Raw genomic sequence first — 71,630 nt, 5'->3', positions numbered from 1 at the left:
ATTTACATGCGTTCCGGTGAGTACGCATTGCTTATACACTTATATGCACGTCCACCGGGCCCAGGAAGACGCATGATTTTATGAGCACTTTACTCACCTTATGAACTTTCATCAGCAATTGATGTCTATGTCCATTTTATGTTGATTCATCTATAGACTATTTCTATGATTTTAGCGCCGCACTTTATCTTGTTTTATTCCTTTATATTAGCTTTTGGAAATATCCAATTCCGGCAATTTAGAAATTGGATGAAAGGTTTAGCACTGTAAAATAATTTTTGCTGGATAAATAGTGCATTTTATCTAGCACCAAAATGAGGGACAAATGAAGAGGAAAAAAAGGACAGAGGGACTTTGTTCCAAATGAGGGGCAGTCCCTTGAATTCAGGGACAGTTGGGAGCTATGGCAAGGCAAGGGTTACTAAGGACAACAATAGCCAGCAGCAAGGAGATGGCTAATGCTGTGACAAGAAGCCGACAGCAAAGCAAGGGTTAATCTACTAAAAAATTGACATAGAACATGTCAGAGGTTTCATGGGAAAGCAGGGGCTAATCCACACCGTAAGAATATAGTGATAGTGATGCCACAGCAAGGCGAGGGTTAATTCACACTATAATACTGAACCCACAGCAAGGAGAGGGTTAATCCATGGTGTAAAGGTGAGCCCACAGCAAGGGGATGGTTAATCCACGGTGTAAAGGTGAGCCCACAGCAAGGGGATGGTTAATCCACGGTGTAAAGGTGAGCCCACAGCAAGGGGATGGTTAATCCACGGTGTAAAGGTGAGCCCACAGCAAGGGGATGGTTAATTCATGGTGTAAAGGTGAGCCCGCAGCAAGGGGAGGGTTAATCCACGGTGTAAAGGTGAGCCCACAGAAAGGAGAGGGTTAATCCACAGTGTAAAGTTGAGTCCACAGCAAGGAAAGGGTTAATCCACGGTGTAAAGGTGAGCCCACAGCAAGGAGAGGGTTAATCCACAGTGTAAAGGTGAGCCCACAGCAAGGAGATGGTTATTGCTGTGATAGGAAGCCCACAGCAAGGGGAGGGTTAATCCACACCATAATACTAAAACCCACAATAGAAAGATTGCAACTAGAGATGAGCGAATCGAAGTATCCGAAGTGGAATTCGAGTCGAATATCGGAAAAATTTCGATTCGTGCCGAATCCGAAAAATAGCCTAATTCGGACGCGCGAATCGAAATTTTTCAGAAAATGGCGGCTGACATGTGCGGCGACGGAGCGGGGATGTCTGGGAAGGCGCGCAGACAAGGCGCGCTGACCCATAATGCATTCCTCAACTACATGTGATCGCATCAGCCAATCAGCAGCCAGCCAGCCAGCACTGTGTAATGGTCGAGCTATAAATAGCGGCCATTTTGGAATTCTTCATTTGCCTGCAGTCATTGAACAGAGGCAGACCGCTCTGTACTAGGGACAGGGACAGAGTTAGGGCCACAGAAATGATAATTGGGGACAGAGAAAAGTTACTTAGGGACAGAGAACCATTACTCAGGGACACAGACTTGTTAATGAGGGCCACAGAATCGTTATTTAGGGACAAAGAAACGCTAGTTAGGGCCACAGAATTCATAATCAGGGACAGACAGAATTGTTACTCAGTGCCAGAGAATTGTTACTTAGGGCCACAGAAACGTTATTAGGGCCACAGAATTTTTACTCAGGGACAGACAGAATTGTTACTGAGTGCCAGAGAATTGTTACTCAGGGACAGACAGAATTGTTACTGAGTGCCAGAGAATTGTTACTTAGGGCCACAGAAACTTTAATTAGGGCCACAGAATTTTTACTCAGGGACAGACAGAATTGTTACTGAGTGCCAGAGAATTGTTACTCAGGGACAGACAGAATTGTTACTGAGTGCCAGAGAATTGTTACTTAGGGCCACAGAAACTTTACTTAGGGCCACAGAATTTTTACTCAGGGACAGACAGAATTGTTACTGAGTGCCAGAGAATTGTTACTCAGGGACAGACAGAATTGTTACTGAGTGCCAGATAATTGTTACTCAGGGCCCCAGAAACTTTACTTAGGGCCACAGAATTTTTACTCAGGGACAGACAGAATTGTTACTGGGTGCCAGAGAATTGTTACTCAGGGACAGACAGAATTGTTACTGAGTGCCAGAGAATTGTTACTTAGGGCCACAGAAACTTTACTTAGGGCCACAGAATTGTTACTCGCACAGACACAGAATTGTTACTCGCACAGACACAGAATTGTTACTGAAGGCCACAGAACTGTTACTTAGGGCCACAGAATTGTTACTCGCACAGACACAGAATTGTTACTCGCACAGACACAGAACTGTTACTGAGGGCCACAGAACTGTTACTTAGGGCCACAGAATTGTTACTCACACAGACACAGAATTGTTACTCAGGGCCACAGAACTGTTACTTAGGGACAAAGAAACGCTAGTTAGGGCCACAGAATTCATACTCAGGGACAGACAGAATTGTTACGGAGTGCCAGAGAATTGTTACTCTGGGCCACAGAAACTTTACTTAGGGCCACAGAATTTTTACTCAGGGACAGACAGAATTGTTACTGAGTGCCAGAGAATTGTTACTCAGGGACAGACAGAATTGTTACGGAGTGCCAGAGAATTGTTACTCAGGGCCACAGAAACTTTACTTAGGGCCACAGAATTTTTACTCAGGGACAGACAGAATTGTTACTGAGTGCCAGAGAATTGTTACTCAGGGACAGACAGAATTGTTACGGAGTGCCAGAGAATTGTTACTCAGGGCCACAGAAACTTTACTTAGGGCCACAGAATTTTTACTCAGGGACAGACAGAATTGTTACTGAGTGCCAGAGAATTGTTACTCGGACAGACAGAATTGTTACTGAGTGCCAGAGAATTGTTACTTAGGGCTACAGAAACTTTACTTAGGGCCACAGAATTGTTACTCGCACAGACACAGAATTGTTACTCGCACAGACACAGAATTGTTACTGAAGGCCACAGAACTGTTACTTAGGGCCACAGAATTGTTACTCGCACAGACACAGAATTGTTACTCGCACAGACACAGAACTGTTACTGAGGGCCACAGAACTGTTACTTAGGGCCACAGAATTGTTACTCGCACAGACACAGAATTGTTACTCAGGGCCACAGAACTGTTACTTAGGGACAAAGAAACGCTAGTTAGGGCCACAGAATTCATACTCAGGGACAGACAGAATTGTTACGGAGTGCCAGAGAATTGTTACTCAGGGCCACAGAAACTTTACTTAGGGCCACAGAATTTTTACTCAGGGACAGACAGAATTGTTACTGAGTGCCAGAGAATTGTTACTCAGGGACAGACAGAATTGTTACGGAGTGCCAGAGAATTGTTACTCAGGGCCACAGAAACTTTACTTAGGGCCACAGAATTTTTACTCAGGGACAGACAGAATTGTTACTGAGTGCCAGAGAATTGTTACTCAGGGACAGACAGAATTGTTACTGAGTGCCAGAGAATTGTTACTTAGGGCCACAGAAACTTTACTTAGGGCCACAGAATTGTTACTCGCACAGACACAGAATTGTTACTCGCACAGACACAGAACTGTTACTGAGGGCCACAGAAACTTTACTTAGGGCCACAGAATTGTTACTCGCACAGACACAGAATTGTTACTCGCACAGACACAGAACTGTTACTGAGGGCCACAGAACTGTTACTTAGGGCCACAGAATTGTTACTCACACAGACACAGAATTGTTACTCAGGGCCACAGAACTGTTACTTAGGGACAAAGAAACGCTAGTTAGGGCCACAGAATTCATACTCAGGGACAGACAGAATTGTTACGGAGTGCCAGAGAATTGTTACTCAGGGCCACAGAAACTTTACTTAGGGCCACAGAATTTTTACTCAGGGACAGACAGAATTGTTACTGAGTGCCAGAGAATTGTTACTCAGGGACAGACAGAATTGTTATGGAGTGCCAGAGAATTGTTACTCAGGGACAGACAGAATTGTTACTGAGTGCCAGAGAATTGTTACTTAGGGCCACAGAAACTTTAATTAGGGCCACAGAATTTTTACTCAGGGACAGACAGAATTGTTACGGAGTGCCAGAGAATTGTTACTCAGGGACAGACAGAATTGTTACGGAGTGCCAGAGAATTGTTACTCAGGGCCACAGAAACTTTACTTAGGGCCACAGAATTTTTACTCAGGGACAGACAGAATTGTTACTGAGTGCCAGAGAATTGTTACTCAGGGACAGACAGAATTGTTACGGAGTGCCAGAGAATTGTTACTCACGGCCACAGAAACTTTACTTAGGGCCACAGAATTTTTACTCAGGGACAGACAGAATTGTTACTGAGTGCCAGAGAATTGTTACTCAGGGACAGACAGAATTGTTACTGAGTGCCAGATAATTGTTACTTAGGGCCACAGAAACGTTATTAGGGCCACAGAATTGTTACTCAGGGACAGACAGAATTGTTACTGAGTGCCAGAGAATTGTTACTTAGGGCCACAGAAACTTTAGTTAGGGCCACAGAATTGTTACTCAGGGACAGACACAGAATTGTTACTGAGGGCCACAGAACTGTTACTTAGGGCCACAGAATTGTTACTCGCACAGACACAGAATTGTTACAGAGGACCACAGAACTGTTACGTAGGGCCACAGAATTGTTACTCGCACAGACACAGAATTGTTACACAGGGACACAGAACTGTTACTGAGGGCCACAGAACCGTTACTTAGGGCCACAGAATTGTTACTCGCACAGACACAGAATTGTTACTCGCACAGACACAGAATTGTTACTCGCACAGACACAGAATTGTTACTGAGGGCCACAGAACTGTTACTTGGGGCCACAGAAACGTTAATCAGGGACACAGAATTGTTACTGAGGGCCACAGAACTGTTACTTAGGGCCACAGAATTGTTACTCGCACAGACACAGAATTGTTACACAGGGACACAGAACTGTTACTGAGGGCCACAGAACCGTTACTTAGGGCCACAGAATTGTTACTCGCACAGACAGAATTGTTACTCGCACAGACACAGAATTGTTACTCGCACAGACACAGAATTGTTACTCAGGGACACAGAACTGTTACTGAGGGCCACAGAACTGTTACTTAGGGCCACAGAATTGTTACTCGCACAGACACAGAATTCTTACTCGCACAGACACAGAATTGTTACTCAGGGAAACAGAACTGTTACTGAGGGCCACAGAACTGTTACTTAGGGCCACAGAATTGTTTCTCGCACAGACACAGAATTGTTACTCGCACAGACACAGAATTGTTACTGAGGGCCACAGAACTGTTACTTGGGGCCACAGAAACGTTAATCAGGGACACAGAATTGTTACTGAGGGCCACAGAACTGTTACTTAGGGCCACAGAATTGTTACTCGCACAGACACAGAATTGTTACTCAGGGACACAGAATTGTTACTCAGGGACACATAATCGTTTAATTAAAGAGTATGTCAGACAACATGCAGAGGAGTGGCAGAGGAGGCAATGTTTTAGGAGCGAGCAGACGTGGCAGCAGAGGAAGGGGTCGAGGCAGCACTATTCGCAGCCAGAGGCCAGTGCTCCCGGTGTCATCCAGCGGTCGTGTCTCCACCGACAACCCTGCCGTCATCGATTGGTTGGCTCGGTCGTCTTCCTCTTCCCAGGTCACCTCTGACACCTACAGCCAACGGTCGGTGGGTACGTCAGACACAACCGTTAGTTGGCATGGCCCGGGACCAAGCCCACTGAAATCACGTGTCCTCTACCTGCCCCTGTCCTTTGGTGTTCCCTCACCAAGCGAAGTATCGCATGCTGTGGGCTCAGCCCCACTGTACAGTGAGGAAGAGCTAACAGAGGGCGGTCAGGAACGGGGGGAGACATCCGCCTTTTCAGCAGCTAGGCGAAGAAGTAGTGGCAGCCTCGTCGTCATCAGGCAATTTCTTCCGCATCAGCAGGAGAAGAGGGTGGCAGCTTGGCAGTGAGCGAAACAGTCGGTGGGTTGCCCAGGAGACAGCAGCAGGGTCGCAGCAGTGTCAGTGGAAGCAGTGTCAGTGGAGCCAAACGGCCACGGAGTAGAGCACCAGCTCCACTGCAGCCTACCACCACGGCCAGTAGTGGTGCCGGTGTGCACGGAGGAAGCAGCAGTCAGCCAGTGAGGAGTATCGGGGGCAAAGTTTCCTACTCGGCGGTGTGGCAATTTTTCGTCAAGCCGCCCGAGGAAGTAAACGTAGCCGTATGTCGACTATGTGGCCAGAAAGTCAAGCGTGGCCAGGGGGCCCATGTTGGGACTACAGCGTTGCGGCAGCATATGCAGCGTCGCCATTTGGTGGCCTGGGAAAACCGTGATAAAGATACGGCGGTTCTGCCCGCCCCAGCCCCCGCTCCATCACCCGCTCCGTTACTTGCTCCGTCACCCGACGTCAATCGCCCTCCATCAGCCAGTCAAGGCTCCAACACCTCTGCTGAGGGGAGTTGTCGCTCGTTGGCATCTTCCGCTCGTTCAGATGCTCCTTCTCCTGCTACTCCTCTTCACGGATTCCGTCAGCAGTCTTTCTTGGAATCCGTTTCCAAGAGACAACAGTTTGCGAGCACGCACCCGACGGTGCAAAAGCTGAACGTCCTCCTGTCCAAGTTGCTGGTGCTGCAGTCCCTCCCTTTCCAAGTGGTGGACTCAGCACCTTTCAGAGAAATGATGGCTTGTGCCGCGCCGCGGTGGAGAGTGCCAAGCCGTCATTTCTTCGCCAAAAAGGCAGTGCCAGCCCTGCATTCACATGTAGAAGACATGGTGGGCCAGTCTTTGAGCATGTCGGTCTCTGCCAAAGTGCACGGCAGCGCCGACGTGTGGAGCTGTAACTATGGTCAGGGACAGTACATGTCATTTACGGCCCACTGGGTGAACGTGGTGCCGTCACAGCCGCACCAGCAACTTGGACAGGTCACGCCGCTTTTGCCTCCACGTTTGCACGTCCTTGGTCCGGCAAAGATGTCCGCCTCTACCACCTCTTCTTCCGCCGTGTCCTCAGCCGCCACCCCCGTGCCAAGTCCCATTACCCGACCGGCATATCACATGTGCAGGGCGCAACGGTGTCACGCTGTTCTGCACCTGGTATGCCTTGGCGAACGTAGTCACACAGGGGAGGAACTTCTGAGTGTAATGAACAGAGAAATCGACAGATGGCTGTCTCCGCGCAAACTGAAAATCGGAACCATGTTGACCGACAACGGAAAGAACATGGTGTCTGCTCTGCGTCAAGGAAGGTTGTGCCATGCGCCATGCATGGCTCACGTGTTCAATCTGGTTGTCAAGCGGTTCCTAAAATCCACCATCCCACTGCAAGACATCCTTAAAATGTCACGTAAACTTTGCATGCATTTCAGCCATTCCTACACCGCAAAGCACACCCTCCTTGAGCTGCAGCGGCAGAACGGAATTCCACAGCATCGCCTGATCTGCGACGTTGCAACAAGGTGGAATTCAACCCTACACATGTTAGACCGCCTTTACGAACAGCGAAAGGCCATCACCGATTTCCTGATGTTACAAGCGGATAAAGGTACTCCCCTGTGTAACTTCGATGTCAGCCATTGGCAGCTCATGCGTGACACCTGCCGCTTGCTCAGGCCCTTTGAGGAGGCCACGCTATTCGTGAGTCGGCAGGACTATGGGATGAACGACGTCATTCCTCTGTTGCACGTCCTTGAACAAATGCTGTTAACAATGGCTGGTCAGGGTGCGGTAGACGTGGCGCACAGATCTCAACGCCACATGACCCCTGTGGGGGCAGGGCAGGAAGAAGAGGAGGAGGTAGAGGAGGACATTTGTGCTCAGGAATTATTGAGTGAAATGGGTGGTTTTTCCACTCAGCGGACAGGAGTGGAGGAGCAGGAGCATCTAGTAGAGGAGGAGGAGGAGGAGACAGAGGACCCAGACGCACCGTGGCAGTATGCTGTGGAGATGGAGGCAGGGAGTCCCTCGCATTCCTTGTCACAAATGGCCCATAGCATGCTCGGTTGCTTGCGTAGCGACAGCCGAATAATAACCATCAGACAGAGGGATGACTTTTGGCTGTCCACCTTGTTGGACCCTCGCTACCGTTCCAAAATGGTGGCCTTTTTCACACCTGCTGAGAGGGAGGCCAAAATAACGTACTATAAAAACCACCTATGTAGTCAGTTGGTCTCTGCCTTTGTGCGCCAACGTCCATCCTCAGACACTGTGGGCCCTGTGCGCTCGCGTTCCGCTGCCATGGCAGCAGGGGAGGGGTGGGGTGGTAGGAGCAGTGGCAGCTCCACCAGCAGCGGCTGCCTCAGTCTGCAGTCGATGATGAGTAGCTTTCTTCACCAGCGCAGTGAGGAAACTACTAACCAGCCGCAGCAGCAGCAGCAGCAGCAGCATCAGGTGGACCTGGAGCAGGACCTCAAACAACAGGCTTGGGCCTACTTGGACAGCACCCTGCCAACCGAGGTAGACAATCCCCTTGACTACTGGTCAACGAAACTTGACCTTTGGCCCCAACTAGCTGAATTTCCCCTTGAAAGGCTGTCATGCCCGGCCAGTAGCGTGGCATCGGAGCGCGTGTTTAGTGCGGCAGGAGGTATTGTAACTCTGCGGAGGACACGACTGTCCACCCAAAGTGTGGAGAGACTCACGTTTGTGAAAATGAATCAGGCGTGGATTAGTCTGGATTTCAAACCACCAGTTCCTGACACAACTGACTAAATCCGCCATGAATCATGCCTCAAACATGTGCCACTTTGAGGTCTCCTCACACACTGCTGGTGTGTAGAATTTTTTGACATAGGGTGCTGGCAGATTACGGGCCTCCCATAGCTGCTGCCAGGCCCCTAATCTGCCATAGGCCCCTATATACCGCCTCCTCATGCTGCTGCCAGGTCCAGAGTCTCTCATGGGTCCCTGTACGGCCTCCCATTGCTGCTGTCTCCATCGCCACACTCTGCCATGTGCCACTTTCAGGTCTCCTCACACACTGCTGGTGTGTAGAATTTTTTGACATAGGGTGCTGGCAGATTATGGGCCTCCTATAGCTGCTGCCAGGCCCCTAATCTGCCATAGGCCCCTATATACCGCCTCCTCATGCTGCTGCCAGGTCCAGAGTCTGTCATGGGTCCCTGTACGGCCTCCCATTGCTGCTGTCTCCATCGCCACACTCTGCCATGTGCCACTTTCAGGTCTCCTCACACTGCTGGTGTGTTGAATTTTTTGACATAGGGTGCTGGCAGATTACGGGCCTCCTATAGCTGCTGCCAGGCCCCTAATCTGCCATAGGCCCCTATATACCGCCTCCTCATGCTGCTGCCAAGTCCAGAGTCTGTCATGGGTCCCTGTACGGCCTCCCATTGCTGCTGTCTCCATCGCCACACTCTGCCATGTGCCACTTTCAGGTCTCCTCACACACTGCTGGTGTGTTGAATTTTTTGACATAGGGTGCTGGCAGATTACGGGCCTCCCATAGCTGCTGCCAGGCCCCTAATCTGCCATGGGCCCCTATATACCGCCTCCTCATGCTGCTGCCAGGTCCACAGTGTCTCATGCCATGTGCCACTTTCAGGTCTCCTCACACTGCTGGTGTGTTGAATTTTTTGACATAGGGTGCTGGCAGATTACGGGCCTCCCATAGCTGCTGCCAGGCCCCTAATCTGCCATAGGCCCCTATATACCGCCTCCTCATGCTGCTGCCAGGTCCAGAGTCTCTCATGGGTCCCTGTACGGCCTCCCATTGCTGCTGTCTCCATCGCCACACTCTGCCATGTGCCACTTTCAGGTCTCCTCACACACTGCTGGTGTGTAGAATTTTTTGACATAGGGTGCTGGCAGATTACGGGCCTCCCATAGCTGCTGCCAGGCCCCTAATCTGCCATAGGCCCCTATATACCGCCTCCTCATGCTGCTGCCAGGTCCAGAGTCTCTCATGGGTCCCTGTACGGCCTCCCATTGCTGCTGTCTCCATCGCCACACTCTGCCATGTGCCACTTTCAGGTCTCCTCACACACTGCTGGTGTGTAGAATTTTTTGACATAGGGTGCTGGCAGATTACGGGCCTCCCATAGCTGCTGCCAGGCCCCTAATCTGCCATAGGCCCCTATATACCGCCTCCTCATGCTGCTGCCAGGTCCAGAGTCTCTCATGGGTCCCTGTACGGCCTCCCATTGCTGCTGTCTCCATCGCCACACTCTGCCATGTGCCACTTTCAGGTCTCCTCACACACTGCTGGTGTGTAGAATTTTTTGACATAGGGTGCTGGCAGATTACGGGCCTCCCATAGCTGCTGCCAGGCCCCTAATCTGCCATAGGCCCCTATATACCGCCTCCTCATGCTGCTGCCAGGTCCAGAGTCTCTCATGGGTCCCTGTACGGCCTCCCATTGCTGCTGTCTCCATCGCCACACTCTGCCATGTGCCACTTTCAGGTCTCCTCACACACTGCTGGTGTGTAGAATTTTTTGACATAGGGTGCTGGCAGATTACGGGCCTCCCATAGCTGCTGCCAGGCCCCTAATCTGCCATAGGCCCCTATATACCGCAACCTCATGCTGCTGCCAGGTCCAGAGTCTCTCATGGGTCCCTGTACGGCCTCCCATTGCTGCTGTCTCCATCGCCACACTCTGCCATGTGCCACTTTCAGGTCTCCTCACACACTGCTGGTGTGTAGAATTTTTTGACATAGGGTGCTGGCAGATTACGGGCCTCCCATAGCTGCTGCCAGGCCCCTAATCTGCCATAGGCCCCTATATACCGCCTCCTCATGCTGCTGCCAGGTCCACAGTGTCTCATGCCATGTGCCACTTTCAGGTCTCCTCACACTGCTGGTGTGTTGAATTTTTTGACATAGGGTGCTGGCAGATTATGGGCCTCCTATAGCTGCTGCCAGGCCCCTAATCTGCCATAGGCCCCTATATACCGCCTCCTCATGCTGCTGCCAGGTCCAGAGTCTCTCATGGGTCCCTGTACGGCCTCCCATTGCTGCTGTCTCCATCGCCACACTCTGCCATGTGCCACTTTCAGGTCTCCTCACACTGCTGGTGTGTAGAATTTTTTGACATAGGGTGCTGGCAGATTACGGGCCTCCTATTGCTGCTGCCAGGCCCCTAATCTGCCATAGGCCCCTATATACCGCCTCCTCATGCTGCTGCCAGGTCCAGAGTCTGTCATGGGTCCCTGTACGGCCTCCCATTGCTGCTGTCTCCATCGCCACACTCTGCCATGTGCCACTTTCAGGTCTCCTCACACTGCTGGTGTGTAGAATTTTTTGACATAGGGTGCTGGCAGATTACGGGCCTCCCATAGCTGCTGCCAGGCCCCTAATCTGCCATAGGCCCCTATATACCGCCTCCTCATGCTGCTGCCAGGTCCAGAGTCTGTCATGGGTCCCTGTACGGCCTCCCATTGCTGCTGTCTCCATCGCCACACTCTGCCATGTGCCACTTTCAGGTCTCCTCACACACTGCTGGTGTGTAGAATTTTTTGACATAGGGTGCTGGCAGATTACGGGCCTCCCATAGCTGCTGCCAGGCCCCTAATCTGCCATAGGCCCCTATATACCGCTTCCTCATGCTGCTGCCAGGTCCAGAGTCTCTCATGGGTCCCTGTACGGCCTCCCATTGCTGCTGTCTCCATCGCCACACTCTGCCATGTGCCACTTTCAGGTCTCCTCACACACTGCTGGTGTGTAGAATTTTTTGACATAGGGTGCTGGCAGATTACGGGCCTCCCATAGCTGCTGCCAGGCCCCTAATCTGCCATAGGCCCCTATATACCGCCTCCTCATGCTGCTGCCAGGTCCAGAGTCTCTCATGGGTCCCTGTACGGCCTCCCATTGCTGTTGTCTCCATCGCCACACTCTGCCATGTGCCACTTTCAGGTCTCCTCACACTGCTGGTGTGTAGAATTTTTTGACATAGGGTGCTGGCAGATTACGGGCCTCCTATAGCTGCTGCCAGGCCCCTAATCTGCCATAGGCCCCTATATACCGCCTCCTCATGCTGCTGCCAGGTCCAGAGTCTGTCATGGGTCCCTGTACGGCCTCCCATTGCTGCTGTCTCCATCGCCACACTCTGCCATGTGCCACTTTCAGGTCTCCTCACACACTGCTGGTGTGTAGAATTTTTTGACATAGGGTGTTGGCAGATTACGGGCCTCCCATTGCTGCTGCCAGGCCCCTAATCTGCCATGGGCCCCTATATACCGCCTCCTCATGCTGCTGCCAGGTCCAGAGTCTGTCATGGGTCCCTGTACGGCCTCCCATTGCTGCTGTCTCCATCGCCACACTCTGCCATGTGCCACTTTCAGGTCTCCTCACACACTGCTGGTGTGTAGAATTTTTTGACATAGGGTGCTGGCAGATTACGGGCCTCCCATAGCTGCTGCCAGGCCCCTAATCTGCCATAGGCCCCTATATACCGCCTCCTCATGCTGCTGCCAGGTCCAGAGTCTCTCATGGGTCCCTGTACGGCCTCCCATTGCTGCTGTCTCCATCGCCACACTCTGCCATGTGCCACTTTCAGGTCTCCTCACACTGCTGGTGTGTAGAATTTTTTGACATAGGGTGCTGGCAGATTACGGGCCTCCTATAGCTGCTGCCAGGCCCCTAATCTGCCATAGGCCCCTATATACCGCCTCCTCATGCTGCTGCCAGGTCCAGAGTCTGTCATGGGTCCCTGTACGGCCTCCCATTGCTGCTGTCTCCATCGCCACACTCTGCCATGTGCCACTTTCAGGTCTCCTCACACACTGCTGGTGTGTAGAATTTTTTGACATAGGGTGCTGGCAGATTACGGGCCTCCCATAGCTGCTGCCAGGCCCCTAATCTGCCATAGGCCCCTATATACCGCCTCCTCATGCTGCTGCCAGGTCCAGAGTCTCTCATGGGTCCCTGTACGGCCTCCCATTGCTGCTGTCTCCATCGCCACACTCTGCCATGTGCCACTTTCAGGTCTCCTCACACACTGCTGGTGTGTAGAATTTTTTGACATAGGGTGCTGGCAGATTACGGGCCTCCCATTGCTGCTGCCAGGCCCCTAATCTGCCATAGGCCCCTATATACCGCCTCCTCATGCTGCTGCCAGGTCCAGAGTCTGTCATGGGTCCCTGTACGGCCTCCCATTGCTGCTGTCTCCATCGCCACACTCTGCCATGTGCCACTTTCAGGTCTCCTCACACACTGCTGGTGTGTAGAATTTTTTGACATAGGGTGCTGGCAGATTACGGGCCTCCCATAGCTGCTGCCAGGCCCCTAATCTGCCATAGGCCCCTATATACCGCCTCCTCATGCTGCTGCCAGGTCCAGAGTCTCTCATGGGTCCCTGTACGGCCTCCCATTGCTGCTGTCTCCATCGCCACACTCTGCCATGTGCCACTTTCAGGTCTCCTCACACTGCTGGTGTGTAGAATTTTTTGACATAGGGTGCTGGCAGATTACGGGCCTCCTATAGCTGCTGCCAGGCCCCTAATCTGCCATAGGCCCCTATATACCGCCTCCTCATGCTGCTGCCAGGTGCAGAGTCTGTCATGGGTCCCTGTACGGCCTCCCATTGCTGCTGTCTCCATCGCCACACTCTGCCATGTGCCACTTTCAGGTCTCCTCACACACTGCTGGTGTGTAGAATTTTTTGACATAGGGTGTTGGCAGATTACGGGCCTCCCATTGCTGCTGCCAGGCCCCTAATCTGCCATGGGCCCCTATATACCGCCTCCTCATGCTGCTGCCAGGTCCAGAGTCTCTCATGGGTCCCTGTACGGCCTCCCATTGCTGCTGTCTCCATCGCCACACTCTGCCATGTGCCACTTTCAGGTCTCCTCACACACTGCTGGTGTGTAGAATTTTTTGACATAGGGTGCTGGCAGATTACGGGCCTCCCATAGCTGCTGCCAGGCCCCTAATCTGCCATAGGCCCCTATATACCGCCTCCTCATGCTGCTGCCAGGTCCAGAGTCTCTCATGGGTCCCTGTACGGCCTCCCATTGCTGCTGTCTCCATCGCCACACTCTGCCATGTGCCACTTTCAGGTCTCCTCACACTGCTGGTGTGTAGAATTTTTTGACATAGGGTGCTGGCAGATTACGGGCCTCCCATTGCTGCTGCCAGGCCCCTAATCTGCCATGGGCCCCTATACCGCCTCCTCATGCTGCTGCCAAGTCGAGAGTGTGTCATGGGTCCCTGTACGGCCTCCCATTGCTGCTGTCTCCATAGCCACACTCTGCCATGTGCCACTTTCAGGTCTCCTCACACTGCTGGTGTGTTGAATTTTTTGACATAGGGTGCTGGCAGATTACGGGCCTCCCATTGCTGCTGCCAGGCACGTAATCTGCCATGGGCCCCCGTACCAACTCCTCATGCTGTGACAATGCAACAAGGTGGAATTCAACCCTACATATGTTAGACCGCCTTTACGAACAGCGAAAGGCCATCACCGATTTCCTGATGTTAAAAGCGGATAAAGGTACTCCCTGTGTAACTTAGATGTCAGCCATTGGCAGCTCATGCGTGACACCTGCGCTTGCTCAGGCCCTTTGAGGAGGCCACGCTATTCGTGAGTCGCCAGGACTATGGGATGAACGACGTCATTCCTTTGTTGCACGTCCTGGAACAAATGCTGTTAACAATGGCTGGTCAGGGTGCAGTAGACGTGGCGCACAGATCTCAACGCCACATGACCCCTGTGGGGGCAGGACAGGAAGAAGAGGAGGAGGTAGAGGAGGACATTGGTGCTCAGGAATTATTGAGTGAAATGGGTGGTTTTTCCACTCAGCGGACAGGAGTGGAGGAGCAGGAGCATCTGGTAGAGGAGGAGGAGGAGGAGACAGAGGACCCAGACGCACCGTGGCAGTATGCTGTGGAGATGGAGGCAGGGAGTCCCTCGCATTCCTTGGCACAAATGGCCCATAGCATGCTCGGTTGCTTGCGTAGCGACAGCCGAATAATAACCATCAGACAGAGGGATGACTTTTGGCTGTCCACATTGTTGGACCCTCGCTACCGTTCAAAAATGGTGGCCTTTTTCACACCTGCTGAGAGGGAGGCCAAAATAACGTACTATAAAAACCACCTATGTAGTCAGCTGGTCTCTGCCTGTCTGCGCCAACGTCCATCCTCAGACACTGTGGGCCCTGTGCGCTCGCGTTCCGCTGCCATGGCAGCAGGGGAGGGGTGGGGTGGTAGGAGCAGTGGCAGCTCCACCAGCAGCGGCTGCCTCAGTCTGCAGTTGATGATGAATAGCTTTCTTCACCAGCGCAGTGAGGAAACTACTAACCAGCCGCAGCAGCAGCAGCAGCAGCAGCATCAGGTGGACCTGGAGCAGGACCTCAAACAACAGGCTTAGGCCTACTTGGACAGCACCCTGCCAACCGAGGTAGACAATCCCCTTGACTACTGGGCAACGAAACTTGACCTTTGGCCCCAACTAGCTGAATTTGCCCTTGAAAGGCTGTCATGCCCGGCCAGTAGCGTGGCATCGGAGCGCGTGTTTAGTGCGGCAGGAGGTATTGCAACTCTGCGGAGGACACGACTGTCCACCCAAAGTGTGGAGAGACTGACGTTTGTGAAAATGAATCAGGCGTGGATTAGTCTGGATTTCAAACCACCAGTTCCTGACACAACTGACTAAATCCGCCATGAATCATGCCCCAAACATGTGCCACTTTCAGGTCTCCTCACACTGCTGGTGTGTTCCATTTTTTGTCATAGGGTGCTGGCAGATTACGGGCCTCCCATAGCTGCTGCCAGGCCCCTAATCTGCCATGGGCCCCTATACCGCCTCCTCATGCTGCTGCCAAGTCCAGAGTCTCTCATGGGTCCCTGTACGGCCTCCCATTGCTGCTGTCTCCATCGCCACACTCTGCCATGTGCCACTTTCAGGTCTCCTCACACTGCTGGTGTATTCCATTTTTTGTCATAGGGTGCTGGCAGATTACGGGCCTCCCATAGCTGCTGCCAGGCCCCTAATCTGCCATGGGCCCCTATACCGCCTCCTCATGCTGCTGCCAGGTCCAGAGTCTGTCATGGGTCCCTGTACGGCCTCCCATTGCTGCTGTCTCCATCGCCACACTCTGCCATGTGCCACTTTCAGGTCTCCTCACACTGCTGGTGGGTTCCATTTTTTGTCATAGGGTGCTGGCAGATTACGGGCCTCCCATAGCTGCTGCCAGGCCCCTAATCTGCCATGGGCCCCCGTACCGACTCCTCATGCTGCTGCCAGGCCCGTAATCTGTCATGGGCCCCTGTTGTCGCTTGTTGGCATATTCCGCTCGTTCAGATGCTCCTTCTCCTGCTACTCCTCTTCACGGATTCCGTCAGCAGTCTTTCTTGGAATCCGTTTCCAAGAGACAACAGTTTGCGAGCACGCACCAGACGGTGCAGAAACTGAACGTCCTCCTGTCCAAGTTGCTGCTGCCAGGCTCGTAATCTGTCATGCGCCCCTGTACCGCCTCCTCATGCTGCTGCCAGGTCCAGAGTGTGTCATGGGCCCCCGTACCGACTCCAAATGCTGCTGCCAGGCCCGTAATCTGTCATGGGCCCCTGTACCGCCTCCCCATGCTGCTGCCAGGTCCAGATTGTGTCATGGGTCCCTGTACGGCCTCCCATTGCTGCTGCCAGGCCTGTAATCTGCCATGGGCCCCCGTACCGACTCCTCATGCTGCTGCCAGGCCCGTAATCTGCCATGGGCCCCTGTACCGCCTCCTCATGCTGCTGCCAGGTCCAGAGTGTGTCATGGGTCCCTGTACGGCCTCCCATTGCTGCTGTCTCTATCGCCACACTCTGCCATGTGCCACTTTCAGGTCTCCTCACACTGCTGGTGGTTTCCATTTTTGTCATAGGGTGCTGTATGGCCTCCCATTGCTGCTGCCTCCACCGCCACACTGTGGCTCCACACTCTGGTTTTGGCCCCGTGACTGGCCAAATGAGTGAAGTGTGCGGTGATTCTAAGATCGACGGCACTCATCTGCATGTCATACTGCCTGACAGTATTTATTTCTCTTCCCCAGCAGACTCCAAGGGCATTTAAATTAAAGGTACAGTGTTCAGCACTAATATTAAGTCTCTCTGAAGCCTAGAAACACCCTTTTTTAAGTTAAATTCACAGCGAATATATTCGACTCGAATCGAAATTTTTCCACGAATTCGCCGAATCAGTCGAATCGAATTTTTGAATACTTCGCTCATCTCTAATTGCAACCCTTACAATGATGCTCACAATGTCACCCTTACAGACAGCTACCAAGATATTTGGTGTCATGCTATTGGCTTTGTCAAGTGGCATTGGTCCCCGGAACCATGTGGGAATCATCAAATGGGGGGGTCAATCAGCCACAGTTCAAGGAACCCCTACCAACGTCTGGAGGAACCCTAGGCCTCCACAGAACCCTGGTTGAGAATGACTGCTCTGGTGGAACCCTATGGAATCTTGGTTGAGAATGGCTGCTCTGGAGGAACTCTAAAGAACCCTGGTTGAGAATGTCTGCTCTGGAGAAACCCTATGGAACCCTGCTTGAGAATGTCTCCTCTGGAGGAACTCTCTGGAAACTGGGTTGAGAATGTCTGCTCTGGAAGAACTCTATGGAACCCTAGTTGAGAATGTCTGCTCTGGAGGAACTCTATGGAACCCTGGTTGGGAACTGCTGCTCTGAAGGAACTCTACGGAGTCCTGGTTGGGAATGTCTGCTTTGGAGGAACTCTACAGAACCCTGGTTGAGAATGGCTGCTCTGGAGAGACTCTATGGAACTCTGTTGGAGAATGGTTGCTCTGGAGGAACCCTATGGAACCATGGTTGAGAATTAAACATGTGCATGCCAGAAATTTTCATTTCAGATGCATTCTTTGATTGAAGGATTTAATTTCATCATATTCCTTATGTTGAACTGATTTGTTTTCGGAATTCGTTTTCGTATGTTCAGCATTCAATTTGTATATTTTTTGGTCCGGGTGGATTTTAAAAATGTTGCAGTTCTTTTTGTAAGACTTCTTTGTATTAGTTTTTGATATTTTGGGTGGATTTGTTATTCATATATCAAAACTATTTGGAAGGATTCAATATTTTTGGACGCAGCTGTATAATTAATGCCAGATTCCAACCCACCAAGAGAAATGGCATTAGCTGATTGGAGAATATCGACTGGTGCCATGTGCATCCGAAATGACTGAATGGAACAAAGTTTGTATCAAACAAATTCGAAAACTGAATTAATTTCCCCCTGGATCCGAACTACTATGGCATCATGTGACATCACTTGAATGAAACAAATTCATTTGTCAATTTTATTAAAACTTTTTTGTATTTGTTGACATTTGTTACTATGCCGCAATGAAATTAAATGCATGTCTATTCAGAATATATACTCACCGGCCACTTTATTAGGTACACCTGTTCAATTGCTTGGTAACACAAATTGCTAATCAGCCAGTCACAGGCAACTGAATGCATTTAGGCATCTAGACGTGGTGAAGATGACTTAATGATCAAACCGATCATCAGAATGGTTATGAAAGGGGATTTAAGTGGCTTTGAACGTGACATGGTTGTTGGTGCCAGATGGGCTGCTCTGAGTATTTCAAAAACTGCTGATCTACTGGGATTTTCATGCACAACCATCTCTAGGGTTTACAGAGAAAGAGAAAAAGAGAAAATATCCCGTGAGCGGCAGTTGTGTGGAGGAAAATGCCTTGTTGATGTCAGAGGTCAGAGGAGAATGAGCAGACTGGTTGGAAATGATAGAAAGACAACAGTAACTCAAATAACCACTCGTTACAACCAAGGTATGCAGAAGACCATCCCTGAATGCACAACATGTCCAACCTTGAAACAGATGGGCTACAGCAGCAGAAGACGACACTGGTTGCCACTCCTGTCAGGTAAGAAGGGGAAACGGAGGCTACAATTGGCACAAGCTCACCAAAATTGGACAATAGAAGATTGAAAAATTGTTGTCTGGTCTGATGAGTCTGGATTTCAGGTGCGAAATTCAGATGGTAGGGTCAGAATTTGGCATAGACAATATGAAAGCATGGATCCATCCTGCCTTGTATCAATGGTTCGGGTTGGTGATGGTGGTGGTGTCATGTTGTGGTGGATCTATCCTGCCTTGCATCTATGGTTCAGGCTGGTGGTGGTGGTGTCATGGTGTGGTGGACCCATCCTGCCTTGTATCAACAGTTCATGGATGTTCAGCCAACAAATCTGCAGCAACTGCGTGATGCCATCATGTCATTATGGACCTAAATCTCTGAGGAATGTTTCCAACACCTTGTTGAATCTATGCCATGAAAAATGAGGGCAGTTCTGAAGGCAAAAGGAGGTCCAACCCGGGACTAGCAAGGTGCACCTAATAAGGTGGCCGGTGAGTGTATATGAGGAACTCTAGGGAACCTTGGTTGAGAATGTCTGCTCTGGAGAAACCCTACAGAACCCAAGTTGAGAATGGCAGATATATGAGTCTACAAGAGGGTGAGGGTATCCACAGCTGCTTGGAACTGACTACATTACCCAGAGTTCCCTGCACCTCCAGGGGTGTGACATCATCAGTCATGGCCCAGCTGACGGTAAAACAGGGAGGTACGTTTGGCTCATCTGGTGTGTTTTACTCTGGTAATGTGCAGGAGCTGTTCTGTGATGTGAGAAAGGTTACGTAGAATGTACGTCATCTGTGAGTGTCATGACAGGTCCTCTCTGTCTGCAGCCTAGAGCATACCAAACTGTGATTCTCCAACAATACGAAACATTTACATATTGAGTGAGACAACTCAGACGTGATATCGGTAAGTACAAGAAGAAGAGTCTGCGAAAATAACCCATTGTAGGTCCTATCGGCAGAGGTGACCTTTAAGTTATATGTCAAAGAATGGGTTGAGTAAATGGCTCCAACCCATTCTTCGACATATAACTTCAGACGCCTTTGATGATCGGACAACCGACAAGTTATTATTGCAGACTCCTCTTTAGCAATTGCACACACCCGCCTGAGAACCTAGCCGAGGACCCAGGACGGTAACGTCCCAAGGCATAGAGAGTGCCCACCTTTATCATGCTTGTATACAGGTTTTCTCTACCCACACATTTGGAAGGTTGTGTGTTCCCACCCCTAGGAGTGATGACAGCCTCAAAAGAGTTAAGTAATTTTTTATTTTCTTTCTTCCTATTGTGAGGTCTCCCCTTGTCCCCTAAGGTCTCCCCTTGTCACCAGGAGTCCCCAATCCCATCGTAGGTCTTCCCATCACATCAGCGCTTCTCCCCCTTCCCATCAGAGGCCCCACAGCTTTTCATAGAGTAATGAACCTCTGTACATCTTTAGGCCCCATTCACAGAGGCAGTTGGATCAGGTCTGCTGTCCCGGTCATTTGGAAGGTTGTGTGTTCCCACCACTAGGAGTGGTGACAGCCTCAAAAGAAGTAAGTCATTTTTTATTTTCTTTCTTCCTGTTGTGGAATCACACTTTGGGGTCATTTTTTTAAGCAATTTACTACACTATAACGGCTCTCCCGTCTCACTTTTTTTTTTTTCCGGTGGACACCTTGAGCTTGGGAGTGACGGGAAAACTACTCAATGGGACACAGATGGCAGAAAAAGGGGGGTTTAACTCTCCCTTACGCTAGAAGAAGAAAGGTTTTGCCTATAATTCCACTTTAACTTCATGTCAGAAGCCCCACTTCAACTCAGAGGTCCCACTTCACCTTAGAGGTCCCACATCACATCAGAGGTCTCCCCTTGTCACCAGCAGTCCCCAATCCCATCATAGGTCTTCCCATCACATCAGTGTCCCCACTTTACACCAGAGGTCCCCCCCATCACATCAGAGGTCTCCCCTTGTCACCAGCAGTCCCCAATCCCATCATAGGTCTTCCCATCTTCACACCAGAGGTTCCCCCCTATCACATCAGAGGTCTCCCCTTGTCATCAGCAGTCCCCAATCCCATCATAGGTCTTCCCATCACATCAGAGTCCCTGCTTCACACCAGAAGTCCCCCCCCCCATCACATCAGAAGTCTCCCCTTGTCACCAGCAGTCCCCAATCCCACCATAGGTCTTTCCATCACATCAGAGTCCCTGCTTTACACCAGAGGTCCCCCTCCATCACATTAGAGATCTCCCCTTGTCACCAGGATTCCCCAATCCCATCATAGGTCTTCCCATCACATCAGAGTCCCCGCTTCACACCAGAGGTCCCCCCCATCACATCAGAGGTCACCCCTTGTCACCAGGAGTCCCCAATCCCATCATAGGTCTTCTCATCACATCAGAGTCCCCGCTTCACATCAGAGGTCCCCCCCATCACATCAGAGGTCACCCCTTGTCACCAGGAGTCCCCAATCACATCATAGGTCTTCTCATCACATCTGAGTCCCCGCTTCACACCAGAGGTCCCCCTCTATCATATCAGAGGTCTCCCCTTGTCACCAGGAGTCCCCAATCGCGTCATAGGTCTTCCCATCACACCAGAGGTCCCCCCCATCACATCAGAGGTCTCCCCTTGTCACCAGCAGTCCTCAATCCCATCATAAGTCTTCCCATCACATCAGAGTGCCCGCTTCACACCAGAGGTCCCCCTCCATCACAGAGGTCTCCCCTTGTCACCAGGAGTCCCCAATCCCATCACATCAGCACTTCCCCCTTCCCATCAGAGGCCCCACTGCTTTTCATAGAGTAATGAACTTCTGCCCATCTTTAAGCCCCTTTCATACAGGCAGTTGATTCAGGTCCACTGTCCGTTTGTCAAGCGGACCTGCGGACCATCAATTGCTCTCTATAGAGAGGTGGATGTATATGGACACTCGCCTGCATCCAATCAGAAAAAAAAGATGGACGGGGGATCCATTCCCCATCCATATAGCGGATCAGGTGACAGTTGGATATAAACAGACATGCGGTCCGTTTACATCCCACCACCCCATAGAGAATAGCGAGCTGTGTCCATGTCCTCTCTGTCATCCGCCTGCTCAGTGGGGATCAGAGGTCAGATTCCCCACTGAGAAGTCGGATCCACATGGCGGAGTGCGCCTTGTGTGAAAGGGGCCTTTCTTTGACACTCCGATTCTCTAAGAAGCCCTCTTTATACCCAATCATGTTACTAACTTGTTGCCAAGTAATCTGATTGATTGCAAAAAGTTCTTCCAGCTCTTCCTTGTTGGTTCCATTTATTTTGCCAGCTTATTGCTGCCCAGTTCCAACTTTTTTTCAAATGTGTTGCTGCCATCAATTTCACAATTAGCATTTTTTAAAATTAAAATGGAACATTTTCCCAGTTTAAACAGATTTCTGCAAATTGCAGTTTTATGGAGATTTTACATAGCGTCCCAACGTTTTTCGATTTGGGGTTGTATATGGTCCAGGTCTTCCATCCCGATGTTTGCTGCTGCTATGGGTTACACAATGTTGAGTTCTGTGGTGTTATGGTGGGTCCTGTGGTGCTGTGCTGGGTCATGTAGTGCTCTGCTGGGTCCTGTGGTACTGTGTTAGGTCCTGTGGTGCTGTGTTGGGTCCTGTGGTATTATGTTGGGTCCTATGGTGCTGCGTTCGGTTCTGTGGTGCTGCTTTGGGTCCTGTGGTGCTGCGTTGGGTCCTGTGGTGCTGAGTTGGGTCCTGTGGCGCTGAGTTGGGTCCTGTGGTGCTGCATTGGGTCCTATGGTGCTGCGTTGGGTCCTGTGGTGCTACGTTGGGTCCTGTGGTGCTACGTTGGGTCCTGTGGTGCTACGTTGGGTCCTGTGGTGCTACGTTGGGTCCTGTGGTGCTGTGTTGGGTTTTTTGGTGCTGTGTTGGGTCCTGTGGTGCTGTGTTTTGGTTCCTGTGGTGCTGTGTTTTGGTTCCTGTGGTGCTGTGTTGGGTTCTGTGGTGCTACGTTGGGTTCTGTGGTGCTACGTTGGGTTCTGTGGTGCTACGTTGGGTTCTGTGGTGCTCCATTGGGTTCTGTGGTGGTGCATTGGGTCCTGTGGTGCTGTGTTGGGTTCTTTGGTGCTGTGTTGGGTCCTGTGATGCTGTGTTGGGTCTTGTGGTGCGGTGTTGGGTCCTGTGGTGCTGCTTTGGGCCCTGTTGGTTCCTGGGTGCTGTGTTGGCTCCTGGGTTGTTGTACTGGGTCCTGTGATGCTGTGTTGGGTCCTGTGGTGTTGGGTTTTGCAGTGTTATGTTGGGTTTTGCAGTGTTATGTTGGGTTTTGCAGTGTTATGTTGGGTTTTGCGGTGTTATGTTGGGTTCTGTGGTGTTGTGTTGGGTTTTGCAGTGTTATGTTGGGTTTTGCAGTGTTATGTTGGGTTCTGTGGTGCTGTGCTAGGTCCTGTGGTGCCGTGCTGGGTAATGTGGTGTTGTGTTTTTCAGTGTTATGTTGGGTCCTGTGGTGATGTGTTTGGTTTTGCGGTGTTATGTTGGGTTCTGTGGTGTCGTATTAGTCTAACAACCACTTTCCATTCTATTGATATACCGTTTTTGCTGTCCCAAAGGTCCCATTGAAGGTGATTCACTTTCGCGCACACCTGAGGCTGTACCTCATGTCAAAATGAACAAGGGCAAAATACGAATAAAGGAGATATTAGATCTTACCCTGGAGATCATCTACCTACTGACTGGAGAGGTAAGAAATGTCAGGAGTGTCACATGACATCACTCTTATTTATATCAATAAAATACAAACCTGACTAATGAGGGTTCTGGATGGGTCAAATGGCATTGTTGTTTTTATACACAGAGTTATCCCGTTGCGAAGTTTGGCCACCAAGTGTCTCTAACATTGCCTCCATCACAGTCCATAACAGCTAGGAGTACCAATGTGCAAAAGATCCTGGAACTGGTAAACAAGATAACTGAACTATTGACCAGAGAGGTGAGCTGAGAGAGGAATTATGGGAGATTATCCAGTAACAAACAAGGGATGTGGCTGGATGGTGACTGTACAATTGTGTGTGTCAGGTTCCTATAAGACAGCCATTCTCAAGAAGGGTTTCTCCCAAAGTTGCTATAGGTTCATTGAACCGTGGCTGATTGACCTCTCATTTGATGGTACTTGCAAAGTTCCTGGGTCATTGCCAGTTGACAGTGCCAGCTTTATGAACCCAGTGATCATTTTAGCTGTCTGTAAGGGTAGCATTCTGACCACCACTGTAAAGGGGGTGTAACGGAACTGACTCAGACTGCGCTTGAGTACTTCTGTTAGAATACCGCTTCCCCATCCGAACACCGACCACAGATACCACAGCCGACCATACAAGACTAGACAACACCAATCTTGAATAATCCAAAGGTAGACTACTTTATTTGAACACAGATACAAGATATATACACTCGGGGACAATCCCCCCTCCCTGCAGAATGACACAGGGCGGGGAAATCTACATTTAGTAAGTAAAGATGCACAGGTATTCAAACTTCACACCAGCAGACAGTCCCATCAGGAGGGAGGGCTGCTGGATACACCCCCCCCCCCACTAAGCTAATACACATAAACACATGCATCCCATAATAGTTTGCTCCCAAACCAGACAAATAATAGAACAATGGGATGCAGCCACATAACATTAAACCATCAACAACACCCCACCCCACCTATCTCCTAGAGATGTCTACACAGTCTGAGACAAAGCCTACACAATATTAGGACAGATCACCCTGTACCCCTAACAGGCACAGGGTGATTTACACATAAGAGGGATATGGCGAGCTGAGACAGGGGTCTCCCCACCTCTCCAAAGTGAGCTGGGTTCCATGGGCCCCCCTCCCAAACTGACTCCCATCACAGAGGGGAATTCTTCCCACTGGCCACCAATGTAAGATGAATTTTTCCAACTGACCACCAATAAATCCATTTTAGCAAGGGTTCCCAAAGACCTGAAAATGATTTGAAGAGTTCCTCTTGGGTAAAAAGGTAAAAAAATGGTGCTATAAGTAGTCAGGATGTTACTGTCTCTATGAAGAAGTGGGGATATTAAGATGTCTACAAGGACACATCCCTGGATGAAGAGCAGACTTGATGTACTCCTTGTATTCATCTTTTACAGATTGGCAGTGAAGATGAGACAGATATCATGGAGGATCAGCCACACAAGGACGAGGTGATTCTTACAAAGAGATGTCCTAGTCTTCCTTATTCCACAGATTCCAGACAGGAACATCACAACATCCCTTACCCTATTCAGGTAGACAGAACTGAACTGAGGGTCTTGGAAAAACTCCAAAGTAACTCCACATTGTATCACATGTAGAGATGACGTGTGGATGGAGCTAGTTTGCTGTTTAAAGATTTTCCATCCTCTTGTGGATCCAGAGTGAAGATCTCAGAGACATGAAAACAGAACATATAAAGGATACTGAGATGTATATGGGGGCTGATCAGCAGTCTAAAGAGGTGGTCGAAATGGTGGTGAGGATTAAAGAAGAAGAATCCTCTATGCAGATTGGCACAAGTGAGTAACAACTCTTGAACACAAAAGTGGTTTACCTATTTTTAACATTTTCACCTTTCCAAGATGTTGTGACATGGTTGTGATGCTTTAAACATACTGGAAAGTAAAATTACAGCAAATCTTGGCCATCCAGCAGTCCAGACAAGCAATAACGGGACCATCTGTCCTTCTTGAGATCTGGTGTTTAAATTGTTGGTCGTGTTGTGCGCCAACGGGTCCAGAGTAGCACTAATTAAGGTCTGTATTAAGCAGTAGAGGTTATTTGTGCTGTCAGGATTGCGAAAGACTAATTGACTAACTGGCATCAAGTTGGAGAACCTATTGAATTGGAGAACTGTTTGGTAGACAATGAACGGACCATTGGGGGCAGTTATAATGAGATGTCAGCTTGTTTATATCTCAGCCGAAGAATATTGAATGTTACTGTTAAACTGTGGTCAGATACTGTTAATAAAAAGTGACAGTCCTCTTTTTACATTCTTACCAGCAAACCTGTACATGAGGAATATCCTGGAAGGGCACCTTGACATCACACAAGATCCTCCAGGAGAAAGCCCCGTAACCCCAGACATCAATTCTGAGGGATCATCTCACTGCAAATCAGAAACCTGTTCCAAACGGAGTGAATATTCTATGTGGAAATCAGGTTTTGTTGAAGATCAGAAGGTGGACGCTGACATTGGCTACTATGGATGTTCAGAGTGTCGGAAAGACTTTGCTAGTGATGAAGACCATGAAAAACATCATGCTATGAGAAAGCCATTTTCATGTTCTGACTGTGAGAAACAGTTTCAAGTGAAATCCAAACTCATCCGCCACGTATGGGTCCACACTGGCGAGAAGCCCTACTCTTGCACTGTGTGCAGTCGATGTTTCAGCAACAAGAAGAATCTCGATATACATGTCCGCAGACTCCACCCAGTTAATAAGGTCTTTTCTTGTTCAGACTGCAGCATGTGTTTCCAGGAGAAAGGGCGCCTAGTTATGCACCGGAGGATTCACACAAGTGAAAAGGAGCGGCCGAGGCCGTATGTCTGCCCAGAATGCCAGAAAGCTTTTACCAAGAATTCTGACCTTGTGAGGCACCGCAGAACACACACGGGTGAAAAGCCTTTTTCATGCAGTGAGTGCGGGAAAGGCTTTGCGCAGAAGACTCAACTCATCACCCATCTCCGAGTCCACAGAGTGGAGAAGCCAGGTACCTAATCCTAGTGCGAGTGATGTCCTTTTAGGAAATCACATGGGGCCTTAACCTGACTGTGGGCACTGTGTGGTGCCAGACAGGGGAACAGAATCAGATACTAATGATCTTCTGTTGACCCCCAAAGCTGCCCTTCTGCTGGAGGAAACGTGATGGTCTTATATAATCCAGGCTGGCCAATCAATTTACTCCACTCAAAAACAATCTGTCAGGAAAAAAATAAGCTTCTATAATGGTAACTTTATTCCAATCTGACGTTGATTGTTGGCCAACAGTTGTCTTATGTCTTTGGCTACATGTATATATCAAGATGTCCTCTTTAAGAATTGTCTACCCTACTCCATCCTCAACCAGCCTTGGTTTCCTTCACCATCACTTAGGAGTGTTTCCTGAAGACCACAGGCATGATTGGCCAACAGCTGTCTTGTGTCTTTAGGTACATTTATATATCACTGCGTCTTCTCTAAGAAATGTCTGTACTATCCCAACCAGCCTTGGTCTCCTTTACCATCGCCTAGGAGTGTTTGCTGAGATCATAGACGTGATTGTTGGCCAACAGTTGTCTTAAGTAATTGCGTACATTTACAGCATATATCAAGGTGTCTCCTGTAATGGCCAGTACACACAATAAGAAAATTGTATGAAAATTTCCTTACGAGGAACAATTATCTGATCGTTAGTATAGTGCTTTCGACTGCCAAATCACACTTTTTGGATGACAAAAATTGAGGGTGCAAGCTAGAAAATTTTTTATCTTAGTTGAACACAATGTCTGATTTTTGTTTAGTGTGTACAGTAAACGTATGAAAATAATCGAATAGAAAAAAATGCGTATGATCAGAAGCAAAGTACAACCTTACACTTCTTCTTCTACTACCCTAGTACATAGCTACACTTGCTTTTTGTCAGCTGAGAATTGTCTTACAAGTCAATACCATTCCGACTACATCATGATATGCACGTTTGTGGAAAATGGGACGATCGGTCATCCGATTTTCCCACAGTGTGTACTAGGCTTTAGAACTGTCTGCACTACTCCATCCCCAACCAGCCTTGGTCACTTTTTCCAATGCTTAGGTGTGTTTGAATGAAGACCACAGAGATTATTTCTGGCTAACAGTTGTCTTACGTAATTGGGTACATGTATGTAGCAGCAGGTCTTCTCTAAGAAATGTCTGAACTACACACCATCCCCAACTAGCTTTGGTCTCCTTCACCATCTCCTAGGACTGTATACTGATGATCACAAACATGGTTGTTGGCCAACAGTTGTCTTACGTAATTGGGTAGTTTTATACATCACAATGTCTTCTCTAAGAACTATCTGCACTACCCCATCCCCAACCAGCCTTGGTCTCCTTCACCATCACCTAGTAGTGTATACATATGATATCATACTCATGATTACAAACATGGTTGTTGGCCAACAGTTGTCTTACATAAGTGGGTAGTCTTATACATCACGTTGTCTTCTCTAAGAACTGTCTGCACTACCCATCCCCAACCAGCCTTGGTCTCCTTCACCATCACTTAGGAGTGTATACTCATGATTACAAACATGTTTGTTGGCCAACAGTTGTCTTACGTAATTGGGTAGTTTTATATATCACAATGTCTTCTCTAAGAACTATCTGCATTACCCCATCCCCAACCAGCCTTGGTCTTCTTCACCATCACCTAGGAGTGTATACTCATGATTACAAAGATGGTTGTTGGCCAACAGTTTTCTTACATAAGTGGGTAGTCTTATACATCATGATGTCTTCTCTAACAACTGTCTGCAGTACCCCATCCCCAACCAGCCTTGGTCTCCTTCACCATCACCTAGTAGTGTATACATATCATATCATAATCATGATTACAAACATGGTTGTTGGCCAACAGTTTTCTTACATAAGTGGGTAGTCTTATTATTATTATACAGTATTTATAAAGCGCCAATAATTCGCTCAGCGCTGTACATTACAAAGGGGGACAGAACATGTGACAACACAACACCAATACAATGCAAAACATGAGGGGATCGAGGGCCCTGCTCCTTGGAGCTTACAATCTAGGAGGGAGGGGATAGTGGTACAGGAGGAGATAGCTGTGGGGGATGGAGTGGTAGGAAGAGTGGAGGAGGTCGGCAGGTTAGCAGGGGGTGGGGTAGGCTTCCCTGAAGAGATGGGTTTTCAGGGTGCGCCTAAAGGAGAGGAGAGTAGGCGATAATCTGATGGGTTGGGGCAGGGAGTTCCAGAGGATGGGTGACACCCTGGAGGAGTCCTGGAGGCGGGCATGGGAGGAGGAGACCAGGGAACTAGAGAGAAGGAGGTCTTGTGAGGAGCGGAGTGTGCGTGCTGGGCGGTACTTGGATATTAGGTCAGAGATGTAGTTCGGGGCAGTATGGTGGACAGCTTTGTACGTCAGTGTTAGAATTTTGAATTTGATCCGTTGCGCAATCGGAAGCCAGTGGAGGGATTGGCAGAGGGGGGTGGCGGAGATGGAGCGGTTGGAAAGGTGAATGAGTCTGGCAGCCGTATTCAGGATCGACTGAAGCGGGGATAGCCAGCGGCGAGGCAGGCCAGTGAGGCGGGAGTTGCAGTAGTCGAGTCGTGATACGATGAGGGAGTGGATGAGCTGTTTACTGGTTTCTGGGGTTAGGAACGTGCGTATTTTGGCGATGTTGCGGAGGTGGAGTCTGCACGAGTTTGTTAAAGATTGGTCTTGGGGCTGGAAGGATAGGTTGGAGTCCAGAATGACACCCAGTACTCTGGCCTGCGGGGTGGGTTTGATGGTGGCGTTGTTGGATGTGACGGAGAAGTCAATGGGGGGTGGTGTCCGGGCTGGAGGGAAGACAAGAAACTCGGTTTTGGAGAGGTTCAGTTTAAGGAAGTGGAGCGACATCCAGTCTGATATGTCGCTCAGTAGGTGTGTGATTAGGGCGGAGACCGAGGGGGTGAGGTGGGGGGTTGAGAGATAGATTTGTGTCGTCGGCATAGAGGTGGTAGTTGAAGCCGTGAGAGTGTATGAGTTGGCCAAGGGAGGAGGTGTAGATGGAGAAGAGAAGGGGCCTGAGGACAGAGCCTTGAGGGACCCCAACAGAGAGGGGGAGTGAGGGGGAGGTGGTAGCATTATAGGTAACGCTGAAAGAGCGTTATACATCATGATGTCTTCTCTAAGAACTGTCTGCAGTACCCCATCCCCAACCAGCCTTGGTTCCTTCACCATCACCTAGTAGTGTATACATATGATATCATACTCATGATTACAAACATGGTTGTTGGCCAACAGTTTTCTTACATAAGTGGGTAGGGGGAGGTGGTAGCATTATAGGTAACGCTGAAAGGGCGTTATACATCATGATGTCTTCTCTAAGAACTGTCTGCAGTACCCCATCTCCATCCAGCCTTGGTCTCCTTCACCATCACTTAGGAGTGTATATTCATGATCACAAACATGGTTGTCGGCCAACAGTTGTCTTACGTAAGTGGGTACATGTACAGTCAGGTCCATAAATATTGGGACATCGACACAATTCTAACATTTTTGGCTCTATACACCACCACAATGGATTTGAAATGAAACTAACAAGATGTGCTTTAACTGCAGACTGTCAGCTTTAATTTGAGGGTACACAGTAATTTGAGAATTACAACAGTTTGCATATGTGCCTCCCATATGTGCCTCCCAGCAAAAACCGTCTTCCACTCCACTCCAGGAATGAATGCAGAATCAAAGAAAAGTGGAGGAGGAGGATTTGGTAAAGAAAACCCCAGGGGGCCCACAAGGAGAAACGTGCAGGACCAGGTAAATATACAGACCCATTCACATGTAATTATGAGGGGTTCCCACCAGGGGTGGACTGACCATTCCAGCACTCAGGCACTGCCCCGAGGGCCAAGGGTCAGTAGGGGGCCCCATGAAATGCCCCTGGTACCTTTTTTATAGGCTTTTTTGGGTGCGCTTTGAGTGGGGGCAAGGACACAGGGGCCCCATGATCCCCCATTGCCCGGGGGCCCCATGAGTTGTCAGCCCGCCACTGGTTCCCACCATCCCTGCATTGAGCTCCTGGGTCTGCACACCTGCTGTTCCCACCATCCCTGGTGTCTATTATGATGGGTATCCACCACCTCAGCGCTGAGTTCCTAGATCTTTACATTTGCTGTGCCCATTATGTTCCTACCATGGGCTCCTACCATCCCTGCAATTCAAGGATCTGCACACCTTATGTTCCCAATATCAGGGGTTCCCAGGTCTGTACACCTGCTGTGCCCATGATAAGGGGTTCCCACCATCCTTGTGTGTAGATCCTGGGTCATCACATTCACTGTGACTATTATGAGGGATTCCCACCATCCCTGCACTGGGTTCCCGGGTCTGAATGCTTGCTGTGATGTTTGAGGGATTCCCTAGGTAAGTACACTTTATTTACCCTTTTTAAGGGGTGCCCACCATTGTTACAATGAGTTCACATCCTAAACACCTCCTTTGCCCATTATGAGGGGTTCCCACCATCCATGTGCTAAGTTCCAGGTCTGCAAACTTGCTGTGCCCATTATGAGGGGTTCCCACTGTCCCCGTGCCAAGTTCCCAGGTCTGTACATCCGCTGTGCCCATTATGAGGGGTTCCCAACATCCCTGGGCCATGTCCCTGCGTCTACACACCCGCTCTGCCCATTATAAGGGGTTCCCACCATCCCTGTGCTGAGTTCCCGGGTCTGTACACCCGCTGTGCCCATTATGAGGGGTTACCACCATCCCTGTGCTGAGTTCCCGGGTCTGTACACCCGCTGTGCCCATTATGAGTGGTTCCCGCCATCCCTGTGCTGAGTTCCTGGGTCTGTACACCCGCTGTGCCCATTATGAGGGATTCCCACCATCCCTGTGCTGAGTTCCCAGGTCTGTACACCTGCTGTGCCCATTATGAGGAGTTCCCACCATCCTTGTGCTGAGTTCCCGGGTCTGTAACCCAGTGCGCCCATTATGAGGGGTTCCCACCATCCCTGTGCTGAGTTCCCGGGTCTGTACACCCGCTGTGCTAATTATGAGGAGTTCCCACCATCCCTGTGCTGAGTTCCCAGGTCTGTACACCTGCTGTGCCCATTATGAGGGGTTCCCACCATCCCTGTGCTAAGTTCCCAGGTATGTACACCCGCTGTGCCCATTATGAGGGGTTCCCACCATCCCTGTGCTGAGTTCCCAGGTCTGTAACCCAGTGTGCCCATTATGAGGGGTTCCCGCCATCCCTGTGCTGAGTTCCCCGGGTCTCTACACTCGCTGTTCCCATTGTGAGGGGTTCCCACCATCCCTGTGCTGAGTTCCCGGGTCTGTACACCCGCTGTGCTCATTATGAGGGCTTCCCACCATTCCTGTGCTGAGTTCCCGGGTCTGAATGCTTGCTGTGATGTTTGAGGGATTCCCTAGGTAAGTACACTTTATTTACCCTTTTTAAGGGGTGCCCACCATTGTTACAATGAGTTCACACCCTAAACACCTCCTTTCCCCCATTATGAGGGGTTCCCACTATCCATGTGCTAAGTTCCAGGTCTGCAAACTTGCTGTGCCCATTATGAGGGGTTCCCACTGTCCCTGTGCCGAGTTCCCAGGTCTGTACATCCGCTGTGCCCATTATGAGGGGTTCCCAGCATCCCTGTGCCGTGTCCCTGCGTCTACACACCCGCTCTGCCCATTATAAGGGGTTCCCACCATCCCTGTGCTGAGTTCCCAGGTCTGTACACCCGCTGTGCCCATTATGAGTGGTTCCCACCATCCCTGTGCTGAGTTCCCGGGTCTGTACACCCGCTGTGCCCATTATGAGGGGTTACCACCATCCCTGTGCTGAGTTCCCAGGTCTGTACACCCACTGTGCTAATTATGAGGAGTTCCCACCATCTCTGTGCTGAGTTCCCGGGTCTGTACACCTGCTGTGCCCATTATGAGGGGTTCCCACCATCCCTGTGCTAAGTTCCCAGGTATGTACACCCGCTGTGCCCATTATGAGGGGTTCCCACCATCCCTGTGCTGAGTTCCCAGGTCTGTAACCCAGTGTGCCCATTATGAGGGGTTCCCGCCATCCCTGTGCTGAGTTCCCCGGGTCTGTACACTCGCTATTCCCATTTTGAGGGGTTCCCACCATCCCTGTGCTGAGTTCCCGGGTCTGTACACCCACTGTGCTCATTATGAGGGCTTCCCACCATTCCTGTGCTGAGTTCTTGGGTCTGTACACCCGCTGTGCCCATTATGAGGGGTTCCCACCATCCCTGTGCTGAGTTCCCGGGTCTGTACACCCACTGTGCCCATTATGAGGGGTTCCCACTATCCTTGCACTGAGATCCCATCTTAAATACCCGCTGTGCCCATTGTGAGGGGTTACCATCATCCCTGTGCTGAGTTCCAGGGTCTGTACACCCGCTGTGCCCATTATGAGGGGTTCCAACCATCCCTGTGCTGAGTTCCAGGGTCTGTACACCCGCTGTGCCCATTATGAGGGGTTCCAACCATCCCTGTGCTGAGTTCCGGGGTCTGTACACCTGCTGTGCCCATTATGAGTGCTTCCCTCATAATACATTGGTGTGATAGTCGGTGGGAAGAATGCTCCTTCCACTTGTGGTCATTGGGAAGAATGACCCCCTTATAGAGAGCTAAAAAGATCATTGGTGTCAGTGGGAACTTACCTGAGAGGCAAAAATTGTTCATTGCTCAAGGAACCCCTAGCAACCTCTGGAGGAACCCTGGTGTTCCAAGGAACCCTGGTTGAGAAACCCTGGCATAGAAAAAGGCCATTACTATTTGTTAACATTTGGCTCCCTTTGACTTCGATGGGGTTTGCATTCAGAACCCAAATGCTGTGAGAACCCAACTCGAACCCAAGTACGTTGGACCCTAACGTCTCACAGAGCTTGAGGGCTGGACTCATCCTACGAATAGGAAATGCACAGATCAGCACACCATGTTGGCTGTCAGGCATTCAACTTTGACAGGCCCCACAACTGAACGTCCATGCAGATAGATGGGTATGAATATGAGTTCGGTTTTTGAAGTTCCAGATCCAAGCGATAACAGGTTGAACACGTAGATGGCCAGTGTATTGTAGACGTGTTGTTGGACACTAGAGGGTGCCCGATGTACGTCATTCCAGAAGGCGGGACGCAAGTCCATCGTTCTTCAAGGAAGTGAGTATTTTCTTGGTGTAATCAGTCTTTCCAAGGTCATGTGATCAGTCAAGGCTTGAGGGAGCAGCTCACATGGACTGTATGAAGGGTAAGTCAACTTGATATGAGTTCGTTACCTTCACCCACTTCGGCAAGGTCTTCTCTCCTGCCTCCTCCCCCCTCCCTCTTCCACGTTTGCAAAGCAAACATTTTGTAGAAAAGTGTGACGCGTGGGCAGACCAGCCTTGGAGATCTCTACCGGTGTCCCCTAGACATGCACCGGATCCCCATTTAAGATGGCGGCACTGGAGAAGACGGCTAACAGAGAACTTCTGCTTCAAGCGAGACAACCCCAGACTTCGTGGTGTAGTCAATATTTTTTTTTTTTTAGATGAGGACGAGTGTTCCGGTTTTCGTTTTTTGAGAGTTGGTAACCACTGCGAAATAAAGGGGCTCCATGTTGGTTCCGGGAAGAGCATCATAGATTTAGTCTGGCCATACATTATACAATTTTCTTGAGATTTTTGGTTTAGATTTACCAAAAACCATATAATAGGAGGTCACACCTAACAACACTTTCAATTGTATCCAATCAGGCAGGCCCTTGTGCTACATAGCTGAAGGTAAATCTAAAGGAAATTGGGCAGAAATTGGACAGAAAATTGTATAGTGTATGGCCAGCCTTAACCCCTCGCCTACAGGCACTCTTAACCCCTTCCAGTCCAGTCCAATTTTCAGCTTTCAGCGCCGTCGCACTTTGAGTGACAACTGCGCGGTCGTGCAACGCTGGACCCATATGAAATTTTTATAATTTTTCTTTTCACACAGAGCTTTCTTTTGGTGGTATCTGTTAATCGGCACTGTTTAATCTTTTGCGCTATCAACGAAAAAGACCGAAAATTTTGAAAATAAAAAAAGTTTTTCTTTGTTTCTATTATAAAATTTTGCACACCAGTAAATTTTCTCTGTCGCTGATGTGTGTCGATGAGGCTGCACTGATAGGCAGCATCGATGGGCACTGATAGGCAGCACCAATGGGCACTGATAGGTTGCACTGATGGGCACTGATAGGCAGCACCGATGGGCAGTGATATGCAGCACTGATGGGCACTGATAGGCAGCACCGATAGGCAGCACAGATGAGGGGGCACTGGTTGAAATTGATGAGGAGGCACGGAATGATGCTGCAGTGATATGCAGCACTGATAGGTTGCACTGATGAGGTAGCACAGCTGATGCTGCACTGATATGCAGCACTGATAGGCTGCACTGGTGGAAATTGATGAGGAGGCACTGCTGATGCTGCACTGATATGCAGCACTGATAAGGTAGCATTGGTGGAAATTGATGAGGAGGCACTGCTGATGCTGCACTGATAGGCAGCACTGATGAGGTGGCGCTGGTGGAAATTGATGAGGAGGCACCGCTGATGCTGCACTGATATGCAGCACTGATGTGTAAGCCGTGTACTGGGGTGGGCTCCCCAGGATACAGTAAAATCACGAACGAGGAAAGCAACCCCAACACCAGCTTTTGCCACAACAAAATTTTACTTAGATGTGGCAAATAAACACAACCACAAATGCTGGAAACATACAATAAATTTACATACACCCAGCCCAAAGGCTGAGACCCTTGTGCTGCACAGCACGGCGCCTCCTGATGGCTGAAGGTAGAAAGTGTAGTAATTTACCTACTGGTGGGCACAAATAAGCTGCCACACCTTACCGTTTATTACCCTAAAAGAGCAGGAATCAGTGTATGGGTGTATGGTATGGGCTAGCATGCGGTGCAGCACAACAGCTTACAATCTTACACAAATCTACAGTATTCCCCCTCCCCTAACTGGTCCTGTAGCACGTGCCTGAGTATTCCTTCTGAGCAAAACACCAGTCTGGCTTGAGTTTGTAGGATTTTATCAGCTCTCCAATGTGAAATGTCACTTTAAGTTGTAGAGTCCTTCCAATGATCAGTAACAAGACTTGCGGCCTGACACAGAGATCCTAACTAACTAACTATAGGCCTGGACTCAGTCTCAAGGCGCCAACACTAAAATGAGGTACGTGCACGATCTTAGCCACCTATGTCTCTCCAACAAGCATGCGATATCGCAGTATATGTTGCGTTGTTCTTCTGCTCTCATCAGCATTCCTGGCAGCAATCTTCCTTTCTCTGAACAGGATCAGGGTCTTGGACACGATCAGCTTCACTTAGCTGCAGCTCTGGTTACTAAGGGATGCACTCACACCTGGATGTCATCGGATTCTCAGCTCACACGGCCCCTTCTTTCAGCATTGTCCAAAACATGGCTGCAGTCTCCTCTTCCTGTTCACTAAAACCCCCGTGTAAAAACCCCACCTCTTATTGAATATAGAAATATCTATGCAATCTGAGGCTGTGTTAGAAAAACAGTGACATCTTGTGGCTAAACCACAGAATGTCACTCCAGACCGTTTAATTTACTCCACACAATGTGTTCAAACAATGAGAGCTGTTTCCCCATCTCACAGATGGGCACTGATAGGCGGCACTGACTGGCGGTGCTGGTAGGTGGCTCTGATGGGTGGCACTGCTGGGCACTTTTGGGGCTGCACTGATTATCAGTGCAGATGTCCTCTGTGACTCTCTCCGGTTAGCGGCAGAACTTTCCTCACGCTCTGACAGCCAATAACCGGAGACTATATTTACTTTGTGATCTGCTGTCATTGGCTGAGGACGTGGTAAAAGGCCGCTGCGATTGGTCATGTGATCAGCAATCACAGACAGCGACAAATTGATCTCTCCATTTTCCTCCTGCAGTCACCTAATGCCTGCGGGAGGGAGAGGAGCAGAAGCAGGCATTCAGTGGCTGCAGGAAGAAAACGGAGCGATCGATTCCTCTATATGCAGCGACCCCACTGATCTTCCTATACAGGCCCCCTGCAGCATGGGGGCGGGTCTCAATTGCGACCCCTGTAGGTACACCCCTGTAATGACATTAGCATGCAATAGCCAATGTTCCTTCTTCATTGAGTTCATTGTGCTGCATCTGATCAATCTTTGTGTTCCTTCTAGGTGATGTAAGCCCTGGTCATCCCATGGCGGCCTCTTCTTCATCCACAGGTGGGACTTTTCCAATATGTCTGCCCATCCCACGTCCCTAGAGACTGTTAATTCATTGCAGAACGTATGTTAAATCTCTAGCCAAAGTTTGCTAAATCGTAGTTCCTGCCATGACCATAGTCCTTCTGTTTCCAAAGCTGCTTTATCCTTGAACCCAGCCTTTCCGTACAGTGGGATCAACTGCTGACCTGGCACCATCCATAGACAGCTTAACTCTTCAATTCCTATTATCACCAATCCGAATCCAGTTTAATTTTACTTCAGCTAATTGCAGGACAGAGGCTGTTTTGAAGTGTACAAAGACAATGCCTTACCTAAGCCCTATCTCTGCGATGTACTGCTATTGACTGAGGGAACATTGAAGAAACAGGGAGGGTCTAGCTCAGGGGCGGACTGACAACTCATGAGGCACCCGGCCAATAGGGGATCATGAGGCCCCTGTGTCCTTGCCCAAACTCAAAAAAGCCTATGAAAAAGGTACCAGGGGCATCTCATGGGGCCCCCTACTGACCCCAGGCCCTCGGGCAGTGTCCGAATTTCCAAATGGTCAGTCCGCCCCTGGTCTAGCTAGGATTGAGCTAACTCAGAAGGGGAGACCAGATGGAAAAACCAAAATCACATAGTAAACAAGCGGTAGTGGCCCAAAACCTTTATTAGTTGTTAGCATGTCACTGAACTATATAAACCTGATGCAGGGGCGTCCCTAGGGTTGGTGTCACCCAGTGCGGTAACACTTGGTGACACCCCCTCTGACGATCCCCGCAGAATGGATCAGATCTGCGGGTTGAGCATAATTGATCAGACTCCGATCCATAATGCTCAATCCGCAGATCCGACTGCCTGCCACTGTTTCCGTACTGACAGGCTGGGAGAGAGCTGGGTCATGTGACACCTGTATATCGATCAGGGGAAAACGGTGCTCAGATGAGTAGCAAAGCACCTTTAAATTTACAGAACGAGTCCAGTTGATGACCAACTACTATGATTCTGCACGGCAGTATATATGTGCCAAGGATTTGTCTGCTGGTACATGTCATGCGTACCTTTATAAATGTGTGGTGTCTTTTCTGCAGGTCCAAGGACTGCCATCCTGGGAAAGAGAACCCGAACACCTGGAGATCTCATCGTCTATTTGCTGGAGGATCTGAAAGAATACGAATTCAAAAAACTAAAAAGTAAATTGTCTGATTTCTCGTATGAAGATAAACCTCCCATCCCCCGAGGAAAGCTGGAAAAGGCAGACTGGATCATCACCAAGGACCTCCTGATAGACTCATATGGAGAAGAAGGAGCTCTGGATGTGCTGGGTGAAGTCTTGACTCTGATCGGCCAGCTGGGACCCGCAAATGACCTCCAGGAAAGGAGAGTAAAAAACAGTAAGTGTTTACCTGTCCTAGGACCCACAAATTTGTTGTAGAATTCCCAGAAGCGGGGCTTTTTGTTTTTTGCAGTTTTGGCACCACCAGCACTGAATGTACAGTATGTAATGGCAAGGGGTGCAGGGGGCTGGAGGGTCTATTGATGCTGGCTGCTGAGGCATCTATTGTCACTGGGGAGGTTCTATTGTTTTTGGGGTGTCTATTGTTGCTGGTAAAAGATCTATTGTTGCTGGTGGGGGGCTCTTTTGTGGCTTGGAGGCCAAAGACTGCTGGGAGGGATCTACAATTGACGAGGGGTCTACTGTTGCTGGCTGCTGGAGGTTCTATCCATGATGGGTGCTATGAGATCTATTGTTGCTGGTGGAGCTCTATTGTTGTTGAGGTTGGTCTTTTCTTGCTGGATGGGGTATATTGTTGCTGGAGGGGGTATGTCGTTTCTGGAGGGGGTATATCGTTGCTGGAGGGGATATATCATTGCTGGAGGGGGTATATTGTTCCTGGAGGGGGTATATTGTTGCTGGAGGGGATATAGCATTGCTGGAGGGGGTATATCTTTGCTGGAGGGGGTATATTGTTGCTGGAGGGGGTATATTGTTTCTGGAGGGGTTATAGCATTGCTGGAGGGGGTATATCTTTGCTGGAGGGGGTATATCATTGCTGGAAGGGGGTATATCTTTGCTGGAGGGGGGTATATTGTTGCTGGAGGGGGTATATTGTTGCTGGCGGGGGTATATCATTGCTGGAGGGGGTATATCTTTGCTGGAGGGGATATATTGTTGCTGGAGGGGGTATATCATTGCTGGATGGGGTATATTGTTGCTGGAGGGGGTATATCATTGCTTGACGGGGTATATGGTTGCTGGAGGGGTCTACTGTTGCTGGCTGCTGGAGGTTCTATCCATGATGGCTGCTATGAGATCTATTGTTGCTGGTGAAGCTCTATTGTTGGCTGGTCTATTCTTGCTGGACGGGGTATATCGTTGCTGGAGGGGGTATATTATTGCTGAGGGATCTGTTGTTGCCAAAGGTATCTATTGTTGCTGGGGATCTATTGGTCCTTGGTGGGTCTTTTGTTGCTGGAGGGGCCTGCTGTTGAGGGGATCTATTGTTTCTGATGGGGGATCTTTTTTACTGCTTTTCTTTTTCTCAATCGTACATTCCATACAAATTACTTAGCACCACAAAATGATGCTTGGATCGGTACTGGGAGGTGGGCAGGGGGTAGAACCAAGGGATGGTGCAGTGGAGACAAAGGGTGACTCGAAAGTAGGGAGTACCTGCTCCAAGCTCCAAGATCTCAGCAGCAGTGAAGTCGCCCACCCACTGACCCCAGGTGGAGCATATATTCCTGCCTACAGCCAACTTTCTGTATACTCATTTCATAAATCTTGTTTTTGCAGCCAAACTGGAGCAGATGACGCTCAACAACAGACTACTTGGTAAGTTTTAGGTCCCCTGTTTCGGGAAAATGGGTTTCTTCGGCCTTTCTTGAAACACGATGCTTGTGTTAAGAACTCCAATATTTTAAACTCTTCTGTCCAAATCGATTTCATGCGCATCTGAGAATTCAAATATTTTGCTCTCTCTAATGCAGATTGGAAGAAGGAATACATGGAGTCCACAAAAGACGATTTTCAAAGGATTAAAGAATACAACTCCCGTCTAGGGGAGGCTGTTGACCTACAGAAAAGATACATCAAATTACTACTGATAAAAGAACCTCAAAATATAGAAGAAAAGACCGATGAAATAACTTCTTTAGGGAGAAAACATCTCCAGATCATGGATAGAAGGTCATCCGAAGAATATTCCTCAATCACAATCCAGACCTTGTTTGACCCCGATGAAGAGGGCTTCATACCGAAGATTGTGGTGCTTCAAGGACCTGCTGGGATTGGAAAAACGATGACCTCCAAGAAGATCATGCTGGACTGGGCCTCTGGGAATCTCTACCGAGACACGTTTGACTTTGTGTTTTATCTGAGCTGTAGAGAACTCAATACCATCTCTGGAAATATCAGTCTTGTTGAACTTTTATCCAGAACCTGCAGAATGCAAAGTACAAGTGACCTGGTGTCCATCCTGAAGGATCCAGGAAATCACAGAAAACTTCTCTTCATAGTTGATGGCTTTGATGAATTGAGGGGGATGCTGGAGAAGAAATCAGAGGTTTGTCATGACATTTTTGAGGAAACCCACGTAGAAATACTCCTACAAGGATTGCTCAAGAGACAGGTTCTGAAACAGTCTTCTCGGATCGTCACCACAAGGTCATTGGCTCTGGAAAAGCTCAACACATTCATCGATGATTCCCGCTACGTGGAAGTCCTGGGATTCACAGGGGAAGACCGTGTGGAATATTTCCACAACTTCTTTAAAAATAAAAATGATGCAGACAAGGCGCTCAGTATTATTACAGACAACAACGTTCTGTACACCATGTGTGCGGTCCCCATTGTGTGCTGGATTGTGTGCACCGTATTGAAACCCCAACTAAAACACGACTTGGACTTACTGCAGTATAAAACAGCCACCTCTGTGTATCTCCTCTACCTGAAGGGTCTACTAAAGTACCACGTTAGGAACCAGCCCGTACAATCCTGCCTGAAGAAACTCTGCGCTCTGGCCAATGAGGGAGTTTTAAACCAGCAGATCTTGTTTGAGGAAGAGGAACTAGAAAGACATGGGCTTTCTTTGTCAGAGATCGAGTCTGTATTTCTGAACCAGAACCTCTTTCACTTGGACATCGACACCAAGATCTACTATGGCTTCATCCACCTCAGCGTACAAGAGTTCTTTGCCGCTCTGTATTACGCACTAGGTGGCGGTTCTGGAAATGAAGAAGACTCGGTCCTTCCGGAGATCTGCAAAGGGGACTCACTTTCAATGTTGTGTGCAGAGCATCCTCATTTAATTTTGGCCGTGAGGTTCTTGTTCGGACTGCTAAACGGAAAGGACACCGAGGCATTCTCAAAAAGCATGGGCATCAACGTTTCACTCCGAGCTAGGCCTGCAGTGGAAAAATGGCTGACGGGAGACAGGCCTTTGGTTTACTCCACCGAAGCCATTCTCTGCCTCTATGAGACTCAGGACACAGACTTCATTAGGAGAATCATGTCCCGTTCTCCATGCCTGGAAATAGAAACCATATGGATGGATGCCGAAAGTTGGGAAAACAATTGTTTTGGGCAGTTGTGCTATTGCTTGAAGATTTGCCCTGTTTTTCAAGCCCTCACCTTTGTCTTGCTCACTATTGGACCCACGGACCTGGAAATGTTATCGCCACACCTACACAAGTGTCAGCTACTCTGGTAAGAATTTGGGAGGATGTCCCAATAATGGAATTCCAAATGAAAAAAAATGGAAGGTCAAATCTTTGATCTGACCAATTGGAAAGACCGATAAAGTTGAGGGACGTTATTTATAGGGGTTGGAAGCGCTCTAAACGCAACTTAACTTTGTATTTTTCGATATTACTAGATATCAAAAACTCCTATCTTCTTCCTCTTTGGTTGGTAAAGTAGTAGTGGTGCAAGCAGGGGCGTATTTACCGCAAGACATTTGCCTAGGGCGGCATTTTTCAAGGGGGCAGCACCAACCTCCCTGGAAGAAGGGATGGAAGAAGGGACGGAAGAGGGGACACATGCGGCTTGGGGACCAGGTGGGAACTGAGAGAGGCTAAGGGATGCTTGACTCTCGTTCCTGGGGATGTCCAGAGCTGTGAAGGTGAGGGTCTTTCTCTCTCTCTCTGGGAGGGGAGTTGCCAATGCATGAAGGCAATAGTAGTGGAAGGCTCTGGGGGGGGGGGATGGGCAGGGCTGTTGTTGGCCAATATCAGGCTCTCTCCGGGTGGGGGGGCAAATTCTGTGTTGCCTAGGGCAGCACAGAACCTAAATACACCACTGGGTGCAAATAAAGTGTTTTAAAGGCTGAAGGAATTGTTTATCTTCATGCATTCTATGCATAAAGGTACAAAACCTTCTATGTACCGCCCCCCAAGCCCCTCAGTACTTACCCCGAGCCTGATCTTGATCCAGTGCTGTACAGGAGAGCAGCAGTTCTCCCTGGTCTCTCTCTCCTCATTGGCTTAGACACAGCAGTGAGAATGCGGGGACAGGGCTGAACCACTCTCTGTGTGTCTTACAAGTGGAGAAATGCCACCAGCACACCTAGGATTCTTCAAGGTGGTCACATAGTACACACAAGAATAAAGCTTTGGACCCTTCTTGAAGATGTTTCGGAGCCGCGCAGGGCCCCTTTGCCGGGCAAGTGGACCCTTCTTGAGGAATCCTGGGTGTGATGACATTTCTGCACTTGGTTCCCAGCCTGTGGTCATTGCAGCACCCATTATCACCGAATAGTCTTTCTCAGGAACGTGTGCGTGGGGAATAGTGTTTGGATCTGTTGGACACACACAGAGGGGCTCGGGAGCCAGCACACACGGGTACCCCCATAGCGGTTTGTTATGGGGGCACTCAGCAGAGAGGAGGGGCCAGGACGAGGATTTTAAAGAAAAAAACGAGCCTTTAATATCACTTTAGATGTGTATGCCCCTTCAAGGCAAAGTCACCTGATAGCCCGTCCCCCAGCAAGGTCTTCTCCACCATCCATGTTCCCTTGCTGCATCCTCAATGCAAGAGTCTACCTGGGTGGATGTTACTCCCCCACCCGCCAGTGTCACAATGTTCTGGCCTGGTGATTGGTCAGTTGGGGGAGGTAACTCGCTCCTGCATACCCTGAAGCCCCAGAGTTAGGGAAGAGGAGGCTAGAAATTGAAGATGGATGCAGATCTGCCTTCAGAAATCACAGTCCCCCGTACAGCCTACCTGACAGGGACCCCCCACCACCTAGCTCCACGGTCATGAGGATCAGCAGAGGATGGAAACATCAACGTCTGAACACAACAAGAAGGGAGTTACCAGCAACCTTCCATACAGAGATGGGATATGTCGGGGTGCAAATCCATCATCAGATCCTGAGCAGTTCCCCGTTGCCTAGCCCTCAGTAGGCCTCAACGTTCCTGATCCAGATCCTCCTCACCTGTGATCAGATTCTCACCTGGGATCAGAACTGCCATTCCCAGACCTCATCTACACAGGAACTCATACTGCTACCACACCACACCTAGGCCCCGAAACTCATTCTGCTACCACACCACACCTAGGCCCCGAAACTCATCATGATGCCACACCACACCTAGGGCCCGAAACTCATCCTGATACCACACCACACCTAGGCCCCAAAACTCATCCTGCTACCACACCACACCTAGGCCCCGAAACTCATCCTGATACCACACCTAGGCCCCGAAACTCATCCTGCTACCACACCACAATTAGGCCCCGAAACTCATCCTGATACCACACCACACCTAGGCCCAGAAACTCAACATGATACCACACCACCCCTAGGCCCCCGAAACTCACCCTGATACCACACCTAGGCCCCGAAACTCACCCTGATACCACACCACACCTAGGCCCCGAAACTCATCCTGCTACCACACCACACCTAGGTCCCCAAAACTCACCCTGATACCACACCACACCTAGGCCCCGAAACTCATCCTGATACCACACCACACCTAGGCCCCGAAACTCATCCTGCTACCTCACCACAATTAGGCCCCGAAACTCATCCTGATACCACACCACACCTAGGCCCCGAAACTCACCCTGATACCACACCTAGGCCCCGAAACTCACCCTGATACCACACCACACCTAGGCCCCGAAACTCATCCTGCTACCACACCACACCTAGGTCCCGAAACTCATCCTGATACCACACCACACCTAGGCCCTGAAACTCATCATGATGCAGCACCACACCTAGGGCCCGAAACTCATCCTGATACCACACCACACCTAGGCCCCAAAACTCATCCTGCTACCACACCACACCTAGGCCCCGAAACTCATCCTGATACCACACCTAGGCCCCGAAACTCATCCTGCTACCACAATTAGGCCCCGAAACTCATCCTGATACCACACCACACCTAGGCCCAGAAACTCATCATGATACCACACCACCCCTAGGCCCCCGAAACTCACCCTGATACCACACCTAGGCCCCGAAACTCACCCTGATACCACACCACACCTAGGCCCCGAAACTCATCCTGCTACATCACCACACCTAGGCCCCCAAAACTCACCCTGATACCACACCACACCTAGGCCCCGAAACTCATCCTGATACCACACCACACCTAGGCCCTGAAGCTCATCCTGATACCCAACCACACCTAGGCCCCGAAACTCATCATGATGCAGCACCACACCTAGGGCCCAAAACTCATCCTGATACCACACCACACCTAGGCCCCAAAACTCATCCTGCTACCACACCACACCTAGGCCCCGAAACTCATCCTGATACCACACCTAGGCCCCCGAAACTCACCCTGATACCACACCTAGGCCCCCAAAACTCACCCTGATACCACACCACACCTAGGCCCCAAAACTCAACCTGCTACCACACCACACCTAGGCCCCGAAACTCATCCTGCTACCACACCACACCTAGGTCCCGAAACTCATCCTGATACCACACCAAACCTAGGCCCCGAAACTCATCCTGATACCACACCACACCTAGGCCCCGAAACTCCTCCTGATACCACACCACACCTAGGCCCTGGGCCGCTGCTGACCGAAAGGGACTGTCAGGGCTCCAGGGTATGACCAGAGGTATGTGACTGACACAGGGAAACGCAGGCTTCAGATAAGTTATAAACAATATAATTTATTAAAGACTAACAATACAAACATAAACGCAGTGCAATACTAAAACATAACACAGTGCAAACGAACCAAACCACCCACAGATAATACATACAATGCAAGCGTCGTCAGGCAGGCCGGGTCAATAACAATCGGGCAGGTAGGTACAGGGGGGTCAGGCAGAGAATGGTCGGGGTCGCAAGCCAGGGATCAGAACAGGAGAAGTCAGCAGAGGTCAGGATCAAACAGGGTCAGCAACAAGACAGGAACAGGAATGCAGGAACAAGATACAGGGCCCAGGAAAAACACACACACCAAGGCAAAGACTGCAGGTCTGGCCATCACTTAAATACACCTGCATAAGCAGTTTCAGGTGTTTGGCTGGCTGCAGGGTTGAGACTCTGTTTGCTGGGAGCACCCGCTGGCCAGCCCTGGTACTGCAGCCCACAAGGCAGGTGAGTCCCACCATTACTGGCAAGTCCATTCCTAACAGGGACCTGGGCCCATTACGGGAGTACTACCCCCCCATCGGTGGCCCCTGGGTGGAGGATGTCGTCATTCTGGGATGCCTTCTCTCTGGTAATCTCTATTTAATGATTTGTTCTCTTCTAGTTTCAAGTTATGTCATTTCCCCCAGAGAAGTTATTCTCAAAGTCGGGAAGATGAAGGCGTTCTGATGGAGGAGGAACTCCTTCACTCTGAAGATCCCGAGGACTATCAGGAGGACGGCGAGTTCACCTTCTCGGATGATGAAGAGTCAGCAGATCTCTCCTGGTTGATGAATCCACATAGTCAAATACAAGAATTGACGTAAGAGAAATCTCTCGATTTTGTAGTGACGGGATCATGGCTGGATCTAGGGGGTGCTGGGGTGGGCTGTGACCCCCGTCCTCTGCCCTACTAACAGTGACCCCTGTCATTCTTGTAGTTTTCACGTTCATCAATGTTTTTTCTTTCTTTTGAACTGAAGGATAATTTTTCAGCACCTTCCAAATCGGTTCCCTCGCTCATTTTCTTCCTATATTCCCACATCATTTCATAGGCCATATTTCACACCTCCGCACTGGGGGGAAGGTCATACTGTGTCTCGCCTTAACATGTCAACTGCGGTAGGGGGCGGTGTGGAGCCATTCATTATCAATGACATCTCAATGTACAACCTTCATGTCCCCCTAATGCAGGGGTCCTCAAACTATGGCCCGCGGTCCACATGCGGCCCGCTGGGCAGGGGTGTATCTGCCGCGAGGCAAGGGACTAGGTTTTGGCAGGTCGGGAGAGCTCGGCAGGGTTCGGGTGGGAGGCAGGAGGGCGGGATCAGCAATTCTAGAACAGGGGTTACTAAGAGATGGCAGTAGGCGGGGCTAGCAAGAGGATGGGGTGGGGAAGGCGAGTTAAATAAGGGGCGTGGTCTTTTTGGGGCGCTGTCATGTGCGAGCCGCTGCTTCGGTGACAGAGCGGCCGGTGTTATTGGAAGGAGCTTAAGGGGGATTTACAGGAAACCGCCGCCGAAGCATACTGCTTGTTTGTGTCAGGCCGGAATCACAGCGAAAAGTGCATGCATCCCAATCTACAGGCACATGTGACCCACAGGGGTCTACTTACCAACTTTTTCACTCGGGATTCACAGAACTCACACCCATTCTCTCCCCCCTTCCTCTCTCTCTCTCCCCCCTCCTCTCTCACTCCCCCCTCCTCTCTCTCTCCCCCTCCTCTCTCTTTCTCCCCCTCCTCTCTCTTTCTCCCCCCTCCTCTATCTTTCTCTCCCCTCCTCTCTCTTTCCCCCCTCCTCTCTCTCTCCCCTCCTCCTCTCTCTCTCCCCTCCTCTCTCTCTCTCCCCTCCTCTCTCTCCCCCTCTCTCTCCCCCCTCTCTCTTTCCCCCCCCTCCCCTCCCCCCCATCCCCTCTCTCTCCCCCTCTCCCACCTCCTCTCTCTCCCCTCCTCTCTCTCCCCCCTTTCTCTCCCCCTCCTATCTCTCCCCCTCCCCCCTTTCTCACTCCCCCCTCTTCTCTCCCCCCTCCTCTCTCCCCCCTCTCTCTCCCCCCTCCTCTCTCCCCCCCCCCTCCTCTTTCTCTCTCTCCTCCCCTCCTCTTTCTCTCCCCCCTCCCCCTTCTTCTTTCTCTCCCCCCTCCCCCCTCCTCTTTCTCTCTCCCGCTCCCCCCTCCTCTCTCTCCCCCCTCCTCTCTCTCTCTCCCCATCTTATCTCCCCTCCCCTCTCTCTCTTTACATTGTACACAGATCTGACCCAACAAGGTGTCCTGCATTTACTGTATATTTCGCTCCATAAGACACACTTGGGGGGAAATGTCTGTGCGTCTTATGGAGCGGCTGGCCCAGTATTCCTGTATTCCCACCATTGTATGTCTGCAGTCTCTGGTCATCTCATGTATTATGTCTGTAGTCTCTTGACATCTCATGCACTATGTCTGCAGTCTCTGGTCATCTCATGCACTATGTCCGCAGTCTCTGGTCATCTCCTGTACTATGTCCGCAGTCTCTGGTCATCTCATGTACTGTGTCCGCAGTCTCTGGTCATCTCCTGTACTGTGTCCGCAGTCTCTGGTCATCTCATGTACTATGTTCGCAGTCTCTGGTCATCTCATGTACTATGTCCGCAGTCTCTGGTCATCTCATGTATTATGTCCGCAGTCTCTGGTCATCTCATGTACTATGTCTGCCATCTCTGGTCATCTCATGTACTATGTCCGCAGTCTCTGGTCATCTCATGTACTATGTCCGCAGTCTCTGGTCATCTCATGTACTGTGTCCGCAGTCTCTGGTCATCTCATGTACTATGTCTGCCATCTCTGATCATCTCATGTACTATGTCCGCAGTCTCTGGTCATCTCCTGTACTGTGTCCGCATTTGTACATAGTTTTTTTTTTTCTAAACTATAGTCCAGCCCTCCAACGGTCTGAGGGACAGTGAACTGGCCCCCTGTTTAAAACGTTTGAGGACCCCTGCCCTAATGGATCTGCACTTTAGTGGACCACAATGCAAACACTGCGTGTGCTTCGTCTTGCCTCGATTCGCTATCAAAATCATTTAATTTAGTGAAATTCTTTTAGTTCATTTTTGGAATTAGTTTAATTTGTTCGAATTTCCAGAATTCAGTCGAATTGAATTCATTGCGATCGAATTCAGAAGATTCTAATCAAAATTCGAATTTGAATTTATTTTACTCAAATTTTAGAAGACGGTTATATTTTTCTATTTCATTCTATTCTATAGTTTTTTTCGATTCTATTCTCCTCTGTATTCTATTCTATTTCTAATTTATTCTATTCAAATTATTCTATTCTATTTTATTCTATTGTTCTTTCTATTCTATTCTTTTCTACTCTATTCTAATCTATTCTATTCAAAATTATTCAATTCATAGTTACATAGTCTGGCTGAAGAAAGACAAAAGTCCATCCAGTTCAACCATAGAAATAAAAAAAAAATAAAAGAAAGTTATAATCCTTGCCTGTATTAGTTTGTCAGCCTCAAGTTTGATGTTCTTCTGCTGTTCTCTCTGTAGGTTGTACAGCTGTGATCTGACCAGCTCTTCTTGTGATTGCATCTGCTCCATTCTGAGTACAAACAGACTACTTACCAGCCTTGATCTAACGTACAATATGCTACAGGATTCTGGGATAAAAATTCTGTGTGAGGGACTCAAAGATCCAGGCTGTACCCTGCAGGAGTTGAGGTGAGTGATATAATAATATGTTGGACTCTAGAAAAGATCTCCTATGTGAGGGACTCCGACATCCACATCTGAAGTAGGACCCATACCATAGATCGGGGGTGTCAAACTCCATTTCATTGCAGGCTGTATCAGCATTATGGTTGCCCTCAAAGGTCCGGGTTGTATCTGTGAGACTAGATGTCCAGAGTGCCCCACCCTCCTTACATCAGATGTCAAGAGCCCCCGCACCATCAGAAGTCAGGAGTCCCCCACCCTCCCTTACATCAATCACAGTGCACCGCCTTACCTTGTGCTGCTGTCAGGAAGAAGCTGGGGGCAAAGCTGGTAGGCAGAAAGTGCAGGGTCGGAAGGAGGACCAGAGGAGGGCTGGAATCAGCTGTGGGAGTGTGTGCAATGCTGAGACCAGGGGAGGCGGAGACGTGAGGGGTGCTGCGACTGCACAGAGAGGTGCAGGATCTAGCAGAAGTGTTCTGTCCTCCTCCCTGCTGCCGACTGCTGAGATGGGGGCAGAGACATGAGAGGTGCGAGGGCCACATAAAGTGGCTGGGCTGGATTTGGCCCATGGGCCTTGTGTTTGACAAGCATGCTATAGATGATATCATAATCTGCAGAGCTCTGTAATTAAGTTTTGTGTGAGAAATTTAGTCATCCGGGCTGTGCCCAGTAGGGAGTGAGGAGAAAATTATACTGTAAGGCCTCGTGCACACTGTACATTTTTAATGCTGCTCCTAGGGGGCATTTGGCATTATGGCATTTTTTTTCTGCCTCTAAAGAGGCATTTAGAGGCAGACAAAAACCCATTACCTGCTTTTCCAGGGGCATTTTGGCAGAAAAAAATGATTGACGCGATCCAAACACATGTGATTGCATCTAAACACACATAAATGCTAGGCACGTTTAGCACTTTAGCATTGATTCATTTCAGTGGCCAGAACAAATTATGATTCTGGCCAATGAAATGGATTGAGGCCCAAGCGCTTGGCATGCCTAAACACGTCCTAAACGCGTTACATGCATTTAAAAGTAGCATGCACTTTTTTCTGCCAAACTGCTGCTGCCAGAAGAAGAGGCATCTAGGAGAGTTGGCAGGAGGGCTCTGGAGTAAACCTTCCAGACAAATTAGGGACTCTGGGGCTGTACCCTGCAGGAGCCCATGTGGGAATTGTTCTGTAAGGCCACTTTCACACTGACGGTCCAATTGGGTCCGCTTGACCCGATCGGACCATCCATAGACCTGTATGAACCAGCTTGTTCCCTGACACTCACCAGCATCTGATCCGATCCTGTACGCCAAAAACAGACAGATGGGAATCCATTCCCAATCCATCTGGTGGATCGGATCGGATGGAAATGGACAGGTGGTCCGTTTCCATCTGACCACCCCATAAAAGACAACTGGCAGTGTCTGTGTCTGCTCAGCAGCAGCGGACTGGATACAGACTTGTCATCTGCCTGCTCAACCAGGATCAGTGGAGAGATCCCCCACTGAGCAGGCGGATCCGCTGACTCCTCCGCCCCATCTTAGAGGGGCCTAAATGATATAATAAATAGGAAGCCTTATGTGAGAGACCATTCAAACTGCACCTTGCAGGAGCAAAGGTGAGTATTTTTTACTACAGTGGGGATTGAAAGTTTTGGCATCCCAGCTAAAAATTTGTATTAATGTGCATAAAGAAGCCAAGGAAAGATGGAAAAATCTCCAAAAGGCATCAAATTACAGATTAGACATTCTTATAATATGTTAACAAAAGTTAGATTTTATTTCCATCATTTACACTTTCAAAATAACAGAAAACAAAAAAATGGCGTCTGCAAAAGTTTGGGCACCCTGCAGAATTTATAGCATGCACTGCCCCCTTTGCAAAGCTGAGACCTGCCAGTGTCATAGATTGTTCTCAATCATCGTCTGGGAAGACCAGGTGATGTCAATCTCAAAGGTTTTAAATGCCCAGACTCATCTGACCTTGCCCCAACAATCAGCACCATGGGTTCTTCTAAGCAGTTGTCTAGAAGACTGAAACTGAAAATAGTTGACGTTCACAAAGCTGGAGAAGGCTATAAGAAGATAGCAAAGCGTTTTCAGATGTCAATATCCTCTGCTCGGAATGTAATTAAGAAATGGCAGTCATCAGGAACAGTGGAAGTTAAAGCAACATCTGGAAGACCAAGAAAAATATCAGACAGAACAGCTCGCAGGATTGTGAGAAAAACAATTCAAAACCCACGTTTGACTGCACGATCCCTCCAGAAAGATCTGGCAGACACTGGAGTTGTGGTACACTATTCCACTATAAAGAGATACTTGTACAAATATGGTCTTCATGGAAGAGTCATCAGAAGAAAACCTCTTCTACGTCCTCACCACAAAAATCATCGTTTGAACTTTGCAAATGAACATATAGACAAGCCTGATGCATTTTGGAAACAAGTTCTGTGGACCGATGAGGTTAAAATTGAACTTTTTGGCCGGAATGAGCAAAGGTACGTTTGGAGAAGAAGGGGCACAGAATTTAATGAAAAGAACCTCTGTCCAACTGTTAAGCATGGGGTTGGATCAATCATGCTTTGGGGTTGTGTTGCAGCCAGTGGCACAGGGAACATCTCACGAGTAGAAGGAAAAATGGATTCAATAAAATTTCAGCAAATTTTGGATGGTAACTTGATGCCATCTGTGAAAAAGCTGAAGTTAAAGAGAGGATGGTTTCTACAAATGGATAATGATCCTAAACACACCTCAAAATCCACGGGGGATTACATCAAGAGGCATAAACTGAAGGTTTTGCCATGGCCTTCACAATCTCCTGACCTCAACATAATTGAAAATCTATGGATAGACCTTAAAAGAGCAGTGCGTGACAGACAGCCCAGAAATATCAAAGAACTGGAAGACTTTTATAAGGAAGAATGGGCAAAGATACCTCAAACAAGAATTGAAAGACTCTTGGATGGCTACAAAAAGCGTTTACAAGCTGTGATACTTGCCAAAGGGGGCAGTACAAGATATTAACTCTGCAGGGTGCCCAAACTTTTGCAGACGCCATTTTTTTTGTTTTCTGTTATTTTGAAAGTGTAAATGATGGAAATAAAATCTAACTTTTGTTGACATATTATAAGAATTTCTAATCTGTAATTTGATGCCTTTTGGAGATTTTTCCATCTTTCCTTGGCTTCTTTATGCACATTAATACAAATTTTTAGCTGGGGTGCCCAAACGTTCGATCCCCACTGTATATAAAGATATAAAAATCTGAAGGTCTCTGGAATAAACCCTCTTGTGAGAGATTCAGATAATTCAAGCTGTACTCTGCAGAAGCTGAGGTGAGAATTATGCTATATATCTCTGATGTCCAATTTGCTGCCTGAAGGGCCACATGTTGCCATTTGGCACTTTTTGTGTGACCCTTGGAGCCCCTGCAAACACTGTTTCCCTGTTATAGCAGTGATTTTTAGCAGCCTCATGTAATACAGTTTATCTCCAGTCTATGATTGTCTCCTGAAGCCTGTCCCCAGTCTCCTAAAACTCCAGCAGTATGTCTGCAGTCTCTGGCCATCCATTGTATCACGTCCCCAATCTCTGGCCATCCCTTGTATCATGTCTGCGGTCTCTGGCCATCCTTTGTAACATGTTTGTAGTCTCCGGCCATCCCTTGTAACATGTCCACAGTCTCTGGCCATCTCTTGTATCATGTGTGCAGTCTCTGGCTATACCTTGTATCATGTCGGCAGTCTCTGGCCATCCCTTGTAACATGTCCACAGTCTCTGGCTATCCCTTGTATAATGTCCGCAATCTCTGGCCATCTCTTGTAACATGTCTCCAGTCTCTGGCCATCCCTTGTAACATGTCCACAGTCTCTGGACATCCCTTGTAACATGTCTGCAGTCTCTGGCCATCCCTTGTATCATGTGTGCAGTATCTGGCCATCCCTTGTAACATGTCTGCAGTCTCTGGCCATCCCTTGTAACATGTCTGCAGTCTCTAGCCATCCCTTGTATCATGTCTGCAGTCTCTGGCCAGCCCTTGTACCATGTCCGCAGTCTCTGGACATCCCTTGTAACATGTCTGCAGCCTCTGGCCATCCCTTGTATCATGTCTGCAGTATCTGGCCATCTCTTGTAACATGCTTGCAGTCGTTGGTCATCCCTTGTATCACGTCTGCAGTCTATGGCCATCCCTTGTATCATGTCTGCAGTCTGGCCATCTCTTGTAACATGCTTGCAGTCTTTGGCCATCCCATGTATCATGTCTGCAGACTCTAGCCATCCCTTGTATCATGTCCACAGTCTCTAGCCATCCCTTGTATCATGTCTGCAGTCTCTGGCCATCACTTGTACCATGTCCGCAGTCTCTGGACATCCCTTGTAACATGTCTGCAGTCTCTGGCCATTCTTTGTATCATGTTCGCATTCTCTGGCCATCTCTTGTAACATGTTTGCAGTCTTTGGCCATCCCTTGTATCATGTCTGCAGTCTCTTGCCATCCCTTGTAACATGTCTGCAGTCTCTGGCCATCCCTTGTATCATGTCCGCAGTCTCTGGCCATCTCTTGTAACGTGTTTGCAGTCTTTGGCCGTCCCTTGTAACATGTCTGCAGTCTCTGGCCATTCCTTGTATCATCTCTGCAGTCTCTGATCATCTTTTGTATTCAGGGATTTTTTTCAGCGGGAACGTGGGGGAACGCACTTCTGGCACCTCCAGCACTGAATGCATGTAATAGCAAGCAGTGCGGGCTGTGCTGGAGGATGTATTGATGATGGCTGATGGAGGATCTATTGACACTGGTGGGGATCTGCTTTTGTGCGAAGGTCTATTGTTGCTGGTGGGGGATATATTGTTGCGCTGGGTCTTATGCTACTGGTATGGATCTACTGTTGTGGGAGAGGTTGCTGGCTGCTGGGAGATCTGTTATTACTGCTGGGTGGGGGGGGAGGGGTCTAATGATGATGGGGTATATCTTTTGTTGCTTGGGCTTGAGTTTTGTTGTGGGTGGTCCATTGTTGTGTGGGTATTTATTGTTGCTGGTGTGGGCCTAGTGTTGCTGCAGGGGATCTAGTCTTGCTGGGGTGGTGTATATTGTTGCTGGCTGCAGAGGATCTACTTTACTGCTTATCTTGTTATCGTTAACAAATTCCATACAAATTATTTAGCCCCACAAAATGATACTTGGTTCTGTATTCTCTAAAAGGGACTGGACTGGGAGGTGGGTAGAGGGTGAAACCAAGGGATGGTGCTCAGAGGAGGGTAGGTGGTGGAGACAAGGGGGGGACTCAGAAAGGGGGAGTCCCTGCATCTATTCTCTGAGGGAAAAAAATCAGATTTTATTATATCCACAGTCTCTGACCATCTTTTGTCACAGGCCTATGGCCATTCACTATATCCCAATGTGTGTCTGCTTTTTCTAATAATGAATATTTACTGAATTTTATGTGTGGCTCTTTGGTGATGTCAGGGGCCACACCTGAGGCCTCCCCATATCAAGAGAGTTGACCACCATTGCTATATATGATATAGTCATTTGCAGGACTCTGGAATAAACCTTCAAATTAAAAGACTCAAACAATTTGGGATGTAACCCGCAAGAGCTTAGGTGAGAAACTTAACTTACAGTGTTACTAAACCCACAACAGTAAAATCAGTCTGTATATGCAGTAACGCATGCTTGTTATACTCACTGTGGAACCTAATGGATTAATCCTCTGCATTGTGTAAAAAGGCTGTTTGATCCTGTTTTCTCTGATCCTCCCCTTTTTCCAGTGCCTCCCTCTTATCTCCTGATAAGACATATCGTGTGTAGACACCATGCACTTTCGCAGTTTGGTGTGTATTGCTAGAGAGTTGCATGTGATCAGCACTGTCCAGACAGAGGTTAGGGGTCCTGCATCCTCCTAGAGCAGAAAGAAAACTCTTCTTACAAGCTTTAACCAGTGCTCTGCTGGACACTGATAGAAGTCACAAGACTGTTATATACTGCTGATGAGAAAAGGTATTTAGCAGTTTATATTTACTAAAATAATTGAATTTCCGTGTTCTATGTACTATGGGAGAGCAGATATAGTGAATGCAGGGTCCGTGGAGAGTGGATATAGTGAATGCGGGGTCTGGGGAGAGTGGATATAGTGAATGCAGAGTCCGGGGAGAGTGGATATAGTGAATGCAGGGTCCGGAGAGAGCAGATATAGTGAATGCAGGGTCCAGGGAGAGTGGATATAGTGAATGCAGGGTGCGGGGAGACCGGATATAGTGAATGCAGGGTCCTGGGAGACCAGATACCGTGAATGCAGGGTCTGTGGAGAGCGGATATAGTGAATGCAGGGTTCAGGGAGACCGAATATAGTGAATGCAGGGTTCGGGGAGAGCGGATATAGTGAATGCGGTGTCCAGGGAGAGCGGATATAGTGAATGCAGGGTCCTGGGAGACCAGATACAGTGAATGCATGGTCCGGGGAGAGCGGATATAGTGAATGCAGGGTTCAGGGAGAGCGGATATAGTGAATGTAGGGTCCTGGGAGACCAGATACAGTGAATGCATGGTCCGGGGAGAGAGGATATAGTGAATGCGGGGTCCGGGGAGAGCGGATATAGGGATATAGTGAATGCAGGGTCCAGGGAGACTGGATATAGTGAATGCAGGGTCCAAGAAGAGTGGATATAGTGAATGCTGGGTCCGGGGCGAGCGGATATAGTGAATGCAAGGTCCTGGGAGACCAGATACAGTGAATGCAGGGTCCAGGGAGAGCGGATATAGTGAATGCAGGGTCCGGAGAGAGTGGATATAGTGAATGCAGGGTCCGGGGAGAGCAGATATAGTGAATCCTGGATCTGGGGTTTAGTAACACTTTCAGGGTCCATTCACACTAGGAAACTACATGTGAATCAGTGAATCATCTTACAGAAATGCTTTTGAATGGGCTGAAGTCACACAGCACCGCATCAAAAATAGAGTATGTACTAATTTTTGAAACACACTGCAACCGAATTGCATGGTACTTTTGTATCATGCGATCCGGTGCGTGCAAACGCACTTCCTTTGCGCCCTAATTTGGGGTGTCATTAACGTTGCACTGACACCTGCAGCAGATTTCAAGGGCAGTGCACTTGGAATGTGGTGCAGGAAGCCACACAGGAACATGGCTTTCCCACACAGCATTCTTGTGTAAAGTGGTTGTAAAGGCTGAAGGTTTTTTAACCTTACATTCAAATCTTCTTCATGCAACTTCCCCTGCATACCTGAGCCGTTCTCAATCCAGTGATTTGGCAAGTCTCTCTCACTCCTCAATGGCTCAGATACAGCAGCGGAAGCCATTGGCCCCCGCTGCTGTCAAACAGAGCCAGTGACAAGGGAGGAGGAGGCTTGGGAGTGAGCACACGTGGATTCCCCCATAGCAAGCAGCTTGCAATGGGGGCACTTGGCAGGAGTGGGGCCAGAAGCACCAGTGTGGGACCAGAAAAAAGGAGGACTGGGTCAAAACCATTACACAGAGCAGGTAAAAAAAAACTAAACCTTTAATATTACCTTAGTGGTATAACAATCTGCAGAACTAAGAAATAAATCTTCTACATCAGGGATCAGCAAACTTTTCAAACAAAGGGCCAGTTTACTGGCATTCAGACTTTATGGGGGTCAGACTGTGGCCATTGGAAGTAGAAATTGTCCTGGAGTCATTGGGAGTAAACAGTGCATCTTTGTTATTAGGCTGAGGAATAGCACCCAATTGTTGGTGTCAATGGGATAAAGAGTGCCCCATCGCTGGTGTCAGTGGGAGAAATAGCACCCCGTTGTTGGTGTCGGTTGGATGAATAGTGCTCTATTGTTGGTGTCAGTGGGAGGAATAGTTTCCCATGGTTGGTGTCAATGAAACACACGGTTGGATTTCCCATGGTTGGAGTTGGTAGGAAGAATGGTGCCCCATGATTGGTGTCAATGGGAGGAATACTACACAATCATTGGTATCAGAGGGAGGAATTGTGCCCCATCTTTGGTGTCAGTAGGAGGAATCGTGCCCCACCATGGGAGGAATAGTGCTTATGCAGTAACTCCTAATATAATATGCACTATGACCTGTGTTGAGAATAATAATCTGTGTAGGTCAGGTGAGAATACCCTTAAAGTCATCTGAAGTAAAATTTTTGCACCCTTTAGGGGCTGAGAATGCAGACTGTTGTCCAGGTACCATATGTCTTCTCATGTGTCTGTTTTGTCTCTGCAGCCTCAGTGGTTGTGATTTGTCTCCTTTGTGCTGTGAGGACCTCCGCGCCGTTCTAATCACCAACCGATCTCTCACCAAACTGGATTTATCGTTTAACAACCTAGAAAACTCTGGAGTGAAAGTTCTGTGTGATGGAATCGGAGATCCAAGCTGTACCCTGCAGACGTTTATGTGAGACTTTTCCTATGATCCCGGCAAGACATAACTTTTGGGGGTGGAGTCTATATAGAATGAAATGATATAGAGAAAGATCCTGGTTGATCGGGACTTTGTACTAATGAAAGTGTAACTAAACTTTTTTTTTACTTTAGTTTTTGGATAGACTGCAGGTTTTTATTGCTGCCTTTAACTCGTTTGGGAGATTCATCTTCTCTATTTGTCATATTTACAGTGAAAAGGGAAAGTGAAAGTAAAATGAGGAAAAGTGAAAGTGAAAGAAAATCCCAAATTTTGGGTTGTCCCCTGAACAGTGTAGTGCCCTCTTGTGTACATTGTTGGTAGTGTAGCTAGAGGCTTGCAAGAAGCCTGGGTGGGAGTCAGATGGTTTACTTCAGGGCAGACTGGAGGGCTCTATAGGTCAGGCCTCTGGTATCTCCCCCTGGTTCTAGAAGCTTGGAGAAGTGCCTAGAAGCTAGTGAGTGGAGGTCAGAAGGTGCTGATCTGCATACTCATGGGAGTCTGACTAATTCCAGGCAGGAGGCCCATAAATATGAGGGAACCTGGCCAGCTGGGGAGTCAGGTGGAAGATGGAGTGCTGAGGTGTGCAGCTGTGTAGCCTGGTAGGGGACCCTGAAGAAAGGGGGTTCTGACACCAAGCTGGAGGTTGGAAGAATGGGAAGGAAGTTGACAAAGGAAGCTCCACTTTCCTACAGTCCACTGAGGAAGTATGGCCTGTTAGCTTGAAAGGAAACTAGCCCAGCAAAAAGCCTGAAAGCAGTTTATCCAAAGCTACAGGGGCCTACAAGAGAGAGGGCTGCTAGGTGCTATACCCAACCAGTTCTCCCTGGAACAGTGCTGCAAGTCTGTTCTAGAATCTCTTGCTCTGGGATACTCTTCAAAGACAGCCAGGTGGATGGGTAGTTTTTAGCTGGGGTCTGAAAAGATTCACTTAGAGGGGACCAAGAGCTCCTCACAGAGACTCTGTTACTGATCTGTCCAGAGACTGATGGCACTCCGGAGAGAGTAGAAAGCCCAGGATCCTTCATTTTTGTACAGAATTTAGTAAGTTTGTCCTCAGAGTCATTGTTTCAAGTCAAGTTGGGCATCCCGTATACCCCTAGACCCTATCCAAGTTGTTTGACCATAGATAAAACAAAATGAAAACAAGCCCATGGACTGGTTACTGACTTTGAATTAATGTTTAAAAATGCGTGTTGCCTGGCTGTACAGGCAATAAGGGGGACCCAAAACCAGTGGCTTTCGAGGAGGTAGCGCTACAACAGTAATAGAGGAGAAATCTTCCAATGTGGACAATAGTTCTAGCGACAACCACGGATTCCGTTACTTTAGAGCAGGGGTCTCCAAACTTTTGAAACAAAGGGCTAGTTTACTGCCCTTCAAGCTTTAGACAGGCCGGACTTTGGTCAGTGGCTCTAGAAAATGCCCTGGAATCGGTGGAAGTAAATATTGCCATAGGCTTAGTGTTCAGCGGGAGTAAAAGATTACATAATTGGTGGAAGGAATAGTGCCCCATAATCGTTGTCAGTGGGATGAATAGTGCCTCATCACTGGTGTCAGTGGAAGGATAATATCCCCATAACTGGTGCCAATAGGAGGAATAGTGCCCCATCATTGGTGTCAGTGGGATGAATAGTGCCCCATCATTGGGGTCTGTGGGAGGAATAGTGCCCCATCATTGGGGTCAGTGGGAGGAATAGTGCCCCATCATTGGGGTCAGTGAGATGAATAGTGCCGCATCATTTGGGTCCGTTGGAGGAATAGTGCCCCATCATTGGTGTCAGTGGAAGGAATAGTGCCCCATCATTGGTGTCAGTAGGAGGATTAGATCCCTATAACCGGTGTCAGTGCTAAGAATAGTACCCCATCATTGGTGTCAGTGGGATGAATAGTGCCCCATCAATGGTGTCAGTAGGAGGATTAGGTCCCCATAACCGGTGTAAGTGGAAAGAATAGTACCCCATTGTTGGTGTCAGTGGGAGGAATAGTACCTGCCTTTGGGTGTCAGTGGTAGGAATAGTACCTCAAGGGCAGAATAAAGGCTAGCAAAGGGCCACATCTGGCCCGCAAGCCACAGTTTGGAGACCCCTGCTTTAGAGGGATTTACTCTTACTTCCTGTTTTGGCTATGAAACAGGAAGTGAAGGGAAATGTCCCCAATGGGATACAGATTGCAACAAAAAAGCTTAGAAGGGTTATCACCCCCTACTTTATCCAAAATGAAAAAAAAAGGTTTTGCCCTTAGTTACACTTTAAGCTAGACAAACACCAGTAGAATTTCTTTCCAAAAATTCATTTTTAGAACATTAGTTTGATTTTTTTAATGGTCACTGGGGACAAATTGCTGTTCGTTATCTGCCGAATAGATGAGATAATCTTAAGGCTCGGGATAGGAAACTTGTTCTTGTTTCTTATCCGATGGAATGAAATTCTCACTACGGTTACACAAATCTTTTGCATCGTATTTTTAAACTGAAATAACCATCGTAAATTGGAACTTAATGTTCTATACATTGGCATGGCCATAAAAGAAACATTTTAAGGGTTTTCAATTGAAATCGATTGACTCAATGAATGCTCTGATGGACGTTTTTTCCAAAGTTTTCCTAAAAATTGGTATGAAAATGAAATGAACTTTTTACGTGTAGAAGAGAACCCACGAACGCAGCACACCAATGAGATGTGACACACTCACAGGAGTAAAAGCAGCCTCTGTCCAGGCCATGCCTCCGATGCATTTCACCCCTCCCCTGGGGCTTAGTCACAGTGCCATCGTATGGCAGGGAGAAATGCGTAGGGCTTGGCCTGGATAGAGCTGGGCTGAGAATGCTGTTACTCCTAGCACTGACGGGTCCTGTTGGTGTGTGGAGATCGTGGGTTCTATTCTCACCTACCGTATGTATTGAGCCTGAGACAAGTTCTTCCCACTCCATTGGACATTGAAACCAGGGGCGGCACCTGAAGTTCTTTTGATGTGGACTTTCAAATGAAAGTCTTGGACTCCATGAATGCACTGATGGACTTTTTTCGGAATTTTATGTGAACTATCAAACAAAACTCTAACCATATATGGCCAGATTTAATCTCTATTGAAAATTAGCAACACTTTGTTGATTCCTCTTTCTCAGATTTGATGATTGTGAAGCGACGTTGTCGTGCTGTGATGATCTCCACTCGGTTATCACTACAAATCAAACTTTGACCAAACTTGAAACAAGGCTGAAAATCGATACCGAGACGTCGGACTCAGAAGTGGATCGTTGGTGTGAGGTCCTCCGACAGCTGGACTGCGCTGTGGAGAAGGAAACGTAATTATTTTTTTAATGCCATTGTAAATATTTAACAAATAGCTATAGTTGGGGGGACCTATTGATGCTGGAGTGGGGTCCGTAGTTGTTGGGGAGTCTATTGTTGTGTTGGGGATCTATTGTTCCTGGGGGTGAAGTTTTGTTGTGGGTGGTCCATTGTTGTTGTGTGGGTGATCTATTGTTGCTGGTGTGGGGTCTATTGTTGCTGCAGGGGATCTATTGTTGCTGGAGTGGGGTCTATTGTTCGGGGGGCCTATTGATGCTGGAGTGGGGTCCATTGTTGCTGAGGGAGTCTATTGTTGTGCTGGGGATCTATTGTTGTGGGGGTGGAGGGTGGTTTTGTTGGGGTGGTCCATTGTTGTTGTGTGGGTGACCTATTGTTGCTGGTGTGGAGTCTATTGTTGCTGCAGGGGATCTATTGTTGCTGGAGTAGGGTCTATTGTTAGAGGGACCTATTGATGCTGGAGTGGGGTCCATAGTTGTTGGGGGAGTCTATTGTGTTGGGGATCTATTGTTGCTGGGGTGGGGTATATTGTTTCTGGGGGAGACCTATTGATGCTGGGGGGTCTTTTGTTGCAGGTATGGATCTGCTGTTGAGGGAGATGTTGATGGCTGCCAGGAGATCTGTTGTTGCAGCTGGGGGTGTCAAATGATGCTGGGTTAGATCATTTATTGCTGGGGGGTGAATGTTTGTTGTGTGGGGTCCATTGTTGCTGCAGGGGATCTATTGTTGCTGGAGTGGAGTCTATTGTTGGGGGACATGTTGATCCTGGAGTAGGGTCCATTGTTGCTGGGGGAGTCTATTGTGGCTGGGGTGGGGTATATTGTTTCTGGGGGATCTATTGTTGCCTGGGTGGGGTATATTGTTTCTGGGGGATCTGTTGTTGCTGGCTGCAGGGGATCTATTTTACTGCTTTCTTGTTATCCATAAAAATTATTTAGCACCTCAAAATGATACTTAGTTCTGTATTCTCTAAAAGGGGTGGGACTCAGAGGTGGGAAGGGGGTGTTCAGAGGAGGGTAGGGGGCGGAGACAAGGGGGGACTCAGAAATGGGGAGTTCTCACACCTATTCTCTGGTGGAGAGCAATTCAAGCATCCATCAGGTTCTTATCATTGTCTATGCTTCTGTTATGGAAATTTACCCTTTTTTCATCCTGACGACCCATATCACTGAAAAACAAATTTTGAGTGGTCACCAGAATTAGAATAGAGGGGGGAAATCCTCCAATGGGGACACTAGTTCTGGTGACTACTATCCCTCAAAGTTCCTGTTGCAACTATGAAAACTACACGTACATGTGTTCTGTGTGAATAGGGGCAAATGTTGGGGATGTTATTAGGCTATTTTCTCTCCAGATCAAATATATTCATACAGAACATGAATCTGGAAAATACAGCATCATGGCCACTAGAGGGAGCTAACGATCACAGGAGGTAAATACTTATTTACTCTGATTGTCCCTCCCTCTAGTGGCCATAATGCAGTATTTTCCTGATTCACTTTATTCTCTTGAATGAATGACATTCGACTTTCAGAGAAAATTGCCTGATGACATTCAATTTTGGCTCCGTTGGCACAGAACCAATGTACATGCAGTATAAATAACTATGGGGAACTACACATCTTGGCGTCTAAACATGTATAAAACATTTATGTAGTGCAGAAAGACAGTGGCTTAGTGGTTAGCATGTCTGCCTTGCAGTAAACGGGTCATGGGTTTAATTCCCAACCATGGCGCCTCCTGCATGGAGTTTTCTTGTTCTCCCTGTGCTTGCGTGGGTTTCCTCCGGGTGCTCCGGTTAGATTGTACACCCCTTGAGGGTTAAGGACTGATGTGAATGTTCAATATATATATGTGTAAAGCGCTGCATAAATTGACTTCGCTATATAAGTACCTGAAATAAATAAATAAAATTTTAACGTGTTCATTCTATGTTTTATCAAGATCACGCATCGAAGTTAAATACCAAAGACCGAGTTCCTGAAATTGAACCGGCGGCTCTGTCTGCTGATGTGCAGGTGACGCATTTGCTGGTATGAATCGTATTCCCGGATTCCAAAGGTTTGTGCCTAAACCTGATTTGAACGTCTTTCTATTTAGATCCGGCATGACTCCATCGGAACGATCTTCATTACTCCCTATTCCAGACCGATCTGCACAGGGACTTTGCCCTTCCACCATTTTATATGTCGTTGTTATCTCTTTGAGTTCTGATCGCTGTCAAATAAAATGTATATTATTTTTCTTTTCAATGGTGTTTATTCATTTTTTCATAAGAAATAAGTTATTATTAATTATTATTATTATTATTACTGTTTATTGTTATTATAATTATTATTATTTATTTCAGATACTTCTATAGCGCCGTCAATTTACGCAGCACTTTACATATATCTTGTACAATCACATCAGTCCCTAACGCTCAAGGGGCATACAATCTAAGGTCCCTAACTCACATTCATACATACACATACTAGGGCCAATTTAGACAGGATCCAATTAACCTACCAGCATGTCTCTGGAGTGTGGGAGGAAACCGGAGTACCCGGAGGAAACCCACGCAGGCACAGGGAGAACATGCAAACAGGCAGGTGGTGCCGTGTTTGGGAATCGAACCAATGACCCCTAGTACTGCCAGGCGGAAGTTCTAACAGAACCGGTACAGAGAAGATAAACATCCATTCCCCATTCCACCCCATACAAGCTGCAGCCCTTTCGGGCCGGAACAGGCAACACGCAAAATACAATGGTTCAGAATTATTATCTGTTGATGGTGACCAAAGGGGTCCCTTAGGGGACTGTAAATGAAAGATCTGCCAGGTGGAAATGCTAACAGAACCGGTACACAGAAGATAAACATCCATTCCCCATTCCACCCCATACAAGCTGCAGCCCTTTCGGGCCGGAACAGGCGACACGCAAAATACAATGGTTCAAAATTATCTGTTGATGGTGACCAAAGGGGTCCCTTAGGGGACTGTAAATGAAAGATCTGCCAGGCGGAAATGCTAACAGAACCGGTACAGAGAAGATAAACATCCATTCCCCATTCCACCCCATACAAGCTGCAGCCCTTTCGGGCCGGAACAGGTGACACGCAAAATACAATGGTTCAAAATTATTATCTGTTGATGGTGACCAAAGGGGTCCCTTAGGGGACTGTAAATGAAAGATCTGCCAGGTGGAAATGCTAACAGAACCGGTACAGAGAAGATATACATCAATTTCCCATTCCACCCCATACAAGCTGCAGCCCTTTCGGGCCGGAACAGGCGATGCACAAAATACAATGGTTCAAAATAATTATCTGTTGATGGTGACCAAAGGGGTCCCTTAGGGGCCTATAGATGAAAGATCGGCAACAACAAGATAATAGGAAAAAAAACAAAAAAAAAACTGAATCTAATGTAAAACTGGTCTGGTGTTTCAGACCACTCTGACCCATATAAAGTGGGCAATCGCCCTCAAATATTCAGCAGGCCATAAGGGGATATACCTCTCATGGTCCTTGGTTAGTTAGTTAATGTTGAAGACCAGGGAATGGAACGAGAAGGTGAGTTAAAATGGAAAGAGAACAGTGAGACTAGGGATAGGGGAGGTAAAAGGAAAAAAAAAGGAAATAAGGAAGGACGCTTGTTGGAGAAGAGTCCGGCCAACAGTCGGGTGAGGGGAACAAGACGGTTAATGTTCATCAACATCCCATGTCGACTATCCTCCATCCTAGGATGATGCTGAGAGATATTGGATCCAAGGATCTCAGGTTTTTTCAAAATATACCATCCTGTCTTGAAGAATAGCGGTCAAACGTTCGTTGACCATTATCCAGGTCAACTTAGCCTTCAGGAGGTCAAGGGAGACCAAGGGGGACCACCAGAAAACAAAAACTGAATCTAATGCAAAACTGTTTACCAGGTCTTGTGTCTCAGACCACCCTGACCCATATAAAGTGGGCAATCACCCTCAAATGTTCAGCAGGCCATAAAGGGATATACTCCTCATGGCCCTTGGTTAGTTAGTTAATGTTGAAGACCAGGGAAGGGAACGAGAAGGTGAGTTAAAATGGAAAGAGAAGAGTGAGACTAGAGATAGGGGAGGTAAAGAAAGAAAAAAGGAAATAAGGAAGGACGCTTGTTGGAGAAGAGTCCTGCCAACAGTCGGGTTCAGGGAGCAAGACGGTTAATGTTTATTGACATCCCATGTTGTCTATCCTCCATCCTAGGATGATGCTGAAAGATATTGCATCCAAGGATCCCAGGTTGTTTCAAAATATACCATCCTGTCTTGAAGAAGAGAGGTCAAACGTTCATGGACCATTATCCAGGTCAACTTAGCCTTCAGGAGGTCAAGGGAGACCACCAAGAGCGTGCAATGGAAATCCTGGCAGCAGTAACTAAATGTGTATTATTTTCATGAGAAGGCATATCGAGTCGTGCTGAGTTTTGTCTTCTGTACCAGGAGTGAAGAATGCCTCTTTATATCATTTAGACTTTTGGGAGTTAAAGGAAACCTCTAATGACAGATGTAGGTGGCCATTGGTGACCTCACTGTGGAAATTCTAGATTGCCTGGCTATGACAGGCATCAAGCGGTATTAAACCATATCGCAGCTTGTCAATCATTAGATGTAGTGGCTGCATTCATTCCCCCCCACCCCACCTGATGATCCGGCCATTAACACACCTCCTGTATTAGAGCACCCCTCACTCTGAATTAACCAATTTTCAGCTTTCAGCGCTGTCGCACTTTGAATGACAACTGCGCGGTCATGCAGCACTCTACCCGTATACATTTTTTAGCATTTTTTTATTTTGGTGGTATTTATTCACCACTGGCATTTTTTTTCATGCTATATAAATGAAAAAGTCCAAACACTTGTGGTCCAAACACTTGTCCAAAAGTGTTTTTCTTATAAAATTTTTGCAAATAAATAATCTTTCTTCATAAATCTTGGCCAAAATTTATTCGGTTATCTTTTTAGTAAAAAAAATAAATAACCCAAATTAGTTTATAACCAAAAAAATTATAATTTTTCAAATCTTTTTTTTTACATTTTTATTTAATTTTTTTAATATTATTATTTTTTTTTGGTGTTTTTTTAACATACTGTCACCCTAGCAGTACAGTGTCACCATAGTGCCACTGTGCTACTTGTGGGGGGTGATGAAAATTGTTTTTTTTTTTTTACACTGATTGCTTTTACACCCATCAAGGCTGTAAAAGCAATACGTTCTCCTTCTCTCTGGCTGCATTCCTGCAGCCATTGAGAAATACTGTGAGAGCTGTGATTGGTCACAGCTTGTCACATAGTACAAGACTGTTGTGAATGGCTCTGTACATGTGATCTCTGTAAGCAATGATGTCAGGAAGTGACATCTTGCTTACTACTATTCATGTGATCACTGATTGGCCAATCAGTGATCACATGATCGGATCGGTGTTTCGGAGACACAGCGGGCACCGGATCGTGGTGCCGCGCACTCCCAGGGAGCGCGCATAGCCTCAAAATGCGGGCACCGTTTATGACCGGCAACCCGCTCCTGCACAGCTCCTGTCCGGCTGTTTATGTACATGGGCCAGACAGGAAATGGTTAAAGAGCACAGCAGGCAGCAGAAAGCAGCATTGTCAGTCTGGGGGGGGGAGTGTTAGATGCACTAGCAGATTTAGATACACTAACAAATTGATGCCAAACTCCAGCTCACACTTCATAAGCAGTCACAACAGGTTTTTTTGGAGGGGGGGGATAAAGGTTTTATATCAATAAATAAAAAATGATCAATTTAAGCATCCCTGTCTGTGGTAAATGGTTTGTCTCATACCCCAGCACTGAGCACCTCCCCCCCACCCGACCACAAGATGATATCAAAACTGAACAAAAAAAAAAATCAAATTGTATTTGAACACATTGTTTTATTTTTTGCCATTTTCACTTTTAATTTTACCATTTTGAATTTGATCTTCACTCCTTTTTTCTGCCACCGATGTACATCGGTGTACTGATACATCTGCAGGAGAGCTTGTTCTTTTGAAAAACAACAGACTTGCTGGCTGGATCACCAGAGGAAAATAGAAGAAAGCCTAAAAAAAAAGAAAACGAATGCAGCCATCCCATCTAATGATTGGTCAGCTGCAATATAATAAAAGCATGAATTATGGCCCTAGAATTATTGCTCTCACTCTGGCATGCACGGCGATGTGTACTATGTGTAGCGCAATCAACATTTTCATACATAGATGCCCCAAGCGTGTGCGTTTACATATGCATTTGCATGTACCGGGGGATGGGCTCAAACTTTTTGGAGTGGGTTTAAAGTGCCTGATGTACCTTTTAATTTTTTTTTTTACACTTTTTTTTTCACTTAACTTTATTATTATCATAGAGGGGAGCAACAGCTTCCTATGTCATAGCATATCTACTGTGATCTGCTGGATGTATCAACAAACTTTCTAAAGGACTCTGAAATAAAACTTATCTGTGAGAGTCTCAAACATCCAGACTGTACCCTGCAGGAGCTGATGTAAGAATTGTACTATAGATTATATACCAGTTTGCATGATCCTGGGAAAAACTTTCAGTGCCAATTTACATATATGCGGATTGGATGTGGTTTGAATCGCATCCAATCTGCATGACGTGAAAAAACAATGCTTCCTATGGTGCCTGTTCACATATGTCCTGTGCACAGGCGGTTTGGATTCAAAAAGAGTCCTGTCTAATTTCTGAGCAGTGCAGTCTGGTTCAGGTGCAGATTACAGGCTGTTGACTTCTATGGGAACCAATTCTAAACTGCATATGTGTGAACAAGATAAGATCCTGACCTAATCCTGCTGTAAACCTGATGTGAACCTGTGAACAACTAGCTGTGAACCCTGAGCTTCAATCCGCACCGCACATGCGTGAATCAGTTTCCTGGGAAGTGGAAGGAATAGTGTCCCATCATTGGTGTCAGTGGAAGGAATATTCCCCCAAGCCGGCCGCACCTTGGAGACCCCTGAGCTAAACTATGCAGTATAATACTTTACAGTAAAATTCCACTGTTTCAAACAGCCGAGTGGCACCATACATGAATGTGTTTTTTTTTTCTCTGTAGCATCAGTGGTTGTCAGTTGACTCCCTTTAGCTGTAATGACCTCAGATCTGTCATTATTGTAAATCAATCTCTCACCAAACTGGATTTATTATTGAACTTTCTAAAGGACTCTGGAATAAAACATCTTTGTGAGGGTCTCAGACATTCAGACTGTACACTGCAGGAGCTGAGGTGAGAATTATACCATGAATTATATAATAATCTGCAGGATTCTGGGGGGAAAAAAACCTGTGTGAGGGACTCTGAGATGAAGGGTTGGTTCACACTGCACATAGCATGTGATTCGCACAGAAACGCACTGCATTCCTGTGCAAATCACATGCGATTTCTATGCAGTGCAATTTGAACCATACATTTTGTATCCACATGAACCTTTTTTTTCCCACACCAGAATCGGATTTGGGCCAGGGTGCAAAGCTGCAATATGTCTCTCACTGCCACATTCTGTACATTCCACTGATATTTTACAGTCTTTGGCAATGTGGTAAGTAGATCCGCAGCACTTAAAACAGATGCCGTTTTGTTTAAGGAAGGACATCAGCTCTGCAATAGGTTTGCTTCTAAAGCCTTTGCATTTCTTTAGTGAATGTGGTTTTTTGTGTATTGGGCAATGTCTATCTGGGTTTTCTATTGTATGGGTGCTTTGACAGTCTGTGACTTCTGAAGGTACAACTGTTTTGTGTGTGGATACAGAGGTCTTACCGTGAGGTCTGTGAGGTCTTTGCGATTGATTGCCGCTGGTGGTGAAGGCGAAACTGGGATCACTTCAGATTTTCGCTTGCTGTCGGACAAACCTAGAGAACACAGAGAAAGTGGGAAAGGCGATTCCATAATCTTCTTTGAATTTACCTCCCACAGACATCCACTTGTCTTGCAGATTTCAAGGTAGTTTCTCTATGGGATTAGTGCCTCTGGCCGTATCTAGATATGAAAGCCCTGGCAAGTAGCCATCCTCTTTGGCATATTCTATCTCTAACAGAAGATCACTCAGTTCTTGTAGCCGCACGTTGTCTCTGTAGCCCACCTTAGGAAAGACTTCAAGTTTTTTCAACAGTACTCCTTCAGTTACCTCTGGGGATCCATATGTTTCTTCTAGTCCAGCGGTTCTCAACCTGGGGGTCGCGACCCCTTTGGGGGTCGAACGACGCTTCCACAGGGGTCGCCTAAGACCATCGGAAAACACATATTTCCGATGGTCTTAGGAACCGAGACACCGCTCCTCGCCGCCGCCGCCGCCGTCTCCAGGTGTGGGCGGGATGACATGCCGCCCCTGTCATCTGGACACACCTCGAGATCAATCCTTGCCTGTGATTGGCCGCCGGCACTGTAGCTCAGGAGAGGCACACAGGCGGCCAATCACTGGCAAGGAGGTGGAGCTTGGAGAGGAGGAGCCGAGCGGCACCGCGAAGATGGAGCGAGTGAAGAGGAGGAGAGTGGCCGGAGAAGGAAGACAGCTGACAGGTAAGTGTGTACCATGGGAGAGGGAGGGAGCGAGCGAGCCCAGGCTGGAGCAGGGGTCAGCAAGGTAAGTATCATTGGTGTCAGTGGGAATAGTGCCCCATCATTGGTGTCACTAATACCAATAATGGGGCACTATTCCTCCCACTGACACCAACGATGGGGCACTATTCCTCCCACTGACACCAACGATGGGGCACTATTCCTCCCACTAACACCAACGATGGGGCACTATTCCTCCCCCAAGTGACACCAACGATGGGGCACTATTCCTCCCCCACTGACACCAAGGATGGGGCACGATTCCTCCCCCCACTGACACCAAGGATGGGGCACGATTCCTCCCCCCACTGACACCAAGGATGGGGCACGATTCCTCCCCCCACTGACACCAAGGATGGGGCAGTATTCCTCCCCCCACTGACACCAAGGATGGGGCAGTATTCCTCCCCCCACTGACACCAAGGATGGGGCAGTATTCCTCCCCCCACTGACACCAAGGATGGGGCAGTATTCCTCCCCCCACTGACACCAAGGATGGGGCACTATTCCTCCCCCCACTGACACCAAGGATGGGGCACTATTCCTCCCCCCACTGACACCAAGGATGGGGCACTATTCCTCCCCCCACTGACACCAACGATGGGGCACTATTCCTCCCCCAAGTGACACCAACGATGGGGCACTATTCCTCCCCCACTGACACCAAGGATGGGGCACGATTCCTCCCCCCACTGACACCAAGGATGGGGCAGTATTCCTCCCCCCACTGACACCAAGGATGGGGCAGTATTCCTCCCCCCACTGACACCTATGATGGGGCACTATTCCTCCCCCCACTGACACCTATGATGGGGCACTATTCCTCCCCCCACTGACACCTATGATGGGGCACTATTCCTCCCCCCACTGACACCTATGATGGGGCACTATTCCTCCCCCCACTGACACCAATGATGGGGCACTATTCCTCCTCCCACTGACACCTATGATGGGGCACTATTCCTCCCACTGATACCAATGATGGAGCACTATTCCTTCCACTGACACCAATGATGAGGCACTATTCCTCCTACTGACACCAATGATGAGGCACTATTCCTCCCACTGATACCAATGATGGGACACTATTCCTCCCACTGATACCAATGATGGAGCACTATTCCTTCCACTGACACCAATGATGAGGCACTATTCCTCCTACTGACACCAATGATGAGGCACTATTCCTCCCACTGATACCAATGATGGGACACTATTCCTCCCACTGATACCAATGATGGGGCACTATTCCTCCCACTGATACCAATGATGGGGCACTATTCCTCCCACTGACACCAATGATGGGGCACTATTCCTCCCACTGACACCAATGATGGGGCACTATTCCTCCCACTGACACCAATGATAGGGCACTATTCCTCCCACTGATACCAATGATGGAGCACTATTCCTCCCACTGACACCAATGATGGGACACTATTCCTCCCACCGACACCAATGATGGGGCACTATTCCTCCCACCGACACCAATGATGGGGCACTATTCCTCCCACAGATACCAATGATGGGGCAATATTCCTCCCATTGATACCGATGATGGGACACTATTCCTCCTCCCACAGACACCTATGATGGGGCACTATTCCTCCCACTGATACCAATGATGGAGCACTATTCCTTCCACTGACACCAATGATGAGGCACTATTCCTCCTACTGACACCAATGATGAGGCACTATTCCTCCCACTGATACCAATGATGGGGCACTATTCCTCCTACTGACACCAATGATGAGGCACTATTCCTCCCACTGATACCAATGATGGGGCACTATTCCTCCCACTGATACCAATGATGGGACACTATTCCTCCCACTGATACCAATGATGGGGCTCTATTCCTCCCACTGACACCAATGATGGGGCACTATTCCTCCCACTGACACCAATGATGGGGCACTATTCCTCCCACTGACACCAATGATGGGGCACTATTCCTCCCACTGATACCAATGATGGGGCACTATTCCTCCCACTGACACCAATGATGGGACACTATTCCTCCCACTGACACCAATGATGGGGCACTATTCCTCCCACTGATACCAATGATGGGACACTATTCCTCCCACTGACACCAATGATGGGGCACTATTCCTCCCACTGACACCAATGATGGGGCTCTATTCCTCCCACTGACACCAATGACGAGGCACTATTCCTCCCACTGACACCAATGACGGGGCACTATTCCTCCCACTGACACCAATGACGAGGCACTATTCCTCCCACTGACACCAATGACGGGGCACTATTCCTCCCACTGACACCAATGACGGGGCACTATTCCTCCCACTGACACCAATGACGGGGCACTATTCCTCCCACTGACACCAATGACGGGGCACTATTCCTCCCACTGACACCAATGACGGGGCACTATTCCTCCCACTGACACCAATGACGGGGCACTATTCCTCCCACTGACACCAATGACGGGGCACTATTCCTCCCACTGATACCAATGACGGGGCACTATTCCTCCCACTGACACCAATGACGTGGCACTATTCCTCCTACTGCAAAATTACAGTTATGAAGTAGCAACGAAAATAATTTTATGGTTGGGGGTCACCACAACATGAGGAACTGTATTAAGGGGTCGCGGTGTTAGAAAGGTTGAGAACCACTGTTCTAGTCTTTTCCAGGTCATGTTGAGTCCTGCTGCAGGGTTGAACAGGT

The 71,630-nt window shown here is 48.4% G+C and overlaps 2 protein-coding genes and 1 long non-coding RNA gene across 9 annotated transcripts; 2 read left to right on the top strand and 1 right to left on the bottom strand.

Moving 5' to 3' along the window:
- Window positions 1–19,590: 19,590 nt before the first annotated feature.
- LOC149453456 (uncharacterized) lies at window positions 19,591–27,422 on the top strand. 4 transcript variants are annotated; one of them, XM_089688512.1, is made up of 7 exons: window positions 19,591–19,783; window positions 20,317–20,413; window positions 23,453–23,583; window positions 23,698–23,832; window positions 25,004–25,141; window positions 25,270–25,408; window positions 25,896–27,422. In XM_089688512.1, exons 3-7 carry the CDS (start codon window positions 23,509–23,511, stop codon window positions 26,612–26,614), a joined length of 1,206 nt encoding a protein of 401 aa, XP_089544638.1. In that variant the 5' UTR covers window positions 19,591–19,783; window positions 20,317–20,413; window positions 23,453–23,508; the 3' UTR covers window positions 26,615–27,422. The 4 variants fall into 4 exon arrangements, with proteins under 4 accessions (XP_089544638.1, XP_089544639.1, XP_089544636.1 ...); XM_089688513.1 differs by lacking the exon at window positions 20,317–20,413 and having other exon boundaries at window positions 23,698–23,799; XM_089688510.1 differs by lacking the exon at window positions 20,317–20,413.
- A 6,095-nt stretch (window positions 27,423–33,517) lies between these two features.
- LOC149453455 (NACHT, LRR and PYD domains-containing protein 3-like) lies at window positions 33,518–62,591 on the top strand. 4 transcript variants are annotated; one of them, XM_089688213.1, is made up of 11 exons: window positions 33,746–33,851; window positions 36,797–36,844; window positions 37,918–38,220; window positions 39,624–39,662; window positions 39,818–41,534; window positions 45,567–45,764; window positions 48,476–48,646; window positions 56,852–57,022; window positions 60,156–60,335; window positions 62,284–62,357; window positions 62,440–62,591. In XM_089688213.1, exons 1-10 carry the CDS (start codon window positions 33,836–33,838, stop codon window positions 62,321–62,323), a joined length of 2,883 nt encoding a protein of 960 aa, XP_089544339.1. In that variant the 5' UTR covers window positions 33,746–33,835; the 3' UTR covers window positions 62,324–62,357; window positions 62,440–62,591. The 4 variants fall into 4 exon arrangements, with proteins under 4 accessions (XP_089544340.1, XP_089544339.1, XP_089544338.1 ...); XM_089688214.1 differs by having other exon boundaries at window positions 33,518–33,763; window positions 62,284–62,591; XM_089688212.1 differs by having other exon boundaries at window positions 62,284–62,591.
- A 3,635-nt stretch (window positions 62,592–66,226) lies between these two features.
- On the bottom strand, window positions 66,227–68,485 carry LOC149453454 (uncharacterized). The gene is made up of 2 exons (XR_016314716.1): window positions 68,130–68,485; window positions 66,227–66,414 (listed from the first exon to the last, which is right to left on the bottom strand). It is a non-coding gene; the product is annotated as an uncharacterized LOC149453454 (long non-coding RNA).
- Window positions 68,486–71,630: the final 3,145 nt, after the last annotated feature.

Source organism: Staurois parvus, unplaced genomic scaffold (genome assembly GCF_062004578.1).
Source record: "Staurois parvus isolate SC_StPar_1 unplaced genomic scaffold, SC_StPar_1.0 ptg000449l, whole genome shotgun sequence".
NCBI classification, from domain to species: domain Eukaryota; kingdom Metazoa; phylum Chordata; class Amphibia; order Anura; family Ranidae; genus Staurois; species Staurois parvus.
The sequence above is the reverse complement of the archived record's forward strand: the minus strand, read 5'-3'. Positions and strand labels throughout refer to the sequence as shown.

Bases quoted from the DNA above. Each gene is read 5' to 3' on its own strand.
- LOC149453456 (XM_089688510.1), top strand. From the start codon at position 23,509: ATGAACAAGGGCAAAATACGAATAAAGGAGATATTAGATCTTACCCTG. The intron at 23,833-25,003 runs GTGAGCTGAGAG...CATCTTTTACAG, and splicing joins CTGAACTATTGACCAGAGAG to ATTGGCAGTGAAGATGAGAC. The intron at 25,142-25,269 runs GTAGACAGAACT...TTGTGGATCCAG, and splicing joins ACATCCCTTACCCTATTCAG to AGTGAAGATCTCAGAGACAT.
- LOC149453455 (XM_089688213.1), top strand. The intron at 48,647-56,851 runs GTGAGTGATATA...TTGTCTCTGCAG, and splicing joins TGTACCCTGCAGGAGTTGAG to CCTCAGTGGTTGTGATTTGT. The intron at 60,336-62,283 runs GTAATTATTTTT...TGTTTTATCAAG, and splicing joins TGCGCTGTGGAGAAGGAAAC to ATCACGCATCGAAGTTAAAT.